The following is a 60,948-nucleotide window of genomic DNA, read 5'->3' on the forward strand; positions in this document are numbered from 1 at the left end:
TTTTCCAGAGAACCTGAATGGAAATATCAGCTGTTTGCACTGTCCTGAGGAACTGGGAGGTGGTGTGGGGGGGTTGCATAACACTACTCAAGATTCTCCAGAGTGATGGAACCAGCAGGATGGAGGAGATCTGGAGAAAGAGAGAGAGAGAAAGAGAGAGGGAGATAGGCAGGTAGATAAAGACAGAGATTATGAGGAACTGGCTCATGATTATGGAAGCTGAGAAGTCACACAAAATACTGTTTACAAGCTAGAGAACCACTAAAGCTGGTGATGTAATTCACTTTGAGTCCAAAGGCCTGAGAACCAGGGGAGCCAATGGGTTTAAAACCCAATGGGTTTAAATCCAAGGACTGAAGAAGATAAGGGTAGATATCCCAACTCAACAGTGAGGCTGGAAGCAAGAGGGGCAAATTCCTCCCTCCTCCATGTTTTTGTTCTGAATTATCAATAGATTGGATGATACACATCCATACTAGGGAAAACAACATACTTTACTGAATCCACTGATTTAAATGCTAATCTCATCCAGAAACAACCACACATCCATACTCAGAAATAATATTTCAGCTTGCCCAGCTGAATGTTACCCCTTGCCCAGCCAAACTGACACACAAAATTAACCATCACAGGGAGTGACTGGCAGGGCAGGATATAGGCACATTTGGGTCTCTAGTCATATCAATATACACCACAAAATCGGGCCCATAACAACAAACACAAGACTGGAGTCTCACCAGGTTTCCATTATAGAAAATATGTATATATTACTGGCCCTCCAGCTAGGTTACCAAAGCACAACGGCATGTCTTTAAAGTCATAGCCTCACACAAGCTCCCCAGAAGCAGCAGTGCTTGTCTCCCTTACTATCTGTGTGAAGGCCGAAGCTTCACCACCCAGTGTACTTTTTCAACCCTGGAGAAAATGCTTAGGAAATGAGCAACTAATCATCCTAATAGTTCAGGTGATATTATCATATTCATTATTTCCTTACAGAGACATTCCCAAGGAATCCGCTGAGTATTCACCATTTGAACCTACATACTGGAGAAAGGTTAAGAGGTCTTTTAATTCTAATTAAACAATCAGTAAAGTCAGAGTAGAAAACAACAGTGGAAGAAACTGTATTACGTGTGAGGAAAACACTTGATGAAAGGACCCCTCTAGAGAAAAAAATAATAATAAAGGGCAAGGACTATGGAAACTGAGATGTTCTGTATAATAAATCACCATATTGGACCTGAGAGGCTGTCAGTCACAGGGAACTCCCTCTTCCTCCCTTCTCTGCACAGGCATGGGCTTGAAACATAGTCTGGTCAGCCAGAATTCCCACCTATCTCCCAACCCACAACCGTGATTTGCTCAGGAACAGGCATGTGACACAACTCAGACCAATTAGATTCTTCACCAGGACTTTTCTGGTAGAGCCTCTAAGAAAGAATGTTTCTTGCCTTGAGGGTCATAGTGCTGGAAGGAAGTAAAATTGGAACTTCCACCACCTTATCTGAGAGTAGTAAAGGGAAAACATGTCTAAAATGAGGTCAAGAGAGAAAAGAAGCAAAAGTTCTGCCGACAACTAATGGTCACCTGAATCCAAGTGAGCCTTAATCCAGGTCTACCTCTGAACTTCTCAGTTCGATGCGCCAATAAACTCCCCTATCTGCAGAAGCCAATTTGATTGTGGCCTCCTCTACTTATAACTGAAAGACTGCTGGCTAATACTAGGGCCTTTCTACTACCATGCAAAGATGAATTTATCAGAACAAGAAAGACCCCATACCCAGGAATTTTCTGGGGAAAATATCCTATTAAAATAGCAATAAATCACCTTTTACAGGTGTCCAATGCAACCCACCTAAATATCTTATTGGCATATATTACTCCTCACTAATGGGCTCAGGTGTGAGGTTTAGGGCTACCTAAAATAGAGGAAAAAATGAAAAAAGATTCTACAGAATCTCTAAATACCCTTCTAGGGGAAAACTGAAAGGGTCAGGTGTTCTAGAATGTCTCCTCTACAATCTGTGAGAGACCACCTTCAGTCAGCTTCTAATCCTGCTTTCCCAAATGGACTAATTAAAGAACAAAAGGAGCTAGCATTAACTGGCACCCGAACTATGCCAGATACTGCTGGGTGTCTGACATGCCATCTAGTCTTCATAGCCAGCTTATAAAATAAGAATTACCCATTTTGCAAAGGAAACCAAGACTCAAAGGTTTGGTGACATCCTAAGGCTACACAGCTAGTACATGGCAGAGCCAAAAATTAAAACTTGCGTCTGTATGCATACAAATCCCATGTTCTTTCCAGTTCAGGAAGCTAGAATGCCCACTACCACTACTATTTCTTGGAGGATACAATAAGCACAATGATGGATGTAGCAGGGAAGCCTCAATTCAGTTGAACCATCACTTATCAGGTTTGCCAGTTGTTGTGAGGAAAGACACATGCATCAGGACCCCTACCCTCATGGAAAATGCAATACTGTAGAGGAAACAGACCATTACACAAACTGCTGCAATTCAAGTATGAATGAGTGTGAAGTCATGTGGGGTCCTGAAGAGGGAAAGACAGATTCCAACTGGGTATGGCAAAGGAATACTTCAGGGAAAAGGAATTTAACCTGAACATAAGAATGAGTGGGATTTCAATAGGCTCAAAGAGTATAATAGGGAGGCTTTCTCCTTTGACCCTTTGACTAAAGCATCATATGAAGTTGGCTAAATGTACCCTTACACTATCTGGATGGTACAAGGGGCTGAAGGGGATGAGACAATGTATTAATCAGAATGGGCTAGTTTATGCTACAGTAACAAACAACCCCAAAATCTCAGTAGCTTGGAACAATAACACATATTTTGTTCAACTTCGTGTTCACCATGGTTAGCTAGAGACTCTACTCCATGTCTCTTGTCTTGTGTAATAAGATTAGAACTCATAAGAAACGATGACCTCACCCAAAAAGACCCAAGAATTTGGAAATTTATAAAAGCCATTTCTAAATAAGCCATGGAACAAAGAAGTCACCAAAGTATAGAACATTTATAATTGAATGATGGAAAAGCTCCATATCAAAATTTGTGAGATATACCTAAAGAGGTACTTAGAGGAAAATTTGTAGTCTTGAATGCATATTTTAAAAAAAAAGGAAAAAATAGAAAAGTAACAAAGTAGTCATCCACCACAAGAAGATAGGAGAAGAAACAAATAAAATCAAAGAGAAGAACAGAAAAAAAATAATAAAATAGTAATAAATAAAAGAAGAAATTAATGAAATCAACAACAAAAGAAAATAAAAGGAGCTGGGGGCACCTAGGTGGTTCAGTTGGTTAAGTGATTTCGGCTCAGGTCATCATCTCAGGGTTGTGAGATCAAGCTCGGTGTTGGGTTCTGTGCTGGGCATGGAGCCTGCTTGGGCTTCTTTCTCTCCCTCTGCCCCTCCCCCACCTCTACACAGGCTTTGCACACATGTTCACACACATTCTCTCTCCCTCTCTAAAAAGAAAGAAGAAAGAAGAGAGAGAGGGAGAGAGAAAGGAAAGGAAAGGAAAGGAAAGGAAAGAGGGGCGCCTGGGTGGCTCAGTCATTAAGCGTCTGCCTTCAGCTCAGGGCGTGATCCCAGCATTGTGGGATCGAGCCCCACATCAGGCTCCTCTGCTATGAGCCTGCTTCTTCCTCTCCCACTCCCCCTGCTTGTGTTCCCTCTCTCGCTGGCTGTCTCTATCTCTGTCAAATAAATAAATAAATAATCTTTAAAAAAAAAAAAAAGGAAAAAGAAAATAAAATAAGACGAATCTCTGGCAAGAATGACCAAGGAACTAAAAATAAAAAAGAAAGCATACAAACATAATACTAGAAATTCTTTGAAAGAAAAAAAAAACATAAACACAGATTCAGTATATATTTACAAATCAAAAGGAAATGCTATAGAAAACTTTATGCCAGTCATTTGAAAATTGAGAGGACATGAAAGAGATAAATAGCCAAAATCATCAAAAGAAGAAATAAAGCCATAGTTAGTAAAAGCATCAAGCCCTGACAGTTCTGTAATTAAATTTGATCAAACTTTCTTTTTTTTTTTTTAAGATTTTATTTATATATTTGACAGAGAGAGAGAGAGAACAAGCAGGGGAGCAGGAGGGAGAGGGAGAAGCAGGCTCCCCACTGATCAGGGAGCCCGATGTGGGGTTCAATCCCAGGACCCTGGGATCATGACCTGAGCCAAAGGCAGACGGTTAACCGACTGAGCCACCCAGGCCCCTCTGATCAAACTTTCAAGAAGCAGATAACTCCTACCTTATCAAAATGTCCCAAAGCATAGAAAAAGGGGAAGGGTGCTCAACTCATTTAATGAAGCTTATATAACCTTGATACAAAACAGGACAAGGAGATTTCAAGAAGGAAAAATTGTAGGTTAATCTCTCTTTTGAACAAAGACTTAAAAATAGTAAATAAAGTATTGGCAAAGTGAATAAAGAAAAGTATGAAAAACTTAGGTGATGACTAAGTAGTTCATTCCAGTGTATAAGGATGTTCTAACAGTCATATTTCACAAAATAAGTTATTCAAATGGCCAATAAGCATATAAATAGGTGTTTAATATTAGTCATCAGAAAAATGCAAATTAAAATTACAATGAGATACCACTTCATACTCACCAGAAGGGCTAAAATTAAAAGACTAACAATACCACATGTTGACAAGGATGTGAAGCAACTGGAATTCTCATTTGTTGCTGATGAAAGTGAAAAATGGTAAAACTACTTTGAAAGGCTATTTGGCATTTTCTTATAAAATTAAATATATTTCATAGTCCAGAATTATGTCTCATGTCACAATTACATAACATAATTTATTATAAAGTTATTAATCTAAATATTAATTTTCTAATATATCCTAGTTTAGAGAACATGTTTGCAATATAAATAACCAACAAATAAATATCATCAGGATATGTAAAGAGTAATATGTAAAGAAAAATATGAGAACCATCTAATAGAAATAGATGAAAAGTCAATTCCATAAAAGGAAAACTCAAATGGCCAATAAACATATGTACTCTTAGGAAAATGTAAATTAAAAAACAACAAACTTCACAAAAAAATCACATTGTCAGTTGCACAAGTGATTATAGGCCACTCCAGGTAGAACAAACAGCATGTGCAAAAGCATCCAACACTATGAGAACACATTTACACCTCCATCTTTACGTTTCTGTCTGAGGAGAGCAGCAAAAATTTACATGCAAGTAAACATCAAATCTGGACAAAGAAATATGTTTCTCTGCATTCCCTAGGACAAAGCCACATGGCAGTCTAGTGGCTCAGTTAACAGAGGTTCCCCAATCACAGGCATGCCTAGGATTCTGGAGGTCTGTCTCATGGGCCATGGCTACCTCTTCCTATATTAACAAATGCGTTCCAAACCATTCATCTTCTTATCCTGTGGGATGAAAGAACTCCACCAGCACATGGGATTACTTCTTACTTTCCTCTTGCAAAGGCTGCCCCTTCCTGGCCTAGTTCCAGGAATATCTGACCTTAAGAAGATCCTTGTGCCATGTCCTGTATGCTGACCTTCTCCAGCATTAGCAGTGTATTATAGCTAAGACTGTATTACCTCGGAAGTCCAAAACACAGACAAAAACAACTTGTGAAGAAAGTAGAAAGAATCCAGGGGAAAGCAAAATTATGCATCTTCAATGTGATGCCAAACTAAAAAAAAGTTCTTTCATTATCTACTTGTTCATCATTATATTATTGTCTCTATTTGATAATTGAAGGTTTTCTAAATGTCACTGAAATTTTACTAGTTAAAAAAAATACAGGTAATCATGGAAATGGAAATGTTTTAGCCCAAGAAATGAAGATTTAGGGCCATGTGTGATTTTTGGCATCACTTGCCTACACTGAGATAAGAACAAAAACATCAGAGACCTAAATAAAACCCTGTGGTGGAAAGAAGGAGAGTAGGATCAGTTCTGCATGGCCGTGGGGAGGGAAGGAACACCCAACACCAACCCCATAGGCACCAACCAACTCTCTTGCTTATGGAGCCCAGCCCTGGGTGAAGTTGACCGTATGAATGGAAAGAACAGCCTATAATGTCAATTAACACAGGAACTCACCCGCCCAACTAATTATATCTTGCTTGAAATTTAAGAGTCACAGGGTCAGGGGCAAAACTGCGATTCACCCGTCAGAGGGACTCTCTCTCTCGCTCTTATTTTAGAAGTAAACAGCAACAGCAGGAGAAATATAAAAGGGATAGGTTTTGAAGGCCAAGTTGAAGAGCAGAAAGAAAATGAGGTAAGGCAGCTGTTGCAGGCGGGCTCATTAAGGTAACGTGTTTATGAAATATAAAAGCTGCTGGAGGGTTTTCACTTCAGGACCCTCCGCGCAGAACGCCTGTTGGAGGAGTTGAGTATATCTGGGGGCTCCTGAGGAACGGTGAGAGTGACTGTTTGGGCCTAGAGAGCCCATCACTTCACCAAACCACAATCAGCCCCAGATGAACCATGTAAAGCGAGGCCATGTTCCTCAGCCTTTTTCCATTATCACCCCTCTGTGCAGCCATTTTAAGTCTTTTCTCCTAATTGCTCCCCCCATTAGATTTTAATACCACAGACAGGCTGTATATCTGCTTATGTAATACATACATATCTGTACTGTATACATACAAAGAGATTTCTTCTTTCCTTTTTCTTTTTTCTTTTTCTTGTCTCCCAATCACCAATTTTCACCCCCTCCAAAGCTACATCATGCTCTTGGAGAATGTGTGGCCTAGCCCCAACTGACTCTTTTCCTCCATCATGCCTTGGATAGAATTTTCTTATAACCACAATCAATTGATTAAATTAAATTATATTTTTATAGAACCAGCACAATAAGCAAATTAGCCAGGAATAGATTTATTATCCTGATCTAATCGTTGCAACGCTTAATGACACTCACATGCGTCTAGTGGCAGGTAACCAAATTGCAGAAATACAGGTGAAATGGAGAATCAATCTGCTCTAAAGTAGTTTTGTGTCTATCACAAAAATCTCACACATAGCTGTCTCACCCCACCTTGAAGATCACTCTTAGAATCTATATTCTGCAGAACCCTACCAACCAAGAAGATTTTGTCATAGTTTCTGACCACAGTTACGAGTGTGGAATAAAATAGGTTTTGTTTTTATAAAATTTTCCAAATTTAAATCATAATATAAAATGTAATACGATTTTGGGGGGCCATATTTTCTCAAAATCCTGATATAGCATTCCTAGTGGTGGGGGCAGGGTATCCCTTTGAAAATCACTCTTCTGGAAAAATTGACTCAATGAACGTAAGACAAACATCTCAGAGTTCGCTGAAAACAACTGGTTAAAGTCAACTACCCAACAAACTGGCTCCCAAAGGATCCACTTGCTTGATTCAACTGTATCTTTAAACTGGTCTGCATTATAATAGTTGTAATAATGGTTACCATCATTCCAGTAACACAGAAGTTAAGTGCTACTGCTGTCCCCATTCTACAGCTGTAGAAAATGAGGCTTAGGGTGGTCATACCTCATTCAAGCCCCCAGGGTTAATTAGGGTGATGAGCTGCAGTTCCAGCCTCGCTCTGCCTAACCACAACCCACATTTAACCACAGTCCAGTCTCTGTCTTTGTGTAGACAAAGCCTTGGTAGATTGAAGTGCTAAATATTTCTGCTACAATACAAGCTGTGTCACTCAACTTCGTGGATTTTTGAAAAATCTGGACAACAGCTCCATCCTTCTAAAATCAAGCAGGTTGGAAAAGCCACTGAGAAGATTTGTTTTCGAATTTGAGACCCACTCCAAGAGGGTGTGCTCAGAGTTCAGCAGACAATGAAAAATCATCCCTAGCTCTACCCACTAACAATTGGTGCGCACAACTCCGGCTCTCTATCAACCTCCCGGCTCCAGCCAGCTCAGAGGACTCTCTACTTTGCATGCGACTGCACAGAGGCAATTTATTTTCTCATTGGAAATGGTGAAGCTGAGAGAGCAGAGCCTTGTCACACATGGGGGAGCCACCACTATAGGGAACAGAAGCTCCTTCCAGCTTGGCTTAGCTGCCATCTTTTAGGCTGCTGTGATAGCAGCGAGAATGGTGCATACCCAATCCCTGTCTCAAGCAGGATTGAGAGTGTCTCAAATCCCTGCCTTCTTAGAGAGAATAATGGCAAGGGTTCGTGGGGGAGAAAGGGAGGGGAACCTCTCCCTTGAAACTCTGACTACTGGGCTCCTTAAAGATGGATTAGCATTTCAGAGATTTATTCAGTTTCTTGGGTAGAGAAGCTGACTCACAGATACTATAAGTTTGGGTGTGATAGCTTAAAGCTAAATCTGTGTCCTTAAGCAGAATCTCAAAGCAATAATTTTAAGAAGGCATAATAGAGTGCTGTGATAACCCCAAAACTCCATAAATAATGAAGTCACACCCCTCTTATCCGAGAGTCAAACATCAAACACCCTCAGCCCTCCAGAGCCTCTGAAAACACCCAAGTATCCCCAGCGGTCACCCTGCACAGACAGAAATTAAAAGCCAGAGAGCTTGAGAGGAAAGATTACAGAAAGAATGACATGACTGGTGAGTTTGCAACGAAAGGCGCTCCTTCATAGGTAAACGCTGGCTCTAAAAACCAAATGCCATTAAAAGCAAAAAGAAGGAATGGGAAAGAAAAGGAGAATACACAAAACCCAAATCCTAGAAACATATGAAGAGTGACACTGCCCAAGAGAAGTATGTGAGTCACAAATGCAAGCTCCACATGTAATTTTAAATGTCCTAGAAGCCACACCAACAATAAAAAGAAACAGGTAAAATTAATTTTAATGCCTTCTTTTACTTAGCCCAATATATCCAAGATATCATTCCAACATATAAGAAGTATTTTTAAATTATAAAATTTACATTCCCTTTTTTACACTAAAAACTTCAAAATCCAGTATGTATTTTTCACTCACAGGACAGCCCAGTTTGGACTAGCCACACCGCAAGCTCTCAGTAGTGCAGTGTGGCAAGCGTCTGATGTACCAGTAGAAAATTCTGAGCCATATGCTCAGGGGAATCACAAAGAGTGATACAAGGACATTTCGTTGGCAGCACTGCATGTAAGTAATAAAAAATTATAAAGAATCAAAATGTCCATCAAGAGGTGACTAGATTGTCTAATTTTACTATATTAAATAATGAAATATGAAGGAGTCATTAAAATGAACAAACTGAACCTAAATATATCACCATGATATTGCTTCAAAACATAATAGTGAATGTTAGTCACCATACAGTACATCCCTGGTTTCTGATGCAAGGTTCGATGATTCATTAGTTGCGTATAACACCCAGTGCACCATGCAATATGTGCCCTCCTTACTACCCATCACCAGTCTACTGACTAACATAATGTAATAAAAAAAATTAAAAAAAAAAAACACATAATAGTGAATGACAAAAGCAGTCTGCAGAATCATGCATATAGCATACCTTTAGGTAAAGTTTTAGAAATACCCCCACATGATGGGTATTAAGGAGGGCACTTGTTATGACGAGCGCTGGCTGTTGTATGTAAATAATGAATCACTGCCAATGAAACCAATATTGCACTGTATGTTAACTACCTAAAATTTAAATCGAAAAAAAATTTATTGAAAATGATAAAAAAATAAAAAATACTTAGTCTTATACTTTTAATTTTAAAAAAGAAATACCCCCACAAAAGCAATATATTACTTTTTGAAAGAAACATATACAATGCAGTGAAAATACAATATCAGAAGGAATACGCACAGACTTCAAGAAGTGGTTAGTTCTGGGAAAGGAGAATGGAAGGAAAGAGGGAAAGAAACGAAGGGGTTTTAAGATAGTTACAAAGAATCCTCCATCGAATGTGTAATGTTTTACGTATTTAAAAAATAATCTGGCACAAACATAACAAAATGTTAAATTTCTAAATCTCAGTGGTGGGTACAAAAATGCTTATTAAGTTAATTTCAGTTCTTTTCTGTAGGTTTCATGTATCTTGTGAAGTGGGGGTGGGGGGAGAAGACACATGATCACAGCAAAAACAAAAAAGGGACCAAATAGTTTGAACAACCCAGCACAGGATTCAGGGTCACATTCTACCTGCCTCCTGCAGACAGCAGGACCCATTTGACCCTCACTAATGATGCCAAGTATTTGTTGCACTCCAGCCAAGTGCAACTGAGGTTGGGCATTCAGAGATGCCTGTGAATCCAGTGAAAAAGAAAACACTGTCTTGTTTTTCAGACACCCTAACAAGGCAGAAAAACATTTTCTTTAAAAGAATCTATGACAAAAGATTTACACAGAATTTCCAGCACATAAAAGGGTTAACTTGACCTTCAGGCCTCTGGAATGGAGGCTGAGCAGATCCCCTATTTGGCAACAATGTCTAACTGATGAGTTAGGTTTTCACACAGCCCACACAGCCACTCCCTGGTTTATTACACCAGCTGCACCTCCTCATTCGTAACTTTGCACTTGCCACATCGATTCCTGGTCCACAATAGAGATCTCTCTCTCTCAAACTCTCTCTCTCTTTCTCCTCCCCCTCTCTTCCTCTCTCTCTCCCCATCTGATTCGGCCTCCGTCCCTGCCTGCTGAGCACGTTTGACTCTCAGCCCAGAGAGGAGTCTGTGGCTTTGGTGTCCTCCACAAACCTGAGGAGTGCATTGTCCTTCGTCTCTTTCTGGTCATCTATTACAGATGCATCAAAACACCGAGCCCACGAGGTCCCCACTTTTAGCACTTCTGTATCCCTGAGGTCCCCATTTATCCTTAACCTTCTTTATTATCTCTGTGCCTGGTTCTTCCCTTGGATAAAAAACAGCTTCCTCAGTTCCATGGAAACAGCATTCAGTGTTAAACGCTATCAGAGATTTATTGTTTAGTGGGATCTTCTTAAGCTTACACAATTACCACACCACACAACTTTTTCTGACACCCTCACCAAAAAAGGAAAAAGGAAGAAAAAAGTAAATACATATATACGATCAGTGAGGCACAAGCTTTCACTCTAGAAACCAGTCTGCCAATCTGACAAATTAGTTTACACTCTCTGGTGAATCTATTTCAAGTTTTCTGGGTATCCAAGGAAGAGCAGCCAGCGTAAGGTTTTCCAGGTCTTTGGACTTTCTAAGGGATGGTTATTTATAAGCTGAATTCCTCTGCTTTCGTTGGCAGATGTAGCATCAGAGAAAGAGTTCCATTTCCTTAAAGGAGCAATTCTTACTTTATACTCCTGGTTTTAAAATTTTTTTTCAAGACGAATTCCTGTGTTATTTAATAAACATTCCAAATAGCCTGTCATGAATCACAGAATTCTTGGAAATTCATTTATTTTAATGAAGGTTAGCATTTTAACTGTTCATAAATATAAACTACTGGGAAAGGAGAAGTAAAACATTTCATTTTTCACCATCCAAACAGGCATTTTTTAATGATTTGAACAAGTCTTAAAATCCTATGATTCTATTGAAGCTTTCGACTCGGGCATAGCCCACACGTGTTAGCACCACAGAAATAAAAGCAGAGAAGCCCTCGATGAGCTTCACTAATTCAAAAGACAAAACACAAGTATGACCGTCTAAGTGGCTCCTGGACAATCTAAACACACCAAAATAGAATTTCATCTTTCCCCTAGAAGCCACCCAGGACGTGACTGCAGGAAGAAATGTCCTGTTCCTCTATTTCAGCCCTTCCTGACCCACCAACGAGAGGGCTTATCTTCACGTAGAGCCTGGAGAACGACAGACATTGTCTTCAAAGAGGAGAAGCCTATTCACCCACAAATGCTTTCAGGGTCTGGAGGCAAAACACAAATGGTACTCTGGGGGAAAAAAAATTAAGTCCCTTTCTAAAATCTTTTAAAGCAGACGCTAGCTGAATAGTGGGTAGATTTTGTTTTGTTCTCTATTTTCATACTTTCCTACCAAGACCATAAATGAATCCGTAACCTTCTGTCAGTGAGTTTCTCCTTTCTTCCTCTCCGTGCCCTCTTCAGATCCCTCTCCTTCCCTTTTACTCCCTATTTGGAGATAGCGTTCTGTTGAATTCATGCCTCCAGAAAAATAGCAAATACTTTTGTCTTTGGCGCCCTCTTATGGTCACTTCACTATTATAACACAGCATGTTGCAGCATTTTAGGGAAGGGTAAATCCCCAACAAGGAACTTTGCCATTTTAAGGCTGAAAAGCCATAAACAAATTCGCCTTAATCTGTTTGTACACAATGCCAATAACCATTCACCCAATTCGTCAAGGACAAAACCTCAAACCCAAATAGGCCCAAGGGACACTCCTTCCATCTTAGGTAATGGTCCTTCTCCTCCTGCTGTGCAAAGGCTGTGAGAATTCCATGTTGTTCACTGTTAGCGAAGTTCCATAGACTAATCCTAGCTTCACGCCTCCATATTTTTCACTCTTTCCTGTCTCAGACATTTTCTTCCACAGATCCAAAGCCTTTTCATTCATAGCAGTGAGTCTCATCCCAGTGAAACAACTTCTAGGTGATGTGTGAGTGTGCTCATCTCTCTGAGCCAATCACGGCACCTGGAGCACACTACACCCCTTCCCAAACTTCCCCCAGCTGCTGCTTATCTGCCCAGCAGACTCCAACACACTTTCCAAGTTGCCCCTGAAAAGCCATCTTCTCTGACCTCCCAGGATGGGGTTGACTGCACCTTATCTCACAGTTGCTTCATAATTCATACATAGCTCCGAAATGGTTATTAACCAATTGGGGCACATTTCCCAAAGTGAGTTCTACAGAACTTACTCCCCATGCTGTGAGATGTTCCATGAGAAAAGGGCTCTGTGAACAAATACATTTGGGCAATGGAACATACGATGTCCCCTTCTTGAATAGTATGCACAGAACTATACTCAGGGACACACTGCTCTTCTGTCATACTGGCACACCAGAGTCACTTCTGAGGAGCTGTATGTGACCCACCTCTGCATTCTGAGGACAGAACGGGAAAAACTGATGGGAGTTTTTACTTACCTGCCGTCGCCTGTCCTCAGCGGGAGGCCAGCACTCTGTGGGACACTCCTCCCTTCACAGAGAGCTCAGGGAGCCCTGCTAAGTCAGAAACATGAATCAGAACTAAGGCTACCTCATGCTTCTAAGTGGCCCGTAGCTGATTTTCTTGCCAACCACCTGAAATCCGGACACTCTGCCCCCCACCCACTGCTGTCTACCTGGGCATCAGAAACTTGTTTAACTTTGGGCCTCTGACACACAACTCCCTGCTTTTTCTGTTTGCCTGGGTGGAGACCTCTATGGGTCTTGACCCACAGGAACTGTGTGACTCAAGCAGCTCCCTCTGCCTGGTCACTGTACCGCCATACCTGTCCTCTCTCCCTCTGCTAGCCTCGGCCACTCATCCCCTGTAGAAAACACTCTCTTTCAGGAGAACAAAATAGCATTTTAGTCAATTTTGTCTTCCTGTATCTCCAGACTCTTCCCACTTCCTTCTGACCCCACCCACACATACCCAGGCCACCTCATTTCTCCCCTTGATGACTCCAAGACGGTTGCCTGCTTCCACTCTTTCCTCTATCCATTCGAAGTATTCTTTTTAAAAGGCAAATCCTATCACATCATTTCCCCTTCACAAAACCTTGCAGTGATTTCCTGTTGCTATCAGGATCAAGGCCCAATCTCTGTGGTTGAAACCCTGCGGAACAGCTCAGCTCTGTCCCACCATCTCTTGACCCACATGGCACAGCCACACAGAAACTGTTTAGGTCCCTAAAATACCAGTTTTCTCCCATGCCCAGCAGACACTACTCTGTCTGGAGCTCTCTTCCCTTCTGGGCACTCCTGCAAGGCTCATCCCACCCATTCTTTACTCTTGTCTGAGCCTCACCTCCCCCAGTGGCCTGACTCACATGCTCCCTGGATTAGGGTCTGCCTCCACCAGACCTTCCCATTGCCCCTTGCACTCCGTTTGTTATAAAACTCATCTCACTTTAAGTAACTGCTTAATGTATTCTAATTTGTTAATGTTCATCTCCCCCACTCAGAGCAGGCACCGAGAGGGCAGAGGCCAGGTCTGTCTGGCTCACTGCTCCATCCCCAGAACCCAGCACAGGACCTGCCACATGACCGTGGTCAGTGAACATTTGTTGAATGAATTCTGAATCACACAGTTTCCTTGTAGCCACAGAACATGCACTTTACCCCAACAGGAATTTTATGGCCTATTTCAGTGTAAAGCCTCCTTAGACATCATGTGAAGAAAGCCATTTCTCTATGCTTCCTTAAAATGTCCCAGGAACACCTGGGTGGCTCAGACAGTTAAGCGTCGATTCTTGGTTTCAGCTCAGGTCATGATCTCATACGTCATGAGCGGGAGCCCCATGTCTTATTCAGCACTCAGCAGGGAGTCTTCTTGGGGAGTCTCTCCCTCTGCCTCCCCCAACTCTCTCTCTCAAATAAATAAATGAATCTTTTTAAAAAATGACTGTCCCAAATTTGAATCTAGCCTAAAATAAACTGAATTCTACATCAGCAGAAGGGTCTTTCTCTTCCGTATTATCTAACACACCTCTAGTCGAGGTCAAAATTATGATAAGAACATTTTTCGTATCTAATATTTCAGAATTTAAGTACTTTTATGAGTATTATTACACAATGTAAAATCACATTATTCCTGAATAATTTTATATGCACAATTGCCAGCTACTGTTTTTTTAAGTGGGTTTCTCTTTGGATCTCAAAATGACTCCTCATCTGTATCCATTCAGGTAAACGGATCATCAGAAGGACCCGGAAGCTTTCAACACTAGGTGACAGAATATGGTAGACCAATAACTTCAAAAGTTCCGAGGGAAAAATTATTCTTAATCTCAAATTATTTCTACTTGACCAAACTACTGGTCGAGTGAGAAGGTACAATAAAGATATTTTCAGACATTTCAAAGGATTCAAAATTTGTCTTCCCATGTATTGTTCTTAGAAAATTACTAGAAATTTTGCTTTGGCAAAAGAAGGGAGTAAACCAAAAAGAGGTAACAGAGGATCCAGGAAACAAGTGATGCAGACAAGGAGAGTGGTGAAGAGGAGCCTGAGGATTCCAGCTAGGGCCTGGAGAACAAGAGTACAGACTAGAACAGGAAGACAGATGGGAGGGCACTGAGCACAGTTGTACAGGTTGTGTCCACCCACAGGTGCTCCACCCAGAAGATCAGTGGGGCTGAAATCCAGTGCATGCTTGACTCTCCAAGTCAGGTATTCTGAGGAGAGCTGAGGACCCAAGTTCTATATTAGCTTACAGCATCCCTGAAAGGCGGCTGTGGGAGAAGAGGGGAGAAGTGGAATGGATAGGGGTTTGGAAAAAAATTTTGGTAAGTTCGTTGGACCATTTGGATGGCTTCAAACTACAGAAATTTCTTTTCCCTCAGTTCTGGAGGCTACAAGTTCAAGATCAAGGTGTTGGTAGGGTTGGTTTCCTCTAAGGCCTCTCCTTGACTTACTGTGTCCTCACATGGTCTTCCCTCTGTATGTGTCTGTGTCCTAATTTCTTTTTACACAGACACCAGTTATGTTGGATTAAGGTCCACCTTAATAACCTCATTTTTACTTAGTCGTCTCTCTAAAGGCCCTATCTCCAAATACAGTCACATTCTACAGTACTAAGGGTTAGGGCTTCAACATATGAATTTGGGGAAGGGGTCATAATTCAGCCCATAACAGTCACATAGTGAACTAAATTAATGGGAAAAAAAAGCCATAATCAACTCAAGGAAAAATTAAGTTGTAGTAGAAATGATCACAGTAGACTATCTGGTCAGTAGCAAGCATTATTTACATCATTCTTACAGTGTAAACACTAAGTTCTTTCTTTAATTATTGACGTATAGCTGACACGCAATGTTAAAACTGACTAAACCAAAGTTTGTACTATTGAGAGAATGGGGGGTGGCAAAAGTGTAGGAGAGATGGGAGAAAGTAGGGACTTATAAAATCCTCATTCGACATAAAGGAAAGATAACAGATAATATTCCAAACAGGTTATTCAAGAAAGAGTTGAACAAGATTATTGAGAGATGTGGAGGTAAACACTCAAAGAAACAGCTCAAGTGGTTGAAAGTAGCTGTATTTGGTGAGAAGGAATCAGGGTGGGGAGGGCTGGAGAAAGGAAACTACTATATGTTATTATAAGCATTTTGTACTATTTAATGTTTTAACTATGTGAAGATAGATATGACTATGATTAAAAAATAATTTGAGGGGCGCCTGGGTGGCACAGCGGTTAAGCGTCTGCCTTCAGCTCAGGGCATGATCCCGGCGTTATGGGATCCTCCTCTATGAGCCTGCTTCTTCCTCTCCCACTCCCCCTGCTTGTGTTCCCTCTCTCGCTGGCTGTCTCTATCTCTGTCAAATAAATAAATAAAATCTTTTAAAAAAAATTTGAAATTTAGCTTTTAAATAACTCAAATTTTAACACATTTGGGAGGTCGCTGAAACATAGACTCATGCTATTGTGTCAATTTATTTGTGCGCAAAATTCACAATAATCACCTCTCATCTTTGTTTAATTGAAATACATTCTAAGTTGCAAAAGCTGCTGTTTAAAATCTTCTACCATTTGCAACTACTTATTTGTGTGGTTGGAACTTTCTCAATATTTGCAGCCAAAACAAAATTCAGAAATGAACTGCATTTAGAGTTTTTAAAGCCACACTGATCACCCAGAACCTGATTTCATATGTATGTGTTCATGGAAACAAACGCATTGTTCTCATTAACTTTATAATAATCAAATGTTTTATGTTTTTCCTGATATAAATGTATTCTAATAAAATCCTTTTTCTCTTCCATTTTTTTTTTCAGATGATAGGGAAGATATTTAGGAAGGCTAACCTTAACTGCGAGACCCTTTTCCCTTTATCCACTTCAGATTCCCAACACAGACTGAAATTTCCAAGCGTTTCATCACTGCAACGGAGATGGTAGCAAGTGGCGCGCAGGTGGGGACAGTCCCTGGAGTCCACCACCTATTCCAAGGAAGGTCTGTAATTGTCCATCTCTCCTAGTTTTGGTAAATCATACAGCTTTGAAATTCCAAGATTTATGCCCATTTTTACATAAATGATACAATGAATGATTTTTTCAGTTCCTTTATAATACTCACATGCAAATGTAAAGGCAAGATACTGACCCAGGGTCATCTAGAAAAAAAAATTCTTTATAGAATTATGTTCAAACAGTTCTTAAAATCTTAGTAGCAAAACCAGATAATAACTTCATGCTGATGTAAAGGAAAGCATCTTTGACACAGTTTCTAATCAAAGCTCCTGCCCAGCTGCAAGTTGATTTTTGAAGTTTCTTAGAATTCAGGAAGTTCACCAAGCTATTGCTAAGTGTTTCTATAGTTACTTGTTTACTGAAGAAACAGGATAGAGGATTACACGTATCTGTGATCCTTCTCTTCCCTGTAAAGATGTGCAGGGACTAAGACATTAAATATCCAGAGCTGAACACTAGACCCAAATTTTTTAGAAACAAACAAAAGCTCTACTACTGTGACATTTTGGTTACAGGCAAGAGCTAATTTTTCAGGGCTAGAGACAATTCTTTTTAACTGAAGTGTAGTTGACATATTAAATTAGTTTCAGGTGTACAACAATTATCTACATTATGAAATGCTCACCATGATAAGGGTATTACAATATTACTATATTCCCTATGCTGTACTTTTCATCACTGTGGCTTATTTATTTTATAACTGGAAGTTTGTACCTCTTAATCCCCTTCACCCATTTCCCCCATTCTCCTCCCCTTGGACAACCACTAGTTTGTTCTTTATATGTATGAGTTTTTTTCTCTTTTTGGGGGGGGGGGTAATCGTTCTGTTTTTTAGATTCCACATATAAGTGAAAGCATATGTCTTTCTCTGTCTGGCTTATTTTACTTAGCATAATACCCCCAGGTCAATTCACGTTGTGCTGAATGACAAGATTTCATTCTTTATATGACTAATATTACAGTATATATACATACATATATATGCGTGTGTTTGTATATATTTGTGTGTATGCATATGTGTGTACATAGATGTGTATATATGTGTGTTTGTAATATGTGTGTGTACACACACTTTTCTATATAATAATTTTTTATTATGTTATGTTAGTCACCATACAGTACACACACATCTTCTTTATCCATTCAACTTATCAGTGAACATGGCTTGCTTCCATATCTTAGCTATTGTGATAATATAATGATGCAATTAACATAAGGGTACACATATCTTTCTGAATTGGTGTTTTCCTTATCTTCAGGTAAATACCTAGAAGTGGAATTACTGGATCATATTGGTAGTTCTATTTTCAGTTTTTTGAGGAACCTCTATACTGTTTTCCACAGTGGCTGCACCAGTTTGCATTCCCACCAATGTTCCATGATGGTTCCCTTTTCTCCACATCTTCACCAACACTTACTTGTTTTTGTTTTTCTTTTTAACATTTTAGTTAATTAGTTAGTTTAGAGAGAGAGAGTGAGCGGAAGGAGGAGCAGAGTGGGGGGAGATGAAAGGGGAAAGAATCTCAAGCAGACTCCGTGCTGAGCACAGAGCCCAACATAGAGCTCAGTCTCACGACCCTGAGATCACAACCTGAGCCAAAACCAAGAGTTGGACGCTTAACCAACTGAGCCATCCGGGTGCCCCTAGGCTTGTTATTTCTTGTCTTTTGGATACTAGCCATTCTGACTGATGTGAAGTGATATCTCATTATGGCTTTAATTTGCATTTCCCTGATGATTAGTGATATTGAGTGAGAGTTTTAATATCTTCCCAGATGATCAGTGTTCACCTCTGGATATTTCCACCTGCTGGTTAGTAGTTCATTCACCATTATCATAATCATCATTGTCAGTATTACTTCTCACTAGGGCACATAAACAGTAGTAAATTGCCTCAGGCACAAATAAACCTCTGTTCTCACATTTTTTACAAACTTATAAATTAAAACTCTATAAACATATAAACTAAAAATGTAATGGTATATTAAGACCAGCAATGGTAAACTCAAATGCCCAAAGAGACCAGGCACATAATGTATGTGTCAAAGACACATATGAAAAACAAATACTCTGCCTAAATTGGGTTCACACCATACTTCTTCCAGCTGACTGTTGCTATGTTGGGATTAGATTCCAAATTTGCCAACTATTCTGACTTTTCAAGAGAAGGTGGAATTTTTTATTTTCATGTGAAATATAATTTTTATATTTGGCTATCATGTTCAAGTTTTTTAAGCATTTGTAAGTTTTGGGGAGCCTGCATGACTCAGTCAGTTAGGTGTCCAACTCTTGGTTTTGGCTCAGGTCCATGATCTCATGGGTCATGGGATCAAGCGCTGTGTCAGGCTCCAGGCGCAACAGGGACTTGCTTGAAGTTTCTCTCCCTCTGCCCCTCCCCCCCACTCATACATGCACTCTCTCTCTCTCAAATAAATAAATAGATCTTTTTAAAAAAAAATGTAAGTTTTGCAAAATACTTGTTGACTTGACTCACCCCTAAGGCTGGAGTTTCAGCTTCTAACTTGGGGTCATGACATCAAGACAATGATACTAGGGTCTCTTCCCATTAAGTTATAAACTATATCACAGATGGTATAACCAACACTTCTAAGTAAAATGGACCTAAGTGTTACCAACCTAAACTCTTACCAGTCCCTACTTTGAAGAGTGACTTGGGGTTTTTTTCTCCTACCTACAGACTGCCTCAAGCTATGACCTTGTTTTGACTGGACCCTCCAGCTGGTTATTCTTTGTCTGTTAGGCCTCAGCTCCATTCCCACCATTTATGTTCTGCTTCATATCACAGAGGACTAACTGCAGACTACAATTCCCACACTCATTTCCCAGCTGAATTCCAGTCAAGTTCAGCCAAGGGGAAGCACTGGAAGAGAGTGAAGAGCAGGAGGAGAGCAGAAGCCAGTGTTCATTTTCTCTCTCTCTCTCTCTCTCTCTCTCCCTCCCTTCCTTCCTCCCTCCACACCTCTTCCTCTCTCCACACCACCACTTTTAGCAGTCTACCCCAGCAGTGACTAAGCTTCAGAATAGGTAAGCCTGGGGATCAACTTCAAAGCAGGAGCCTCAGTAGTCTCCTGGTTCCAGATCACCCTATCTCCCCTTTCTTCCTCCGGTCATTCTTCTTTGAGTAACTTCACCTTCCCCTGTTTTGTTTTTCCAGCCCTTCCAACACCCTTATTAGCAGTTCCTAGATAAATTTTCTCTCTTGAAATGCCTGAGAATTTTTTTTTCCTGTGTCAGTCCTGACTATTCAAGTACTCACATTTTTCCGTGTACATTTGGTTGTATAAATAATGTTTGGTCATGAAATTTGGTTACATCTGCAAGGCATACCTTGCGCGCCTGCCATTCTTCCTAAAACTCCAGGAAACTTCTTCTTCTTCCAAAATCAAGTTAGCTGCCACTCTGTCAAAAGTTCTTGAAGTGGAAATTAAGGCAGTTTTTCCAATTGTGCCTTATGATACAAATTGCTTGGGGTATTTGTTTAAAAGCTGTTTCAGAGGGGAGGGGGGTGGGGGGATGGGACAGGCCGGGATGGGTATTAAGGAGGGCACATATTGCATCGTGCACTGGGTGTTATACGCAAATAATGAATCATGGAACATTGCATCAAAAACTGGGGATGTACTGTATGGTGACTAATTTAACAAAATAAAAATTATTAAAATAAATAAATAAATAAATAAATATGTACTTTATTCCAAAAAAAAAAAAAAAAAGGCAGTTTCCCAACCCCTCTGTAAACCTGATAACTCAGATCTCCTGCTGTAGAAATCTGTAATTTTTACAAGCACTCCAGGTGATTCTAACCCTCAGACAAGCTTGGGAATGTCTTGTGAGGACCGCACATTCTATGGGTGATTCCTATGCCCATTCATAGTTATGACCCAATGTTAACTAAACTTATTGTGATAATCATTTCACAATATATGTAAGTCAAGTCATTATGCTGTACACTTGAAACTTATACAGTGCCATATGTCAATTCTATCTAAATAAAACTGGAAAACAAGAGAGGCGGTAATTGTACTGAATGTTAAAGAGTGAATTATAAATCAATAAAATAATCTGTAGAGAGAAAAAATTAAAATTAAATAATTGATACCCTCTGCTCCAGATAGTCATCTTGGCTTAAGTGTGCAATTCAAGCCATCATCTTCCCACTGGATACTTTTACAGATAAAAAGCTAATGGTCACTGACAGTTTTACTTTTTTAAGACAAAATTAATCTACCAAAATTATGTAAGTAGCAATAAAATTATCTAAGAATTTAAAAACTGGGACTATGTCATTGAAATAAATGGATCTGGGAATTAGAAAGACTTGGATTTAAATACCAATGATTATCATTTAGTAAGTATAGGACATTTAGCAAGCTACTTAACCTCTTAGAGCTACAGTCTTCTGTAAAATGAGAATAGTACCATCTACTTCATAGAACTGTTCTGAGGATTAGGTGAAAATATGTATAAATTACCTAGTATGGTCCCTGGCCCATAAAAGGTATCCAATAAATATCTGCTCCTTTCCCAACCCATAAGAAGAATGCTGGATTTGTGGTACATTTATGTTATGGCAATCTATCTGAGCTAGAACTACATTTCCCAAAATCCCCTTTCCTGTATAATCCTGAGTTAGCATGGAACTCAAGAGATATTTTGCTGAAGATTTGGAAGATGGGAGGAAAGCTATATTACCTGTACGCAATAAACAAGTAAATATAAATAAACAGATTGTGGTAAGTGAAAGGGGGCACTGTGATAGAAAATAATGGGGAAAGGAGAGTATGGAATTGCTACCTTACACAGGATAGTCTAGGAAGGCCACTCTAAGGAGGTAACATTTGTCCCTATGCCTCAAAGATAAGCTGGTGATCAAGCTGGGAACAAAAGAGCCCAGGCAGACGGAACTGCAAATGTTAAGACTTAAAGGCAGGTCAAACCTTGGCGGGCTTAAGAAACAGAAAAGGGCCCAGTATGATCCCAGCATCTGAAGTAAAACTGATGGCACTAGGGAACAGTGGAGATTTGGGCAGAAGCCAGGCCATGTACAGCTTTAATAAGCTGTGTCTTTTTTTTTTAAGTGTAGATTTTATTTTATATGTAAGGACCCCTGATGGGTTAGGGGTAGGGATGGCATGATGTGACATAATCCTTTTAACGTTCTTTGAAAGATCATTTGTTTCATATCTTTTAGACTGCCAAATATTTTTTAAGTTAAATAATAAATATCAAGTGTTAGAGAATATAGGGAAACAGGAACACTCATGGTGCTGGTGGGAATGTACTACCATTTTAGAGAGCAGTTTGACAGTTTCAGGTAAAATTAAAAATGTATTACGAAATGGTCCAGCACTTGCATTCATTCCTGGAATCTGACAGAGAAATTCTCAACTATTGCACAAAAAGACATGTCCAAGGCTGCACATAGTAGCACTCTTGAAACAATCAAATACTACAGGCAGTGAATTATTGATCAATGAAGAAATAAAATGAGGCATATCCAGCCAATGCAATTCTATTCAATAATTAAACGAATTTGATCTCTATCAATATGTAAATGTTTAAAACATGTAAAGCAAAAAATAATTAAAAAAATAAAACAAAGCAATACTAGACATAGACATGCTAGACTTTGTATACAAATATGGTAAATAAAATGTCAACAAGAAAGACACATAACAAGTTCATCATAGTGACTGCATTAAGAAAAGGAGAAAAGGAGGATGAGTGGCATCAGCAAGATGGCCAAATAAGACATCTCTCACTCGTATCCCACCTCAACAGTAATTTGGCAACCATCCACAGACAAAAGCGCCTTTGCAAGCACCCAGATCAGAGGAATAAAATTGTCTTTGTTTGCAGATGACATGAGATTATAGAGAGAGAAAACCCTAGAGACTCTACAAAAGAACTATTAAAACTCATGAATGATTTCAGTAATGTTGCAGGAAACAAAATCAACACTGAAATATCAGTTGCATTTCTACACATCAAAAACAGAATATATGAAACAGTAATAAAGAAAAAATCCTATTTAAAATAGCATCAAAAAGATTAAAATATTTAAGAGTAAATGTAACCAAGGAGGTAAAAGATCTGTACATGGGAAACTATAAAATTTTGATAAAAGAAATTGGAGAAGATATAAATAAATGGAAAGATATACTATTTGTAGAATATTGTTAAAGTGTCCATACTATTCAAAGCCATTTGCCGATTTAATGCAATCTCTACAAAATTCCAATGGTATTTTTCACAGAAATAGAAAAAAATTTTGAAAATTTATATGGAACCACAAAAGACCCCAAATAGCCAATGCAACCCTGAGAAAGGACAAAGCTCGTGGCATCACACTTTCTGATTTTAAACTACACTACAAAGCTACAGTAATTAAAATAGTACGGCAATGGCATAAAAACTGACACACAAACCAATGAAATAGAAATGACAGCCCAGAAATAAACTCATGCACATATAACCAATGAATATTTGATAAGAAAGCCAAGAATACTCAATGAAGAGAGAATAGTTTTTTCAATAAGTGATACTGGAAAAACTGGATAATCACATGCAGAAGAATGAAATTGGATCCCTATCTTACACCATTTAACAAAAATTAACTCAAAATGGATTAAGGACTTAAACATAAGACCTGAAGCCATAAAACTCCTAGGAGAAAACATAGGGAAAAAGCTCTTGACATTGGTTTTAGCAATGACTTTTTGGATATAATACCAAAAAACACAAGCAACAAGACGAAAAATAAATAAGTGGAACTACATCAAACTAAAAAGTTTCTTAAAAAAAAAAAAAGGTGGGGAGGAACAATCAACAAAATGAAAATGCAATCCATGAAATGGGAGATATTATATGCAAATCATACACCTGATAAGGGGCTAATATCCAAAATATATAAGGAATACAACTCAATTGCAAAAATAACAATACTTTTTAAAAATAATCTGATCTTAAGGACAGAGGATCTGAATAGACATTTTTCCAGAGAAGATACAGATGATCAATAGGTACATGAAAAAATGCTCAACATCACTTATCACCAGGGAAATAGAAATCAAAACCAGATGAGATGTCACTTCACCTCTGTTAGAATGACAATTATCAAAAAGACCAGATAACAAGTGTTGGTGAGGATGTGAAGACAAGGGAAACCTTGTTGGTGGGACTGTAAATTGGTACAGGCACTATGGAAAACAGCATGAAAGTTCCTGGAAAAAAATAAAAACAGAACATATGATCCCATAATCCCACTTTTGAGTATATATCCAAAGAAAATGAAGTAACTATCGTAAGGAAGTATCTGCACTATTTTTATTGTAGCATCATTAACAATAGCCAAGATATGGAAGCAATGTAAGTGTCCACTGATGGAAGAATGGATAAAACAATCATACATACACACAACATACAATGAAATATTATTCAGCCGTAAAAAAGAGAAGAAATCTTGCCATTTGTGACAACATGGGTGGGCCTTAAGGGCATTATACTAAATGAAACAAGTCAGACAGAGAATGACAAATTCTATACGATGTCACTTATATGCAGAAATCTTAAAGATCCAAACTCATAGAAACAGAGTAGAATGGTAGTTAACAGTAGAATGGGGAGTAGAGGAAATAGGAAGTTGTTGGTCAAAGGGTATAAACTTCCAGGTCTAAGATGAATGAGTTCTGGCTATCTTTTTTAAGATTTTATTTATTTATTTCAGAGAGAGTGAGAGAAGGAGCAGGGGGAAGGGCCAAGGGAGAGGGAGAAGCAGACTCCTTGCTGAGCAGGGAGCCCGACATGGGGCTCAATCCCGGGACTCTGGGATCATGACCTGAGCCAAAGACAGACACTTAACTGACTGAGCCACCCAAGCAAGCACCCTAAACTTCCAGCTATTTTATGTTCAGCATGGTGGCTATAGTTGACAATGCTGTATTATATACTTGAAAGTTGCTAAAAGAGAAGATCTTCAATGTTCTCACAACAAAATAAAAAATAAAAAATTGTAATTATGAAGTTGATGGATGCTTTAACTAACCTTATTGCAGCAATCATTTTGCAATGTATATGCGTATCAAATCATCACATGGTACACACTGTACCTTAAACTTGCACAGTGTTATATGTCAGTCACATCTCAATAAACTAATAGTTAGTTAACATACAGTGCAATATTGGTTTCAGAAATAGAATTCAGGGATGCCTGGGTGGCTCAGTGAGTTAAGCGTCTGCCTTTGGCTCAGGTCATGATCCCAGGTTCCTGGGATTGAGTCCTGCAAGGGACTCCTTGCTCAGCAGGCAGACTGCTTCCCTCTTTGCCTGCCACTCTCCCTGCTTGTGCTCTCTCCAGCTCTGACAGGTGAATAAATAAAATCTTTCAAAAAAAGAGGAAAAAAATAGAATTCAGTGATACATCACTTACAATCTCAGTGCTCATCATAACAAGTGCCCTCCTTAATACCCATCCCCCATCTAGCCCTCCCCCCACCCACCTCCCTCCATCAATGCTGTTTATTCTCTACCTTTAAGAGTATCTTACAGTGGGGTGCCTGGGTGGCTCAATCAGTTGAGCATCCAACTCTTGGTTTTGGCTGTCCTCAGGATCTCAGGATTGTGAGATTGAGCCCCACATCGGGCTCTGCATTCATTAGTTTGCTTGACTCTCACCCTCGCCCCTCTACCCCTCCCCTTCCTCACACGCTCTCTTTCTCAAATAAATAAATCTTTATTTTTAAAAAGAAGAGTCTCTTATGGTTTGCTTCCCTCTCTCTCTCTCTTTTCCCCTTCCCATATATTCATCTGTTTTCTTAAATTCTACATGAGTGAAATCATATGGTATTTGTCTTTCTCTGATTGACTTATTTCACTTAGCATAATACACTCTAGCTCCATCCACGTCATTGCAAATGGCAAGGTTTCATTCTTTTTGATGGCTGAGTACACACACACACACACACACACACACACACACACCATCTTTATCCATTCATCAGTCAATGGACAATGGTCATTTGGGCTCTTTCCATAGTTTGGCCATTGTTGATAATGCTACAATAAACATTGGTGTGCATGTACCCCTTCAAATCTGTATTTGTGTATCCTCTGTAAGTACCTAGTAGTACAATTGCTACGTCATAGGGTAGTTCTTTTCTAACTTTCTGAGGAACTTCCACACTGTTTTCCATAGTGGCTGCACCAATTTGCATTCCCACCAACAGTGCAAGAGGGTTCCCTTTTCTCCACATCCTCACTAACACCTGCTGTTTCTTGTGTTGTTAATTTTAGCCATTCTGACAGGTGCGAGGTGGTATCTCATCATGTTTTTGATTTACATTTTCCTGACGATAAGTGATGTGAGTATCTTTGCGTGTGTCTGTTAGCCATCTGGATGTCTTCTTTGGAAAAGTGTCTATTCATGTCTTCTGCGCATTTCTTAACTGGGTTATTTTTTGGGTGTTGAGTTTGATAAGTTCTTTGTAGATTCTGGATACTAACCCTTTATCAGCTATGTTGTTTGCAAATATCTTCTCCTATTCCATAAGCTGCCTTTTGGTTTAGTCGTGTTTTGTTTTGTTTTTATCATTTCCTTTGCTGTGCAGATTTTTATCTTGATAAAGTCCCAATAGTTCATTTTTGCTTTTGTTTCCCTTGACTGTGGTGATGTATCTAGTAAGAAATTGCTATGGCCAAGATCAAAGAGGTTGCTGCTGGTGTTGTCCTCTAGGATTTTGATGGTTTCCTGTCTCACATTTAGGTCTTTCATCTATTTTGAATTTTTTTGTGTGTATGGTGTAAGCAAGTGGTCCAGTTTCATTCTTCTGCATGTTGCTGTCCAGTTTTCCCAACACCATTTGTTGAAAAGACTGGCTTTTTTCCACTGGATATTCTTTCCTGCTTTGTCAAAGATCAGTTGACCATATAGTCGCGGGTCCATTTTTGGGTTTTCTCTTCTGTTCCTCTGATCTATGTGTCTTTGTGCCACTACCACACTATCTTGATGACTACAGTGTTGTCATATAGCTTAAAGTCTGGAATCATAATGCCTCTAGATTTGCTTTTCTTTTTCCAGATTGCTTTGGCTATCCAGGGTCTTTTGTGGTTCCATACAAATTTGAGGATTGTTTGTTTTAGCTCTCTGAAAAATGCTGCTAATATTTTGATAGGAATTGCATTAAATGTGTAGATTGCTTTGGGTAGTATAGACATTTCGACAGTGTTTGTTCTTCCAATCTATGAGCATGGAATATTTTTCCATTTCTTTGTGTCTTCTTCAATCTCTTTCATAAGTGTTCTGTAGTTTTCAGAGTACACATCTTCTACCTCTTTGGTTAGATTTATTCCTAGGTTTTTGGTGTAATTGCAAATGGGTTGATCCCTTCATTTCTTTTTCTGTTGCTTCATAATTGGTGTATAGAAATGCAACAGATTCCTATACCTTGATTTTATATGCTGCGACTTTGCTGAATTCAGGTATTAGTTCCAGCAATTTTTTGGTGAAGTCTTTCGCATTTTCTACATAGAGTATCATGTCATCTGCCAATAGTAAAAATTTGACTTCTTCCTTGCTGATTTGGATGCCTTTTATTTCTCTTTGTTTTCTGATTGCTGAGGCTAAGACTTCCAGTACTATGTTAAATAGTTATGGTGAGAGTGGACAGCCATATCTTATTACTGACCATAGAGGAAAAGCTCTCAGTTTTTTCCCATTGAGGATGATATTAGCTGTGGGTCTTTCATATATGGCCTTTATGATGTTGAGGTATGTTCCATCTATCTCTATTTTGTTGAGGGTTTTTATCAAGAATGGATGCTGTATTTTATCAAATGCTTTTTCTGTATCTATTGAGAGGACCATATGGTTCTTACCCTTTCTTTTATTAATGTGGTGTATCACACTGATTGATTTGTGAATATTGAACCACTCTGCAACCCAGGAATAAATCCCACTTGATCATGGTGAATAATTCTTTTAATGTACTGTTGGATTCGATTTGCTAGTATCTTGTTGAGAATTTTTCATCTATGTTAATCAAGGATATTGGTCTATAATTCTCTTTTTTAGTGGGGTCTTTGTCTGGTTTTGGAAATCAAGGTAATGCTGGCCTCACAGAAGGAGTTTGGAAGTTTTCCTTCCATTTCTATTTTTTGAAAGAGCTTCAGAAGAATAGGTATTAACTCTTCTTTAAATGTCTGGTAGAAGTCCCCTGTGAAGCCATCTGGTGCCAGACTTTTGTTTGTTGGGAGATTTCTGAGTACTGATTCAATTTCTTTCCTGATTATGGGTCTGTTCAAATTTTCTATTTCTTCCAGTTTTGGTTTTGGTAGTTTGTATGTTTCTAGGAATTTGTCTGTTTCTTCCAGATCAGCCAGTGTGATGGCATAAAATTTTTCATAATAGTCTAATTGTTTGTATTTCTGTGGTGTTGGTTGTGATCTCTCCTCTTTCATTTGTAATTTTATTTCTTTGGATCCTATTTTCTTTTTGATAAGTCTGGCTAGGGGGTTATCAATTTTATTAATTCTTTCAAAGAACCAGTTCTTAGTTTCATTGATCTGTTTTACTGGGTCTTTTGTTTCTATATCGTTTATGTCTGCTTTAATCTTTATTATTTCCCTTCTGCTGGCTTTAGGCTTTATTCGCTATTTCTCCTCTAGATCCTTTATGTTTAAGGTTAGGTTGTTTATTTGAGACTTTTCTTGCTTCTTGAGGTAGGCCTGTATTGCAATATACTCCTAGGATTGCCTTCAAGGTTTTGGACTGTCATGTTTTCATTTTCATTTGCTTCCATGTAGTTTTTTATTTCCTCTTTAATTTCCTGGTTATCTCATTCATTCTTTAATAGGATGTTCTTTAACCCCTATGTATTTGTGGTCTTTCCAAATTTTTTCTTGTGGTTGACTTCAAGTTTCATAGTATTGTGGTCTGAAAATATGCATGGTATGATCTCAATCTTTCTGTACTTGTTAAGGGCTGATTTGTGACCCAGTATGCGATCTATCCTGGAGAATGTTCCATGTGCATTTGAAAAGAATGTGTATTCTGCTGCTTTAGGATGAAATGCTCTGAATATATTAAGTCCATCTGATCCAGTGTGTCATTCAAAGCCATTGTTTCCTTACTGATTTTCTGCTTAGATGATCTGTCCATTGCTGTAAGTGGGGTATTAAAGTCCCCTACTATTATTGTATTATTATCAATGAGTTTATGCTTGTTATTAACTGATTTATATATTTGGATGCTCCCAGTTGGGGGCATAAATATTTACAATTGTTAGATCTTCTTGACAGATAGATACCTTAATTATGATATAATGCCCTTCTGCATCAACCCAGGGGATCCTCAGACCAGGTTACCTGCTCCCAGGTCTCTGCCTTCCTTCCCCACTGGAGCACCACCAAGACTGCCAGCAACCCTGGCAATGGTGCTAACCTTTGAAACTTAAAGGCATTAAATATGGAGAGAAACCAAAACACTCCAGATGTATTTAAGATGATTTGCTAATGGTTTGGATAGAGGTAAGGGACAGATAAGGTTTGAAATGACTCCTAGGTTTAGAGCTCAAGCAGCTGAGAAGATGACATTTATGAAGATTCAAGAAAACCTAAGGAGGAAGGGGTGGTAGGGAAGGATGTTAAAAATCCAGAGTTTAACTAAATTATACCTAGTAAGTCTGAGAGGCCAATTAGACATCTAAGTGGAAATGTCAAGCATGCATATCTGAGCCTGGTGTTCGAGGGAGAGGTCAGGGCTGGAGAGCCAACTAGGAAGTTATCAGTATATAGTGGTATCTAAGCTGTAAGACTGGATGAGGTCACGAAGAGAGAAAATGTCGAAAAGGAGAAAGGCAGGAACAAGGCCAGGGGCATTCCTATACTATCCTAGTAGAACTGGAGGAGCTAGTGAAGGAAAAGCAGAAAAGCTAGAAGTAAAACCAGGAAACCAGGAAAGGGTGGTATCATAGAAATGAATATAGGAACAAGTTAAATGAAAATAAAGGTAAATTAGATTTGGCAACATAGTCATTGGTGACCTTGACAAAAATAGTATATAATAGCAGAATAGAGGCAAAAGCCAGTGGAATGATGAATGAATGAACTTCTCTGTTTATTTGAAAGATTTCATGATTTAACTTAATTTTTATTTTTATTTTAACATTAACTCTTAGATGGGAAATAAGAAAATGGAGACAGCAGGAGTAGACAACTCAAGAAGTTTTGCTCAGAAAAGGAGCACAGATGGCGTTGTGACTACAGAGGAAACTGGTAGCAAGGAAAGTGTGGTGTTTGGTTTGCTCTGTTTCATTTCAAGATGGGAGATATTTGCGCATGTGCTTATAGGCCTTCAGGAATGATCCAGTATGGGACAGACTGAAGATACAGGAAGGAAGAAAAAGGATGGCTGCAGGAGCAGAGGCCCCAGGAAGATGAGAGGGGGAAAGGATTCTAGCACACATTGAAGGATGCTTCTTCCACCGTAACAAAATGACAGAGAATGTCAGTACAGAAACAGAGAGACTTGAATATTCAGCTCTGGAAAAACAAGAATGTTCCTGAAGGATGCAGTGAGGTCACTGACCAACCAAGGAAGAAGGAAAATGAGGCAGGAGGTTTGAGAAGGAAAACTAAGAATTTGTCACCACAGACCTCTCCTTTAAAAAAAAGAGAGAGAGAGAGAGAGATTTATTTTTAGAGAGAGAGAGCGCACAAGCAGGGGGAGAAACAGAGGGGGAGGGAGAGAGAGAATCTCAAGCAGACTCCCCAGTGAGCACAGAGCCCAACGTGGGGCTCTATCTCACAAACCCGAGATCATGACCTGAGCTGAAATCAAGAGTCCGACGCTTAGGGGCGCCTGGGTGGCACAGTGGTTAAGCGCCTGCCTTCGGCTCAGGGCATGATCCCGGCGTTATGGGATCGAGCCCCACATCAGGCTCTTCTGCTATGAGCCTGCTTCTTCCTCTCCCACTCCCCCTGCTTGTGTTCCCTCTCTCGCTGGCTGTCTCTATCTCTGTCGAATAAATAAATAAAATCTTTAAAAAAAAAAAAAAAAAGAGTCCAACGCTTAACCAACTAAGCCACCCAGGCACCCCATCCACAGACCACTCCTTTTAAAATTAAAAAAAAAAAAAAAAAAAAAAGGCTAAAGAAAATTCTCCAAAGAGAAAGGAAGTGATAAAAGAAGGAACCTTAGAACACCAAGAAAGAAGAAAGAACGTGACGGCTAAATTACGGGTAAATAAAACAGACTTCTCCACTGGAGTGGTCTAATTTATAACTGATAGTGAAGCAAAAATTATAGAATCATGTGGTTCTAATATAGATTCCTCTAATATAGAGGAAATGTTTAAGACAACTTTATATATATATTATAAGTGGGAGAGAGTAAAGGGACATAAAAAGAGGTAAGGTTTCTATACTTCCCTCAAACTGGTAAAATAACAACATCAATAGACTGCAATAAGTTATGTGTATATATAATGTAATATCTAGAGCAGCCACTAAAAAAATCTATACAAAAAGATACACTCAAAAACACCATACATAAATCAAAATGGAATTCTAAAAAAATGTTCAAGCAACACATAGGAAAGCAGGAAAAAGAAAACAGAATAAAGAGGAAACAAAAAATAAAATGGCAGGCTTAGTAACATATCAATATTTACATATCAATTGTTACATTAAATGTAAATGACTTTAATGTACTAATTAAAAGACTAAGATTGGCAGAGTGGGCTTAAAAATCTGACCTGACTATATGCTATCTACAAGAAACTCACTGCAAATGTAATGATATTGGCAGGTTGAAAGTAAAATAAAAGAAAGCTATATATCATGCAAATAGTAATGAAGGAAAGCAGAAGTAGACTTCAGGGCAAAGAAAATTACCAGAAATGGGGAAGGACATTATATAAGGATAAAAGGGCCCATCCACCAAGAAGACAGCAATTCTAAACGTGTATACCCAAAACAGAAGTGCTGCAAGGTATGTAAGACAAAAACTGAAAAGAGAAAGAGACAAATCTTCAATTACAGTTGGAGACTTTAACACCCCTCTCTCAGCAATTTATAGAGCTAGACAGAAAATAAGATACAAAAGAACTCAACAACACATTCAACCAACAAGATCTAATCAATATTTATGGAACACTCTAACCAATAATGGCAGAATACACATTTTTTTCAAGGGCTCATGGAATATATACCAAGAAAGATCATGTCGTGGGCTATAAAATAAACCTCAAAACTTTAAAAGAATTAATATCTTACAAGTGTACTCTACAACCACAATGGAATCAAACTAAAGTTCAATAACAGAAAGATAAAGGAAAAATATTAAAATACTTGGAAACTAAATAACATATTTCCAAATAATCCTTAGGTCAAAGAGGAAATTTCAAGAAAAAATAAAAAAGTTAATTGGACTGAATGAAAATAAAAACACAAACTATCAAAATGTATGGGGCACAGCTAGAACAGTATTTAGAGGAAACTTTATAGCGCTAAGAGTAACAACCTAAAATCAGTAACCTAGGCTCCCAACCCAAGAACCAAAACAAGAAAAGCAAAATAATTCCAAAGAAAGTGGAACGAAGGACATAATAAAGATAAGAGCAGAAATCAATGACGCTGAAATCAGTAAAACATTAAAGAAAAATCTATGAAACAAACAGCTGTTTCTTTGAATAGATGGATAAAATTGATAAACTTCTAACAAGACTGAGAAGGAAAAAAAAGAGAATACACAAGCTACCAATATCAGGAATTAAATAGCGGATATCATTATAGACCATGCAAACATCAAAAGAAAAGTAAAGCAACACCATGAACAACTCTACACACATACATAATAATAGACGAAATGGCACACTTTCTCAAGAAACACAAATTACCACAATTCACCCAACACAAGTAATTTGAATAACCTTGTAATTGTTGAGAAAATTGAATTCATAATTTTAAAACTATTTTAAAAAAAGAAACATCCAGGCCCAGAGGGTTTCACTGGAGAATCCTACCAAATGTTTACAGAAGAATTAACACCAATTGTACACAATCTCTTCTAGAAAATAGGATACACTTTCTAATTTGTTTTATGAAGCTAGTATTACCCTAATGCCAAATCCATACAAAAACAATACAAAAAAATAAAACTAACAACCTATATCCCTTATGAGAACAGATGCAAAAACCCTTAACATAATATTAGCAAATAGAATTCAAGTCTAGTAAAATATTGATACATCATGATTAAGTGGGATTTTTTTCCAGGGATGCAAAGCTGGTTCGATATTCAAAAATCTATGTAATCCACCACATTAGCAAGTTAAAGAAGGTAAATCATATGATCAATCAGTGCAGAAAAAGCATTGGACAATATCTAATACCCATTCATGATTTTTTTTTAATCTCAGAAAACTAAGAATAGAGGAAAATATCTTCAAATTGATAAAGGTCATATTCAAAACAAACTATAGCTAACATCACATTTACTGGGAAAAAATTGGAATGTATTCCCCCTCAGATCAGTAATGAGATGAGGATGTCTGCTCTCACCACTCTTATTCAACATAATGCTGTAAGTTCTAACCAGTGCAATAAGGCAGGAAAAGGCATACCTATCAAAAGGGAAGAAATAAAACTATCCCTATTTGCAGGTTACATGATTACCTACATAGAAAAACACAAGGAATTAAAAAAGAAGAAGAAAGAAAAAACCCTCTAAGAACTAATAGGTGAATTCAACGTCATAGGAAAATCACAGAAAAATCTGAAAAATCACAATTGTGGTTCTATATACTAAAAATAAACACATGGACACCAAATTTAAAAATACAATACCATTTAAAATCTCTCAAAAAAATTAAATGCTTAGGTATAAATCTAATGAAACATACGGGATTTATATACTTAAAAATACACAATACTAAATAAGAGAAATCAAAGAAGTCTAAATAAATGGAGAGGCATTATTTATGGATTGGAAGACTCAATCCATAATCCATTGGTAAAGATGTCAACTCTCCCAAGGTTGATATATGGTTTAATGTAATTCCTACCAAAATCCCAGCAATATTTTTTGCAGATATAAACCAGATTATAAAATTTACATAGAAAAGCAAAAGAACTAGAATTATTAGAACTATTTTTGAAAAAGGAAGAAATTGGGAGGAATCAGTCTACCCAATTTCAAGACTATTATATAGCTACAATAATCAAGACCATGTACTCTTCTACAGAAAGAGATTTAGTGGCATTGTCCTAGATAGGGTGGAGGAAAGAAGAAAGATCACACACACGATATTCTACTTGACCTTGGCCAAAAGTCTGAAATGTTCTAAATGCAGAATCCTTGGAGGTGTTTCAACAGTGATATATATTCAGTGAGTCTATATAACATTGTGTACCTGAATGAAAAACAAAGCATCAAGTCTCTCATTCGTCTTTGAAACTGAAGGACAAATATCTGAATTTTTCATTTGCTCTTAAATTGTTCATTAAGTTTGCTTTAAGGAAAAAAAAAAAAAAGCATGAAATTCCATAGAAAGAAAAAGCTAGTTGTTCTGCAAATATCCAGATGGATGAGTGTGCTGATTTCAATACAGAAGACAAATATAAATGTATGTTGTGGGGAATTAGAAACTTAGATTTACTGCATGTAAATTAGATTTCTACCTCTAATAAGATAGTAAGGCACATATTAAGGGAAAAACTGTAAAGAAATTACACTGGTTATATTTTATAGGGTATTTTTTCTAACAACACTGACAAAGATTTGCAGCTAAAGAAAATGCAAAAGTGCATTTATGTTACGTCACTACAAGTCTGAAGGTGAAAAGAGCTGATGGAAGGCCAGTCTGTCTGTCCTTGGTGGTTATAAGAAACTAGAATGAACTGAAGTATGCCTGTGGAGGTTGAGGAATCAGAACCACACCCAAGTCCGTTAACCTATCCCAGACTATTCCCTGGAAGAGGAATCAGAATCACCTGCTCCAAATCTAAGGAACATGGCACCCAACAGCTTGTCAGTGCCCAAAACCCCTCACTGTTCCTCAGGAGAGTTTTCTCAGGCTCGCCCATTCCTGAGACTTTCAAATCACCTAGGGCCTGTGACCCAGCAGGTCACCTGCCTGCGCTCTAAAATCCTGGAGCTTCTGGAGGAGACACCCAGACCCCGGCAAAGATTTTCCCTCGGGCTCCTCAGCAGCCAGGGAGCATGAGCCTGAGTCTGTGATTAGAGTCCTCCTCAGGAGCAACAGGGGTTTTTTATGGAAAAAGGGAATCAATGGCTGGGATCTCAGCTTTCAGCACCTTCTCCTGACACTGGCCATGACTCAGACATATCAGACCAAAGTTTACCTAATGCCTCAGCGGACTCCTCGGGCAGCAGCCAAGGGACAGTGCAACAGCCTGGACCCCACAGGAATCGAGCAGCTCCAGATCTGCCTACAACAGACACGGGGTATGATTTCCAGCCCCAGGACGTTCTAGCATCAGGCAGCTGGAAAGGCCCCTGGCCCCTGCCCCTCACCTCCATGTGAGCCCCAGGAACTACCCAGACCTCTCAGGTCCAGGGAGTTCCCTCAGTTTGAACCTCAGAGTTACCCAGCATGTGCACAGATGCTGCCTCCCAACCCTCCCTCACATGTTCAATGGAACTCTCATTACGATTGTCCCGGAGGTCCCTATCACCAGGTGCCATGTGGCCACAACCACCCTCAAGCAGCCTACCAGCAAGTGGCCCAGCTGACTGCGCAAGGGCAGCTCCTACCTGGAGCCAAGCATGGTATGCTAGTATACCTAGCATGAGGGGCTTACACCCTGTGCAGAAGGTCATCCTGAACTACACCAGCCCCTGGGACCAAGATGAGAGGCCCGGACAAAGAGGCCACTCCTCCCCAGGGTTCTCGAGGAACCTACTGTATAACCAGCCACCTAATCGAGCTGGAGTTCCTGAGGAATCCTTGGAGTGTCCTGCAGAGTTGGGACCACCAAGTCCCCAGGCTCTATCCCCAGCTGCTGTCCCTAGACCCCTAGTAAACTTCCAACCAGAGGAACTCTGAAAACTAGCAATTTGCCAGATTTATGGAAAGTCTTCATCACTTATTCTATGGACGCAGCCATGGAGCTGGTGAAACTCGTGAACTTTTTGTTGGCAAATGGCTTCCAAACTGCAGTTGACATACTTAAGGCTAGCATCTGAGGCACTGATATCATTAAGTGCCTGGAACTCTACCTTAGAGATAAGACAGTGATGATAATTGTAGCAATCAGCCCCAAATGCAAACAGGATGTGGAAGGAGCAGAGTAGCAGCCAGGCGAGGATGAGCATGGCTTACATACTAAGTACATTCATCGAATGATGCAGATTGAGTTCATAAAACAACGCAGCATGAATTTCAGATTCATCCCTGTGCTCTTCCCAAATGCTAAGAAGGAGAATGTGCCCACCCGGCTTCAGAACACTCACGTCTACAGCTGACCCAAGAAGAACAACATCCTGAGGCGGCTGCTCAGAGAGGAAGAGTACACGGCCCCTCCCCAGGGGCGTCTGCCCGCCCTTCATGTGGTGCCCCTGTGACCCCCTCTGTCCCCAGGCCCCTGGGGCCCTGCCACATGTGGGGCCCTGTTCCGACACGCACTCTTCCAGCAGTGACTGTCCGTTTGCAGTCCCCGCTCAGAGGGCTCCTCCCCACAGAAGACCTGTCCTGCAGAGCTCTCTTCCTGCAGAGACCTTCACAGACCCTGTCTTTCAAACAGAGGCCTTAGCGGCTCTGTACTCCCTACTTCCGATACCCGCAGCATGTTGCTCCGAACAGTCTGAGGTGTCTGATGTGGGGCCTCTCCCTGCTTAGCAAGTAGGTAACATACATGATGTTGCAATAAATGTGAAAGACCACAAACACCCTCCTGTTGCTTAAAGCTACTTTTAGGAGTTAGCTTGGTGTCCTCAGACCAAGCTGATTCATGTACAAATAATAAAACGTTTACTCTTTTGTTTAAAAAAAAAAAAGCTTATAGAAATGTGTCTTTCAAAAATAGCCATCATCTTCCTAAACAAGCATGATTGAATAAACCTAGTGACAGACAGTCTGGCCTCCCTATTGCAGTGTTATACAAAGACCGTAAGTATGGGGAAGGCCGAGAAATGGGTCACCTGCTCGTGCAGATTGCTGTGGACATGCTAAACAAGCCATCAAAGTAATCAGTAGCACCTGGGTTTGGTAACGCTCAGACTGCTGGGCTCCACCTGCAGAGTATCTGATTCCTAGGTCTGGAGTAGAGCCTGAGAGTCTGCATTTCTAACAAGTTCCCAGATGCTGCTGGCCGAGGGACCACACTTGCAGAGCCACTATTTAGAGGAATTTACACACCTGTATGGCACTTAGGGAAATTATAACAAGAAAAAGTTTCTCTGGAGATGTGCTGGTATGCTTCCCTTTATCAGATACAATGTGTTTCCCTTTCTTCTAGGAATCCCAGAACGATATTTTTAAGATCAATTATATTAAAATATCAATTGAAGTTTGAGGTACATCTATATTCCTGTCCCTCAGTGGCTTCTCTTTTTATTGAAAAATACTTCTGTTTCTTTTAAAAGGAACACAGGGTAGAACGAATGAATGAAAATGAATGAGCGAACTCTCATTGCACTTTATTTCTGGGCTGGAAAAATATGACTTGGAAGTCAGCAGTACTCAACTATAAGCCTTAAAATTTGACATTACCTTCATAAAACTCCAGCTGCCAAGCAACTATTCCCCTCTGATAAGCTAGAGGAAGGGCCAATGAAAGTAGTTCCAGGCGTCCACGTGGGCTTTGATTTGGAGCCGGTTCAGCCTGCCAATCCCACACAGCTGGCTTGCAAGGATGAGGCAGACGGTGCATTAAGGCATAGACAGCATAGCTCTGGACCAGTACTTAGCTCGTGAGCCACAGAGCCAGGTACCCACTGACTGCGTCTTATTGCTCTGGCTGCTGCAAGGTTCTATTCAAAACCAGCTTTTGAATTCTCCATTGAGACATTTTCTCTGGGCCTAGTCTACTGCAGACAGCCACAGCAAGAACAGCCTCGAGTGAGAGTCAAGCAAGCCCGTCAGTCATTCCCCAGGAACCAGTCACAGCTTTGGCAAGGATCCTACCACCTGCCAGGGACTTCATCAACCTCTGTTCCCAGATTCATGGTCCCTTCAGCAACACCACTTTTCCTCATGTTCACACAAAACACATGTGCACACAAATGCATATACACACAGACATAAACGCTCTTTCTAGGGATGCTTTCCAAACTGCTAGGCATAAGGTTTTAGAATGTCATTTATAACAGGAGTTGATAACCACATGCACAAACTAATTTGGAAAATAAAAAGACTGAATTCTGATATATGTTTTCTCTAATCATAATCAGGCTATTCTGGCTAATTATTAACTTGCTATCAGCTGAATTCAACCTTTAGTTTTCAAAGTGTTCCTTGTCAACTGATTTTAACCAGGTTTTTCTTTACCTGGAGTTGGCTGGGTGTAGACTCAGGCAGAGCAGCCAAACCGACAGGGGAAGGGATCGGGTGTGTGTTACCTGAAGGCAGGAGGATCTTGGAATAGTCCAGGCTCCTGATAACAACAGCTAATCATTAGTCAGCACCTCCCATGTGCCCGGTTTTTTCGCTTGCATTTAACCCTTACCAACAGCACTCCAAGATGTCTATCACCATCCCCAACTACAGGTTCTGAAGCAGAGGGACTAAATGACAGAACCAGATTCAACCCTTTCAACTCCAGAAATCACCCTTCTGTTACACATGGCTGGTTTCCTTCCAAGCTCATCACAAACCTCATTTTCTCAGGGTCCTATGACCTTCTAATCATGGTGCCGCCAACTACATCAAATTCCAAAGCTATTTTGAAAGATTAAAAAAAAGGTAATGAAAACAGATTACATGTATATTGGCTTCTGAACTAATTCTTACTAAAATTAAAAGATGCATTTGTGTCCAGATAATGCTGTGTTTTGTTTTTTCCTTCTTACCTCGGCTCCTCATCTCCTAGCAGCTAGAACTTATGAAGGCATTTAAATGCACAAGTACATACTCATGAGGACACACCGACAGACTGCTAAATTTGCCTGTCTAGCATCTACCCTCAATTTTATCCTTGAACAGGGCTAGTCCTACCAATCCACTAAGTATTAACAGCCATGGGGATTTGTTCAGGGACAGGTTCCTAATTCGAGTTGGCCTAATACTCATTCCCAGGATTTTTTCCAAAGCAACCAAGAAGACACTCTATGTCCACAGGCTATAAACCTAGAGAGGAGCCTGCCTTAAGAACATGTGGAGAAGGATAGTGCAAAGACATGGAGAGACAGCCCTGATAACACTGTCCAAGGCCCTGAAGCCATCATGCCTCACACTAACTATCCCTGGGCTTTGCCATTACATGAGATGACACAATGCTATTTGGTCTTAAACCAAACAGACGGTTTTCCGTCACTTACAATTGAATGAACCCTGATGGGGCGTTTATTTATAAGCCCCAGGTCTTAGCAGACAGCACCCACCACCGGGGTCTGGTCCCTGCTTCCCTGTGTGTTTGCTTTAGTTGGGTTCTTTCAGTTCAAAGAATTCAAACAGGTTTGAGTCAGAGGAGGAACACTGTAAGGCTATCTGTGGAGTGCTGAGGAGGAGGAAAGGACCTGAACTCCGGGAACAAAGATTCTGGTCAAATCAGTTTCAACCCATGGGAAAAGAGGAACTGTAGAAGTGAGTGATTTCCACTTTGCTGCTCTGCCCTAAGAGGAGTCAGTTATTGTCAGGTATCTTCTTTCGCTGGGGTTTGTCTGCTGAAGTCACCCCACTGCTTATTCTTTCAGCCTGCCATTTCTTTGCCTTGAGTCCCTGCTCCCCATAACTTTGGCCACAATCCCTCCTGACTACCAGTTTTCCTGAAGGCTTCTCTTCACACGACACTTAAACTTCAACTCTAGCCCCTCAAAGCCTCTTCTCTTGGCATTTCCTAGGCCACAATCCTGAAAAAGAGAAAATCGGATTGACCCAGCTCCTCTTTAGGTGCAGGGCAACCTCGTAGGCTGCTGACCAGCCTACAAAGTGGCTGCCCTTTTGGGTCAGTAAGCACTTCTAATTCAATCAGCTTTGGACAGGGGTAAAATCTGTTGCCTTTTTTTTTTTTTGAAAGATTTTATTTATTTATTTATTTATTTATTTATTTATTTGAGAGAGAGAGAGAGAAAGAGAGAGCAGCAGGCAGAGGGAGAAACAGGCTTTCTGCTGAGCAGAGAGCCCCATGTGGGCTGGATCCCAGGACCCTGGGATCATGAACTGAGCTGAAGGCAGACACTTAACCAACTGAGCCACCCACGTGCCCCTGTTGCTTTTATTAAAAGGAACTGTGAGCAAGATAAGTACCATGACTGACTTCCCTAAGGTACCCTCTCCTTCCCCAACTCTGCCAATGTGTGCTTTTCTTTCTACCTACAATACCTTTTCTTCCCTCTCCCTATTCTGGTGAAAAAGTCATCTCGTGCCCTTCAACAGACGAATAGATAAAGAAAATGTGGTCCATATATACAATGGAATATTACTCAGCCATCAGAAAGAACGACTACCCAACATTTGCAGCAACATGGACGGGACTGGAGGAGATTATGCTAAGTGAAATAAGTCAAGCAGAGAAAGACAATCATCATATGGTTTCACTCATTTGTGGAACATAAGGAATAGCAGGGAGATCGGTAGGAGAAGGAAGGGAATAATGAAGGGGGGGTAAACAGAAGGGGGAATGAACCACAAGAGACTATCGACTCTGGGAAACAAACTGAGGGTTTCAGAGGGGAGGGGGGTGGGGGGATGGGCTAGCCCGGTGATGGGTATTAAAGAGGGCACGTATTGCATGGAGCACTGGGTGTTATATGCAAACAATGAATCATGGAACACTACATCAAAAACTAATAATGTACTGTATGGTGACTAACTTAATAAAAAATTAAAAAAAAAATTGGGAGAAAGGAAAAAAAAAAAAAAGGTCATCTCAATCACCCCTTCCAAGAAGACGCCGTGTTAGGTTCTCCCTGCACAATGCTACTTCCATCATAGTACCAATCGTGTGCTAATGTCATTGTACAGATAACAGGATAATGATTTAACATTGTAATTTTGATATCATTTTCTCTAGGATTACCTGATATCTCAAGGCTCCCCTCTCTTTGAGGAGCTAGACTTTGGGAACATAGGAAAACATAAATAATGTATTCTTGGCTTTTGTGCTTCAAAAATCCATTTAAGGCTCATAAATCTGGGTTTCATATACTGAGAAAGAAAAAAGCAACCCCTGACATTTGGGAGCTGGCTTAATACTATCAGCCGGGCCTTGGTTTTGCTAGGAGCTGGCCCAGCATCCACAGATAGGTCTGGGTAGTCTCCTGTAAATCATAAAAAGTTTCACAGAAGGTTAGTATGAGACAAGGCTACTATGAAACCATAATGGATCAAGACAAAAACAAGACTAGTCCATAAGCATGTCTGGACACAGTCAAAACACAAACCTTTCCAAGCCACAAAAATACACAACTTCCCCCTCCCCCAGATAATATGAATGACTACTGCTTCTTTACCAATTATAGCTTTAGCTTCTGTCTAATCTTCCCTCCTGCTAGATAAAATGTATTAAGATACCCAATCATAGAATTACCCTACTTCCTGACAGCATCCAATCCAGAGCAAAACCCCATTTTCCTAAACCCTTTCAAAATCTCTTAACAGAAGCCCAAATTCTATATTAAGTCCTTTCTAACACCCTCTTACAAACAACACCTTGATTCTTTATGGTATGTGTTCTCCCTCACTTCACCAAATAATAAGCCAAATTTGTTCTACTGCAAGTATGTTCCTGCTGGTCTTGGCTGGAGGGCACTGACATTCTAAGCTCTGAAGAAGTCAAGTCATAGTTTATGCCATAAATTAAAAGATTTGAAAGAATGTATGTGGTCAAAGATAATTCAAAGACAGTTTTTTCCCAATCCCCAGTCATAGTAGACTACATTAATATTCTATAATCTGGGGACCTGAGTCAAAGGGGAGAGAAGATCAAAGGAAAACACACTATCATGCTACTGAAAAATAAGTAAACTCTATGAGAATGTTGAGACATCAAAAACCAGTACTGCAATCACTAAGTAGGAAGGGAGAAACGTGGATCCTGGTGGGTCCTTGAGAGGGATACCCATGCCATTCGCTCTCCCACCTCTCCCCACCTACCTCCACCAACCCCCATACACACCAAGCCAAGTCTTTTGGAGGCAGTGTGCATAACAGAATTGCCAGACCAATCCGGAGATCCAAGAGTAAGAAGGAGGAGCTATGCTCAGTTCCCAGGTAAAATCCAGTAACTGGAAAAAAATATGGAATTTCCCAAAGCTCAGCATCAGGGCTCTCTGAACCCAGCCATTTAGGGATTTTTATGTAGATTTCATTATATAGGTGACTGATAAAATTATTGACCATTAGTGATTGAACTCAATCACCAGCCTAGAGGTCTAGGTACAACAGTGAACCTGAAAATTCCAAGCTTCTAATCAAAGTTTGGTCTTTCCTGACAGATATGGAACTTTTTAATCACAGATATCCCTAGGCCCACCATAGGATGGGAGCAGCCCCCATCCTAAAAGATATCTAAGGACCTGCCAACAGTTGCATTATTAGCCTAAATTCAGGTGTAGTTGAAAAGGGCTTATTGCAATTAACAAAAGATGCTCCTATCACTTTTATCTCTCAGGAAATTCCAAGGAGCACTGTGCCAAGAACCAGGGACAAAGATAAAATATATATTTTTTATTATACCATACCAGCACAGCACATGGAACAGCCAACTGTCTGCAGATAACCAAGACTATTGTGAGAACAGCTAAGACCCAGATTTGAAAAGGTCTTGTGGTTAGGATAAAGAATTACAGCTGCCATCTACGTGGACCAGCCCTTACGGACCAGATAGAAATGAGATGAGATGCTCAGCAGTTGCAGGGTGGAAGATAATATTATTTTCTCCCCAGCCTAGGCATTCTGATGCCCCCCAGAACTCAATTCAACCCCATGGAAGGAGACAGGCCAGGAAATCCTGAAGTGACCAAGATTACTTACATTGACCAAAATAAAGTGTTATTTGCTGTTAGAATAAAAGTTCAAAATAGAAATTAAGTTCTGTTCTGAAAAAATTAAAACAGTTTCACCTCTGGGCACCTGAGCGTGTTAATGAGATCAACTCACTACTTTATTATCACTGCTCCCTCACTAAACTCTAAGTCCTTGGAACATTAGAACCCCATATTATTTGTAATGAACCACCAGTACCTATCACAGGCAGGGTTTGCATTTGCCCTGGATCAGCCATTAACCAGCTGTATACTCTTAGGAAAACTGTTTAATTGCTTTGAGATCCCATTTCCTCACCTTAAAATTAGGGGAATCTACTGGCAAAAATAAAGCACATGTTTTCACCAATTATAGCAAAGACCAGTATTACATTGATAATAAGTATGAATTGTAGAATATTTTAAGAAAATGTGTTTTTCTATTTTATAGCTATATACTAATCAGAACTGGGTTAACTAGATTCAACTACTCCTTTAATCCAAGGGATTCAGAGTAGTCCTTAGGGAACCTAATTTAATGACTAGATAAGGCAAATTTGTAATTAGCGTATCAACTGCTTATATGGAATTAAGTCTTTCCAAAGTGCTTGAAGGTACTCGAAACAGTTTATCTTAAGTAGACCAACTGTTCCCAAACCTGGCTCATCATCAGAATCATATATGGAACTTTTTAATCACAGATATCCCTAGGCCCACCATGGAGATTTTGATTTCTGTGGGTCCTGGTGGGTTCTGGAATCTTCACATTTAAAAAGTTTCCCAGGAAATTCCAGTGATCAGCCAGGCATAAGAATTACTGTTTAAAAAAAAAATTAGACAATGGAAACTCCAACCATATTTGAATTAGTATAGATTTCATATTAATTTCTTTTTTATTTTATATTAGAACATGTTTCTTTTTTTCATTTTTTCAATTGGTACACTATTAGTGAATGCTATGTCTGGGAGTTGTTTCAAAATAAGTTGGAGAGTTGAGAAATGGGCTGGGGGGATAGATAAACTGAAACAATATGGGCCATGAGTTGATAATTGTTGAAACTGGGGCATAATACAGGTATTTTGTTTTGTTTTTATTCTACTTTTGTATATATTTGGAACATTCCATGACAAAAAGTTGTTACAAATAAAACTGAGGTATAGGAATGAGTAAAGCCTCCTGCTTCCCTTCTCATAATCTCATTCCCCAATAGTAACTATTATAAGCTGCTGTGTATCCTTCTAGATATTTTTGGTGTGTGCTCTATATGAATCTCCATTTTTAAAATTCCTCTTATATGCCAACCTTATGCCAGATGTTGTAATGAAACCGGTCTGGGAGATGTGCCTGGAAACTTTGCACAGGGAAATCACTGCAATCCCCTCACCAGCCTTCCTCCTATTTCTCTCGCTCCCACCATCTCCTGCTTCTCCCATGGCAAAGAGGGCGGCCCTTTAAATCCCAATCCACCTGCCTGGAAGCAATTACTGCTTTTTTTTTTCACAGCCCACAGAACTGTATCTTCTCTAATTCTCCCCTCCTTGGGACCTATAAGATGGATGGATGGATGGATGGATGGATGGATGGATGGATGGATGGGTAGACAGACAGACAGATAGAGTGAAATGAGAGAGAAAGAAGCTTCCAAATACTTGGATCATTACCTGAAATTCTCCTTTACAATCCAGACATATTTTGGCTCCACGTATTCACAGGCAGAGAAACATACAATTCTATGTGCACATCCTAGCATGAGTGTACATACATACACACACACACACACACACACATACACAAACACACATATAAATCTCTTTTGACCCTATCGTGTACATACTTTGAAAAGTTTGTTAGAAGAACCAGCCTGGTAATAATTCACTGCACCTCATGTATAATAAGCAGAAATGCACCGGCCTTTATGATGAATTGCCAGGGTAACACAGGGACATCTTGTTTGCATTTCAATGCACCAAGTGTCAGATTCTTATTTCATTACTCGCCGGCACATTAGTGGACGGTTTTTAATTTCTTTTTTTTTTTTTCCCCTTTAGCAAAGCTCCGTGGAGACCTCTCGCTTTTGCCACTTGCATCAGGAGCAAGTTTGCATTATTTTTAAATGCTATAGTGTCTGGGTCTCACTCGAAATGTTGCTGAATTAACAAAATAAATAACAGCATACTACCAGCAGTTCTATCTGGCTTTCTTTTTAACACAAAATTTCTCATGCTTTTATTGAACTCATTCTATAAAAGGGGGTTGGAAGATTTGTGGCATCGTCTTTGTATTTGAAAGTGGAAGGTATTGTTTTTAGTAATGTTTCATTTTTTTTTACTTTTACCCAGGTCCACACTGTTCCTTATATGAAACAACCTGAGAAGCTACAAGAAGCTATTCTCAGAAAAAAATGTGGTTCTGAATTACCTTGTAATCTGCTGGGAGCTGCTGGCTGCTCAGACCCACCATGAAGTCCCCTGACCTGCCCCACACTCGGATGCCATATAGACTGAGGCAGTTTTGTTTTGTTTTGTTTTCCAAAATTCTCCAAAAAAATGTGAAGTGAATTTTCTTCCTAATATTTTCCCATGTACATAATGAGACTTAATGGAATGTTCTTTAGAGCAGTGATTTTCAAGCTTTAGGGGCATCAGAGTCACCTGGAGGGCTGCTAAACTACACTTGGTTGGGCCCCAGCCCCAGAGTTTCTGATTCAGTAAGGTCTGGGATAAAGTCTGAGAATTTGCATTTCTAACAAGATCCCGGTTGATGCTGATGCTACTGATCAGGAAATACACTTTGAGAACCACTCTAAGGTTAAAAGCCCAGCTCTATCATTGACCTTCTGAGTGGTCTTGGGAAAGTTACTTCACCTCTCTGAGATTTAAGAGTCCTCACCAATAAAATGGAGATGGTAATGGCACTTTCCTCTAAAGCAACTGTTAGAGAAAATGAACCAATAAACACAAAAAAGCACCAAGAACAATGCCAGGCACATAATAAGTCCTCAAACAAATATGAATTATTTTCCCTTCCTCTTCTTCTCCTCATGGAAGGGAAATGAGAGGTCCTATAGTCCAATTCTCCACACAGTGCAGGAGTCCCTCCCCCAACTGGCCTGCTATAATCACTCAGATCGTATCTGGTCACCTGAAAGGATCTTCTGTGGGGATATAGGGATCTCCCTACTTCAGGGAAACCCTCTGCTTTGTGGCCAGCTCTCATTAGCAGAGTTATGCTAAAAGGTGAAATCTATCTCTCTGAAATTACATGCTCCTACCCTCCTGAATCACAGAGAATAAATCTTGCCTATAATCTTGAAATTTTTAATTCAGGACATCCTACGAGTTTATCAATCCAATAAGTAGGCTTCAAACAGGAGCAGATCCTAAACTACTTGGTACACTGTGTTGTGTTTATTAGTGACTTCAATGATGGGTTCATTCGCATATTCATTCTCCCACTAGGCAAAGTATGTGAGGGGAGCTCTGCTAAAGAAAAGCCTGGCAAAATGGACGGAAGCTGGACTGTGCCACTCAGGTAGGCCAGACTAAGAGGTCTAAGCTTTATTCTTGGGTGGTGGGAAGCCCATGACTAGTTTCAAACCAGAGACAGAAATAGTCAGATTTGTATTTTATAAGATCACACTGATAAGAGTTTGAAGAATATATATTTTGTGGTGAGACTGGAGCTGAGAAGACTAGTTAGAAGGTTATAGAGAAGAATGAACAAGAGAAACGTCAAAATGATAGAAAGAACAGGACTTGGTCATCAGTTGCATGTGGAGGATAGAGGAAAGGGGATGTCTGGGATGATGTCCGAGGCCCTGCCAGCTGAACAAAGGGTTGACATTTACTGATAAAGGTAATAAAGAGTATCAGGTTTTCTAGGAAATATCCAGTCCAATTTGGTACATGTTAATTTTGAAATACTTCTAGAACATCCCGCAGGCAGCTGAATACATAGGTCTGAAATCTCAGGAGTACAATATGACCTGTAGATGTAGATGTGGGAGTCTAGGATTTATACATTATAGCTATTATAGAAGTAATTATAGAATTCTAAATACAGATACTAATTCTATAATTACAGGAATGAAAAAATACACTCAGGGTCAGAGAGGAAAGAAGAGGACCAGGACATAACTTTGGGGAACAGCAACATTAGAAAGGAAAGGAACCAAAAGGAATCCACCAAGGGCAGCCAAAGAGATGGAAGAAGATGCAGAAGAGAATAATAACATAGGAACCAAAGAAGAAAACCAAGAAGAGGGGTGTGGTCAAGAGTATCTGGTGCCATAGAGAGGACTTCGGGTAAATACTAAAAGAGGCCCATTGGATGTGGCAATCCAGAGAGGATCTTCATAAGCAAGTGTTTGTGGAGTAAATGTGGTGAAAACTAGGTAGTTGAGCTCATGTGAAGAAAAGAGGGAATGAGAAACTGGAGACTAGTAAGTATACTATCTTCAAAAAGCTTGGAAGGAATGGAGAGACACATAGATAGAATAGGTCAAGGAAGAATTTTTGTTTAAGATTTTATTTATTTATTTATTTAGAGAGAGATACCCAGATGTCCATCAACAGATGAATGGATAAGAAGATGTGGTATAGATACCATGGAATATTAGCCATCAAAAAAGAATGAAATCTTACCATTTGCAACGGCATAGATGGAACTAGAGGGTATTATGCTAAATGAAATAAGTCAGTCAGAGAAAGACAAATATCATATGATTTCACTCATGTGGAATTTAAGAAATGAAACAGATGAACATAGGAGAAGGGGGGAAAAATAAAATAAGACAATATCAGCAAGGGAGACAAACCATAAGAGACTCTTAACTATAGGAAACAAACTGAGCGTTGCTGGAGGGGAGGGGGGTGGGGAAGGGGGTAATTAGATGATGGGCATTAAGGAGGACACCTGATATAAATGAGCGCTGGGTGTTATATGCAATTGATGAATCACTAAACTCTACCTCTGAAACTAATAATATATGTTAATTAAGTGATTTTAAATTTTAAAAATTTTTATTTATTTATTTACAGAGAGAGAGCACCCATGAGCAGGGGGGAGGGGCAGCGGGAGAGGGGGAGAGAGAATCTCAAGCAGACTCTCTGCTGAGCGTGAAGCCAGACACAAGGCTAGATCTCATCACCCTGAGATCATGACCTGAGCTGAAATCAAGACTCAGACACTTAACCAACTGAGCCACCCAGGGGCTCCAGGAAGAATATTTTTAATATCAGAGAAAAACGAGCTCAATTTACTGTGAAGTGGAAAGCAGCAGCCATGGCCAATACTTCTTATGAGTTCATAAATGTGTTAATGGCTGAAACTTTGTGACTGACAGACATCAGTCACACCAAAGTCAAAAATAATATGATGATTTGGAGCAATGGAGAACTGAGCTTTGACGTGATGACCAAACTATGCTGACTTGGAGGAAAAACAAAAATACTATTAATTTTTAGGCTACTGCCTCTAAACTCAGAGTTTCCAGAATTCGTGTCTCTAGAAAATGTAGCCATGCCTCCTTAAGAATACTAACGTTCAAGCCTGGAGAAGGAAGCAGGAAGATGGCTCCCACATTAGGTGATAGGCATCTGCCCCATCACTTTACCACAAGCTATACCATGAAAGTAAAAGCCAGCTCTGGAGAGCAGCTTCTCTGCCAAGTTTTCACCCATGATCCTCTTCACATTTATTCTCTTGCTCTATCTCCCACTCTCATCCACCAGCAATCTTTCTCCCTGGCTCTAGTATGTGTCTCTTACCCTCCTCATTTTTGTTGACCCATTCAGACCCCATTTTTCACCTCCCCACTCCTACCTTTACTGTACCCCCAGTATTTAAAACATTCTTAAGTTCAGCAACCAAACCAACTCCAGGTAAAGGATTAACTCCTTGGCCTGTTACCTCCACACCACCAGAGCACACCACCAGTCAGACAAGGCACATCTCCCATCAGGAGGGGTGAGAGAGCTTACGGGTATATATTACCCTAACTACACTTCTACCCTTATATCCCCTACAGCTCAGCACAATGTCTTATACATGAGTCCTTGATAACTATTTATTAAATTGAAATTACCTGGTGGTCCTCTCCTTTACTGTATTTTCTTCCAATTCCCAAGGACAGAAGTGATTCACACTGTCCTAGGACTCTCTGGGCATCCATCTCATGAGCAAAGGCCATAACTAGACCTCTAGTAGAACAGACTTTCCTCCCAACAAAGTGGCATGCATAGCTCACTACTCTCCAACAGAGGAATTTTCATGTAGGTGCCCAAGGCCACTCGACTAGCATATGGCAGAACCAGGATTTGGACCTGGCTCATCTGGTCCCAAAGTCTGTTCTCTTCAAGACTTACAGACTGTGCTACCCTCATTTATCTACATGATATGGTACACAGAGGAGAATGTCCTGCCCCCAAAGATCTCCCATATTCAGTAGGCATTATGCCCTGTCCCTGAAGAAGCTTTCAGGACTATACTCATCAAGAGACCCCACTGATCAGCCTGGGCCTGGGACTAGGGTGAAATGAGTCTGACCCTGCATGTGCATGACCCCGTGAGTAAGTGCCTTCTTAAATTTCGCACCATAGAAGGCTCAGTCACCTCACCCTGGTCCTGGCCCTAGATTCTCTTAAGGATCTCCTTTTGATATCTTTCAAAAATACAATTTGAAGATATATAAAATTATCTCATTTCTGGAGTGACATCACCCACATCCCTCGTTTGTGTCCCCCCACCTCAACAACAACAATTTGGGATTCATCCACAGACAAAAGTGTCTTTATGGGAGCTGTCAGATCCAGCACGCATTTCCCAAGGGACCTGGGTACACATCCACCCATGCATCAGAAGACAGGCATAGAGACCTCTTTCCTGACTGTGTACCCCGCAATGACCCATAAACCAGCTCCAGTTGCTTTCAGCTGTGGTCTGGGAACCCCTGGAAAACAGTCTTCAACAATTACCCAGGGACGAAAGAGCCTTTGTGTAAGTCCAGGTTTCCAGTGAAGGCATTCCAGCATACCACTGGAGGAAAAAAATTCTAGTTTAAATGCACTGGAAAGGGTAAGAGGACCAGTTTGCTTTACCTGCATCCTTTCCCCAAGACAGCACAGTTCAGAGCCAAGAGACACCTCGGCCTACCATTTCTCCTGTGGAGAGAAATGAGAGCATGCGAGTGAACACCTGGCTTCCCTAGCCGTGCAGAATGATGCCAAGTAGGCCCATTCCTCTCTTACTTCATCCAGAGCCTTGAGTCATGAGCTTCATGAGTAAGGGGCCAGAAGATAGTAGGAAAGCAGCAGATAGGAATCCTGGAGAGCATTAAAGGGATGTGATCCTATCAACAGTGTTAAGTACTCCATCAAACCCACCCACAACTGCTGGAACACCAGGCCCACACATCCCCACAACTAGCACATGGGCATCCTCAGTGTTCTGTGAGCCTCACCCACACACACCCCACCCAGTGGCCAGCTCTCAAGGCATACTACCAATGGCAGGGAGAGCAAGCTTTGGCAGATGCCTAGTGAGTAGGCACAGAAAGGCAGCCCAAACCTACAGGCCAGGGAGGGTCCATAAACTTGAGATATCATGCCACCTTCAGTAAAACAAAAGGGAAGCTGACAGCACTCTATCATACAAGGTTAAGAATTCTGCCACAAGAGGGAGCAAGAAGCGTGGAGTAGGTGTATTCATAGAAGGTCTAAGAAAGCGGAATCCCTAGCAAGACTAATGAAAGGTATTCCTCTCCTGAAGTCAGTTAGGAGGAAGTGACTGCGACCTCAAATACAAAGACAGCAACTCAAGAATTCAAGGAACATGAAAAATCAATGAAACATGACACCACCAAAGAGTCACAACAATCTTCTAGTAATCAACCCCAAAGATACAGATATCTGCAATTTGTCCAATAAAGAATTCAAAACAGCTCTTTTAAGGAAGCTCAATAAGCTACTAGAAAACACAGAAAGACAATTCAATGAAACAAGGGAAAAAAATCTTCAATAAGGAAAGAATAGTCTCTCCCATTAATGGAAGAAACTGGATAATCACAAGAATAAAACAGAACCCCTTTCTTACACTTCTCACAAAATTTAACATAAGATCTGAAACCACAAAATTCCTAGAAGAAAACATAAGGAAAAATCTTCACATTGGTCTTGGCAACATTTTTTTTGGATATGACATGAAAAGCACAAGCAACAAAAGCAAAAGTAAATAAGTGGGACTACATCAAACTGAAAACTTCTGCACAGAAGAAACAACCAACAAAATGAAAAGGCAACCTAAAATATATTTTCAAATCACGTATCTGATAAGGAGTTAATATCAAAAATACATAAGGAACTCATATAACTCAATAGCAATAATAACAACAATCCAATTTAAAAATGAGCAGAGGATCTGAAGAGACATTTTCCCAAGAAGACATACAAATGGCCAACAGGTACTTAAAAGGATGTTCAACATCACTAATCATCAGTTAACAGAAATCAAAACCATAATGAAATATCAACTCACATCTGTTACAATGGCTGTCATCAAAAAGACAAGAGATACACAGAGATGTGTTGGCAAGGATGTAGAGAAAAAGGGAGTTTTTGTGCATTGGTGGTGGAATGTAAACTGGTACAGCCACTATGGAAATAGCAGGAAGATTCCTTAAAAAATTAAAAATAGAACTATCATATGATCTAGAAATACCACTTCTGGGTATATATCCAAAGGAAATGAAATCAATATCCCAAGGAGATACCTGCACTTCTGTGTTCACTGCAGCATTATCACAATAGCCAAGATATAGAAATAACTTAAGTGTTCATGTACAAATGAATGTATAAAGATTTGGTCTCTATCCCTATCTATCTAGTTATCTAGATATCCCTAGATAGATAGATATCCCTATCTATCTATCTAGAGATAATTCTCTACCTAGATAACTATCAATCCATCTAGATCGAGAGAGAGAGAGAGACAGACAGACAGACAGACAGAGATAGTAGAGATATAAAAGTCAGCCAAGAGAAAGAAGGAAATCCTGCCATTTGCTAACTGGATAGCCCTTGACGGCATTATGCTAACTGAAATAAATCAGAGACAGAATGACAAATACTATATATTCTCACTTATAGGTGGAATCCAAAAAAGCCAAACCCATAGAAACAGAGATTAGAATTGTGGTTGCCAGGGGCTGGGGGGCAGGGGAAAATAAAGAGATGTTGGTCAAAGGGTATAAACTTCCAGTTATAAGATATGAATAAGTTCTGGGAATCTAGTGTACAGCATGGTGGCTATAGTTAGCAGTACCATATTCTATACTGAAAGTTGCTAAAAGAGTAAGCTTAAATATTCTTACCACAAAAAAAGAAATGTTAATCATGTAAGGTGATGGAGGTGTTAACGATCCTAATGCGGTAATCATTTCACAATATATAAGTTGATCAAATCACCATGTTGTATACCTTAAACTTACACAATGTTGTGTATCAACTATACCTCAATAAAGAGAGAAAAAATTATCTCATTCTTATAAACTTATTTCTACTTTTTATCCGTCTTGTGTTATGTACATAGAAGCCCCAAGTAAGTAGCCAAAGATATTCAGCATGTTGCTTGAGCCAAGGTGATGTCAAAGGAAGGAAGTCAAACCTGTATGAAGCCATTTCCTGTGGCTGATCCTATAATAAGGAATGAAAGTAAGAGAATATGAAGTGTCCAAAACGAGATAATTTTTTTTCACTTTCCTTTATCATACCGTTTACTTTGCAGGGATTTTTTTTTAATAATAAGCATGTGTCATATTTATAATGATAACATATAGTGAGGATTCTTTTTTAAAATAAATCTCTATTTGCAATGGAGGAGTCCTTGCCAGGTCCTCTATAATTCTTTTTGAGCTAATTTCTACATTATAACTGACCTTGAGGACACTGGGATCATGACCTGAGTCGAAGGCAGACGCTTAACCAACTGAGCCACCCAGGCGTCCCCCAAGATAGGATTTGTAAAGAGATAATTAAGTTAAAGTGAGATTATTAGGGTGGGCCTTAATCCAATATGGCTGGTATCTTCATAAGAAGAGGAAATGTGGACACCAACACTTACAAAGGAAAGACGATGTGCAGACACAGGAATATATGGCCATCTACAAAGCAAGGAGACGCCTGGAACAGATTCTTCCCTCAGAAGGAACCAACCCTGACAACACCTTGATCTTGGATATCTAAGCTCTAGAACTATGAGAAAATAAACTTCTGTTGTTTAAACCATCTAGTCTTTGGAACTTTGTTACAGCAGCCCTAGCAAACTAATATATCATATAAGCAGTTGGTACCACCAACCTCTAGTAGCTGAAAGCCAGGAATCTGACAGTCTTAAAATGCCTTCTTGCACACCCCCACATCCAACCTATAACCGAGTCCTGTTGTGTCAACCTACGAAGTACATCTCGGTCTGTCTACTGCTCCATGACCCAGCATGGTTCTTATCAGTCACCTCTAGCACAGTAGGAATGGACTTTTGAGTGGAAATTTGAAATTGCCTAAAGCTAGCTAAACAGGAGAAGGGTGGTTAGGAGCAGATGGTAAAGAGGCAGGGGTCACAACAACTTTTGACAGGTCCCGTGCCAACAGCTGAGTGGGCCTCTGGCTTTCGACAAATTCTGACCTGTTTAGGCTTATTCCGACCGTCATCACCTACCTCATTCTCTGGGCTTGACTTCACAGTGCAGACTTCAGATCCAGGGCCCTCAAGGCCTACGTACCCATTGGTTCTTCCGTGCCCATCTACCCACCTGTCTCTCCCCTACTGTCCTGGTTCTGCTCAGACCCTCAGCACTTGAAGGTGTCCAGCTGCCAGCCCTTCAGTTCTGCCTCTACCACCAGCTCCTTCCCAGAGCTTCTGGGCCTGAGCCTCACCCGTCAGGATTCTCCTCAGGCTCAGCCCCTCCACCTATGCAAGGCATACCCTTATGTCGATGGTTTCCCAACACCTACGAAAGAAAGGCCAGTGCCCTCCCCTGGAACACAGTACACAACCATCTGGGCCCTGCTTACCTCACCAGCCCTGTCTTCTATACTCCCCCTCCTCCCTTCAGCACTCTAGCATTCTACTTGTAGGCCACTCAGTTTCATACTTCCATGTTTTGTTCATGCTGTCCCCTCTGCTTCGAATGCTTTTCCTCCACTTTTACACCTGGCTTCTCTAACTTGATCCTTGAGACTCAGATCAGATGACTACCTTCCCCCATATTCCATCCCTCGCCCTCCTACACCAGCTCTCGATGCCTCCTCCTCCTGCCCCAGTATTCCCTTCTCTGACTTCACCCATTAGCTATTTGTTTTTTTCATCTTCATCACTAAACCGTGAGCTCTTTGAGGGCATAGACCACCTCCTACTGACCACTGTACCCCCAGGCCTAACATAATTGCTCCCATACAGTAGGTGCCAAATCGTGTTGGTTGAGCCAAGCTGGCCTGATTCACAGACCCACCACACCCTGTGTTCCAGGCACCAGCCCACAGCGGGGTGACAGTCTCACCCTCGCCATAGCAGGGTGTCTGGCTGCTGCCTTTCCTGAACCGAGTCGCGGGACAGCTGCCCTAAATGAAATACACAGGTAGTGTAGCCTAGATGGCTTTTGAAAGTTTCTCAAGGAAAAGAAAATTGTGAAATGCCCCACTGGGGCCAAGAAGCAATCTCTCCTAGTCCAGACTTGCGCCCAAAGCCAGCTGCTTGGGCCGGGAGATAACGGGGCCCCATGCTGAGCGGCCACCAGCAGACTCAGAAAAGTAACAAATTGACAACATTCAGGAAGAAGATTCCTCATTTCCAATAGTATCATCTATACCCTGTGGCATAAAGCACCTCCTGCCTTATTAACGTCTTTTACATTTTTTAGTGTTGAATCCAAGGTGAAAGGGAGGAGGGGGAGAAGGTACGTCTGTACCAGAGTCCTTTAGGAACCAGGAAAATGCTGTGGCAGAGATGAATTGTAGACCCAGAAATAGCATTTTTTGGATGAAATGTATAATGTTCACTCTTTTTCAAAAAAAAAAAAATGTTTAATACAGCCCAAATGACATCATATCAGGTCAGACAGAGCAGAGGGAAGGAAGAAAAATACTGAGCATGAGAAGGATTTAATACAGACAGGAGCTTTCTAGAATGGATTCCACACTGCACACACTAAAGACCAGAAAGAAAAATCTTCATCAAAAAAGGTGTCTCCCCTTACCACAGTTTAATACCAGCTGGATTTACTTAGGGTTTTTAACTATCTGCTCCACTTCAAATGCTAATATCAAAACTTGAAGGAAAAGAATATTTATCTTGTCAAGCTTCCCCCCACCCCCACAGATATGCTTGTGAAGTGGGGGGGGTTCCTTATTATATTCACTAAGTCCAGTATAATTCACTCACCCAGAACCCCTCCAAGTCTCTCCCCTAGCTTCCCCATTGCCTAGGACTCTGGTTCCCACATTCCCCACCCCTGAAATCATAAGCAGTCCTATGTGTCACTGAATTATAGAATTCTAGAGATTAACATGTCCCCATTAGTATTCTCTTGGTCACAAGTAACTGTAGCCTACTCAAACTAGTTTAAGCTAAGAAAAGCGAGGTGGCGATTTTGTTTTATGGCCACTAAGCTGTCTTACAGAACCCAAGAGGAAAAATGCAACCTTTCTCAGGAAAGAACTGGAAGGTGGAACTGAAAATCATCATGATTTCAATTCCGTCTCTCATCTCTGATTCTCTCTGCAAATCTGCAGACTGGTATCTCCTGATCCTTACCCCACAGGGCAGAGTGTGTAACCCATGGCTCCTAAGGTATCTTGTCGCAGCTCCACAAGGAAACAAAATAACTGGATTCCCCCTCCCCTGTTCAATTCCAAATTCCTGGAGAAGGGAATCTAACATGGCCTCGCTTGAGTCAGGTACCATCTCTGTCCCAGTCAACTGTGGCTAAGGGGATACATCCTGCAGTGCGTACAGTTGCCTTGGGCTCACCCAGAGCATCTGGAAGCGGTGCCCAGGGTAGAGGTGTTTGTGTGCCAAGGTCCAGAACCAGCACTGTATCGTGGACCACTGTGCCTCACCTAACCCTAGCATGGTGTGAATCCTGTCCAATCTCTGCCTGGAAATCTGAACCAAGTGAGAAAAGAGAAGGTGTTTGGAAAAGGGATTCAAGAGATAGGGAGAGATAAAGTATAGGAAATCGAGAGACGCCAAGGAATGAAAAAGCAAGACAAGTGTTTTGGCATGGTTTTCAAATAATCATTTATCAAGAAAGAAACCACAGGGGTGCCTGGGTGGCTCAGTAGGTTAAGTAGTCTGCCTTTGGCTCAGGTCATGATTCCAGGGTCCTGGGATCGAGCCCCGCATCGGGCTCCTTGCCCAGCAGGCAGCCTGCTTCTCCCTCTGCCTCTGCCTGCTGCTCCCCCTGCTTGTGCGCGCTCTCTCTCTGACGAATAAAATGAAAGAAAGAAGAAAGAAGAAAGGAAAGGAAAGAAAAGAAAAGAAACCACAACCACGACTGAAATTTTAGACAGCTAGAAGGGAGATGGGGCACTGTCGTCAAGAAACAATTCACACACAGACATGCAGAACACTAGAAGGTCAGAGATGGTATAACTGAAGTGTTTTCATCCACTGAGTTATACAAAAGTGTTTATAATTTTGTTTTCCTTTTTCTATCTTGATGAAAAATTCTTGATTTTCATAATACTATAGAACTAATAAATCCTGATATGTATAGCTTTACTGTTAAGGATTCTTTCACATTTCTATTTTAATTAAGTTGAATCATGTGTAATTGCCATTTTCATAAGCCAAAACTGACAAATATCAGCAATTTCAAGATAATGTTTTCAAAATAATACACACACATCCTTTTAAACAGAACTACAGATTATCCCTTCCAGAGTTAAGACTAGTGCACCGAGAAAAATAATGCAGAGAGCAAACACTCTCAACCTGGGAGCAGGGCTTAACCCTGCTTGCCTGTATCCCCCATGCAGGGAAAGCTTCCCAGACACTGATATCCCTGCCTCCATATTTCTCTGCTGCAGAGCAGACCAAGCTGGGCTTCTGGATCTGACCCCTATGGACTAATGCCTTCCCTCTGCCAACCACACTCTTGAGTTCTCACTTGGCCCAGAACTCCACCATTTAGCTTCACTGAATCATCCTCTCTTTTTTCCCATTTCAATATATGGTACACCCACAGTCACTCTGCTAAGAATGTTAGATAAATAATGCAGTTTACCCAGACGCTGTGTGTTCAATTCCGCTTGCTTTAAAGAGAGAGGATATGGAAAGACCACAACTGCAGAAGGACAAACTCAAAACATCTGTGGCCAGAATGAGCCGGTCCTATTGAGAAGTTCCTTCTACTATCAGGAAGGCCCTAATTTCATACCCATGTAACAGGTTGCTTCCCTCATTTTATAGGCCTTCAGCTGGGTCTGCAATCTGATGTATCAATTTCCTTCTTCTAGGAAAAGATGAGCTACTAGGCAGCAGAAGATGAGATTTTCAGGAGAAAGTTAAAGGAATTTTATAGCCTGCTTTTGTCATCCATACCACCCGATGACAGCTGGCCTCCATAAATACTTATTAAAATTAATATTGTTTGAGCAAGTCAAAAGAGAAGAAAACACTTTTGCAAGTCTATGCATAACATAACTCTCCCCTGCACAGAGCCTGGGACCATACACGATAGCAACACATGATGGGTTGTAATGCTGTTGTGATGGAAAGAACATTGTGCCGGGCATGAATAAACTGTCCAAATGGCCTTTTGGACTAACACTCCCAGTTTTAGAATCTGACGGTTCATTCATCCCACCTCTATGATTTACCAGAAGCATCCACACACATAATATTACCATCTGGTTATTGTGCTAACAATTTGGTAAAATCTCAAGTCAAACCAGCCCTAGCCCAAGACACAGTTACAAGAATGTGGTCAGCACCTGCTATTACCTATATAATACATCAAAGGCTTTGGTCCCTGATCCAGAACTACAAAGAAGCCATGTCAACATGGACTGTTTACAATCAGTTAAAGTGCTCTCTCTTGTGCATTTGTCAACTAGAATGGTAATGCTCACATATATGGTACATTATAATTCACAAAGGCACTTTTCCCAACTTTATTCCAATTAATCCTCACAACATTATAAAAATGGGTATCATTATACCTATTTTACAGGGGCGGAAACTGGAGCTCATAGAAAATAAGTGATTTGCCCAAGGTTAGAAGTGGTAGAGCCAGAATTTGTACCCAGGTCCCTGAGGTTCATTGCATTCGTTGCAGCAGGCCCTTGTGGATTGCAGCAGGGCATAGTGATGTTATTCTCAGTCATTCACTTTTGCCCATGACCTTCCCCACCTTTCAGGCAGCAGTTAGGGCAGTCTGGGCCTACTGCATAGGAAGGGCAGAAAAAGCAGAGCAAAAAGTGAGTTTCCAGCTTTTGAGTTGAAAATAGAATTTTGGAACTTTGAGCAGCAAAAATAGCTGACAATCTCAAAATCCTGGCTTCTGAGCACAAAAAGGCAGCATTCTATAAACAGTAGAATTAAGAAGACATGCCTGAGGAAGAGCAAATCCTTTCCCCACCCAAAACCCCACAGGCCAGGAGGCAGAGAGATGGAGGGAGAGTCGCAGATTATGCAGAAGTGGGGGCCCAGCACCCCAGGTGGGTGTTCTGGGTCCAGGAGCTAGACCTCGCAGTGGACAGACTCTAAGGAAGCCCTCCATGGTCTCCACTTCCTGGAACTCATGCCTCTGCATAATCCCCTCCCCTTGAGTGTGAGAAGGACCTGTGACTTGCTTCCAACTAATCGAATCTGGCAAAGGTGACAGAGTGTACATGATCATGTGTATGTGACTGCACAGCATACAATTTTAGTGCTGATCTTGTTAGGAGACACTCTCCCCCGCTAACTGAAAAGCCAACTGCCAGACTGTGAGCTTCCCTGTGGAGAGGACCACATGACAAGGAACTGAGTGTGCCCTCCAGCCAACAGCCAGCTAAAAACTAAAGCGCTCAGGCTGGCAGCCTACAAGGAAATGAGTGCTGCCGAAGACCCTGTGAGCTTGGAGTAAATGTTCCCCCGACTGAGCCTCAGGTGAGAGAGAACCCAGCCCTGGCAGCGCCTCCATGGCCGCCTTACAAAGGACTCAGCTAAGCCGTAGCCAGTCTCCTGACCCTCAGAAATCAGGAGCTAATACCCATGTCTTGTTTTAAGCCTCTAGGCTTGTGGTAATATTTGTTGTGCAGTAACAGAAAACTAACACAGATTAGTTCAGGGATCTGTGGGAAAAGGGATACATGTCACTCCCAGCTAAGGCCCAACAGGGTAAGTGGGGTCCTTGAGAGTTTCACAGTCCCAGGGTGGTACAGACGCAGTGGAGGGAAATGGTGGAGGGCCTGTCTCAGCAAATAGGACCTGGCATAGCTGCCCCTGAGTCTTCCTCGGCCCTGAGGAAGCTCCACAGTTCATCTAAGGGGCTCAAGGATATAACTGAGGAGGAACAGCAGACAAGGAGGAGCTTTGTGGTCAGAGCAAAGAAGGCACGGGCCAATGACACAAACATCTCTGCAGGCGCCCACAGTTCAGGATGCCAGAAACCACACCAGAGAGGCCGTTATATATCCCAGATGCCGGCATGGACTCTTGCTGTGACCAGAGACCAAGAGCTCTCAATCAAGCTGAGACATGTCCAAGTCCCCAGACTTGACGCCACTCCAGGGACAGGGTGGGGGGTGAGGCAAGAATGCTGAACAATTTTGTTCAAACTGGAAATGGCTGCAATTACCTGGAAATGACTAGGATGCACGTTCTGCGGTCAGTGGAGGAGGAGGACAGGTAACCCACCTGATACAGCAGACTGAGGAGTGCTGGGTAGCAAGAAAGGCAGGGGTCTTGGGGATGGGCAGGAAAGGTCAGTAAAGGCTTCCTGGAGGAAGTGACACCTGAGTTAAGATTTAGAGGACGAATTAAAGTGAGATTCTATGAATATAAGATTCCAATTTAAGTTTACAAAGTTCTCAGATTCTTTTTTGCTGAAGTCTGAAGATCAAAGGATCCCTGCTGGCACTGTTATCTCCCGGGCACTGCTTGGGAGTGGGGGAAACACAAACTATGTATCTGAAATGTATCTGAAATGTATCTGACTCAGACTACTATTCCTCCTAATTTCCCACATCTCCATCATCTCTGCCTGTAGGGCTTTCCTCCTTTTTTAATTTACTCTTTTATTTTAATAAAAGTTTCACATGCAGGTTCAAGAGTCAAATAATTTTTGTAAGACTTGTATGAAAAATAGCAGTTGCACACACTGCCCCATCCCAGTCCCCTTTCTTACCCTTTCTTACCACCCAGGGGAACCCACTCCCAACTTCTAGAAGATTGTTTTGGACTTTTCATCTCTCCCTTTATAAGTAATATGCTGATGTTGCTACTTCTTGATTTTTCAGATGTACCATCCACTATTTCCTAACATGGAAACTGAGATTTTTTTCTGCCACTCTCTCCAACCCCACCACACACACCTACTTCCTAGTCCCATTTATCCAACAGTGTTAATAGATAATTTTAAATTCAATACATTCAGTGTTTACATTATTATGATCATGTAAAACTATCCGCAACTGAGTTATGGGGCTTATGAAATATGGTTACTTTACTTTCT

General features: G+C 40.5%; 1 pseudogene; it reads left to right on the forward strand.

Moving 5' to 3' along the window:
• Positions 1-34,981: 34,981 nt before the first annotated feature.
• Positions 34,982-36,752, forward strand: LOC103678763 (annotated as a pseudogene).
• The last annotated feature ends 24,196 nt before the right edge of the window (positions 36,753-60,948 follow it).

The sequence above is a fragment of the Ursus maritimus genome, unplaced genomic scaffold (assembly GCF_017311325.1).
Source record: "Ursus maritimus isolate PB19 unplaced genomic scaffold, ASM1731132v1 scaffold_20, whole genome shotgun sequence".
NCBI classification, from domain to species: domain Eukaryota; kingdom Metazoa; phylum Chordata; class Mammalia; order Carnivora; family Ursidae; genus Ursus; species Ursus maritimus.